The sequence below is a fragment of the Pollicipes pollicipes genome, unplaced genomic scaffold, assembly GCF_011947565.3.
Source record: "Pollicipes pollicipes isolate AB1234 unplaced genomic scaffold, Ppol_2.1 Scaffold_4002;HRSCAF=4701_pilon_pilon_pilon, whole genome shotgun sequence".
NCBI lineage: Eukaryota > Metazoa > Arthropoda > Thecostraca > Pollicipedomorpha > Pollicipedidae > Pollicipes > Pollicipes pollicipes.
The window spans coordinates 2223406-2295494 of NW_023596420.1; the positions used below are offsets into that span (position 1 = coordinate 2223406).

At 50.0% G+C, this 72089-nt stretch overlaps 2 protein-coding genes across 2 annotated transcripts; one reads left to right on the forward strand and one right to left on the reverse strand.

Annotated features, from left to right (window-relative positions):
* Positions 1-21509: 21509 nt before the first annotated feature.
* Positions 21510-51914, reverse strand: mei-P26 (E3 ubiquitin-protein ligase meiotic P26). The gene is made up of 16 exons (XM_037217709.1): positions 51664-51914; positions 45367-45549; positions 44796-45108; positions 42746-42892; positions 41160-41294; positions 40391-40632; positions 39147-39309; positions 38573-38781; positions 35920-36198; positions 35010-35260; positions 31877-32005; positions 29333-29529; positions 28864-29057; positions 27329-27492; positions 24688-24920; positions 21510-24436 (listed from the first exon to the last, which is right to left on the reverse strand). Exons 2-16 carry the CDS (start codon positions 45474-45476, stop codon positions 24332-24334), a joined length of 2871 nt encoding a protein of 956 aa, XP_037073604.1. The 5' UTR covers positions 45477-45549; positions 51664-51914; the 3' UTR covers positions 21510-24331.
* Positions 51915-61191: 9277 nt separating this feature from the next.
* On the forward strand, positions 61192-71065 carry LOC119093747 (serine/threonine-protein kinase VRK1; the record flags this gene model as incomplete). Its single annotated transcript, XM_037216753.1, is given in 4 exon segments — positions 61192-61327; positions 68100-68561; positions 70312-70410; positions 70750-71065. Coding segments are annotated over 3 exon segments (868 nt in total), but the record flags the coding sequence as incomplete, so codon positions are not given.
* Positions 71066-72089: the final 1024 nt, after the last annotated feature.

The window sequence follows — 72089 nt, forward strand, 5'->3', positions numbered from 1 at the left end:
GTGACCAGGGGGGATGCAAGCCACCCGTGGAGCGACAAGGAGGCCATTCACTGCCGACTGGGCTTCTGTTCGGAACTGGATGAATAGTTGTGTTATGAGCTCAAAGTTCTGATGCTGAGTAAGCAATCATCAAAATACCAGGAGATGCTGGCTAGACGGTATGATAATGCTAAAATAAAGCTAAATACGCATTATTGAAACTAAGTATAATAAATAATGCGGAAAAACCGAGCGTAAACGGTCTGACTTAATTTCATCAAGCAATTGTTCACGGAGAGTTCAAGACGGTGGCCCCGCAGTCGATCCGCAACACCGGGGTGATGTTTGCGCTGCTGTGACGTAGCCACATGGCCAGCCATAACTTTGTAATGCCCTTGCATTTTACTCTGTATAACTATGTGAAAGATTTGGATATTGGAGGAGAGATGAAATTCTATGTTTGTTCCTAAAAGTGGCTTTATTTCACCACGGACGCATCTAATTTATTGCAATGTGCAAAACAGCGTTGTGTTAACTCGTTCCATTTGTTTTTTTTTCGCATTAGAGTCGAATGTTTACTGTGAGCATTGATATGCTCTCATATTACATACAAAATGCGGCAAGGGTGGAGGAACGGCAAGTCGATAATGGGAAAGGGTGGCATTCGCCCCCGGGGAGCTCCCATGTGAAAGTGGTTCTCATATCCCGGCAAAAACAAGATGCATTAATAACATGATAACCATACGGTATACTTCATGGGTCAGCTTATGAACAAAACGCACCAAGACATTTATGTTTTGCTCCAAAGCAGTTTTCTGTCAACCCAACAAAATATTTTGAAGCTCTGGTTCATCCAGGTAACTTCACGCTTTCAAGCTTTCACCAACGCATTGAGTTTTATGATCCATTGGTTAAGCAACACGCCCAACTGGCTAGTATGTGCACACCTCGCATGGCAGCAGATTTCACGTGTCGACGATGTGTTGCCAGTGTTCGAGCTACGTAGCCAAACAGAACCACATCTATCGCGTTGAGTTGACACTCCGGAGGAATAGGTAGCAGATTTGAATAGAGCAGCCAACGCGAAGTGAGGGTGACCTGGAACGAGAGTAGGAACGCGCGTGTTATCGCTCACTCTGGCGTTTGTTTATGGCACTCAGGTATTGGCGTAAAGAAAACGCCCCATGGAATACAAACCCTCACGCTACAATTATTTTTTGAAAAGAAATGCGCTGAAAAATTATCTTCTGTCAGCAGTGTCCTAGAATTGCCGACTTTGGGTGTAAAGCATCACCCTATGAGGGGAATTTTTCACTCCTCTTCCCCATATTTTATGTGAATTTCTCACTCCCGCCTGATATTGTCTAATCGCACATGCCAAACCCCTTTTTCCCTTTCTGAGGTTTTCAGGTGTCATCCAAAGCCGAGCTCACTTGAAACCGCCAAACATAAACGAGGCTCCGCAGAACTTGGACACCTATGGCTATGTCCTGCCTCACCTACATCTAAATCATGTCTATGTATGCACAGAGCAAGGGCGCCAGGCACCTCCAAGCCCGAGAACCCCAGCGATCCCAGCCGCTTGTACGCATTAAGTTTGGTTTGTTTACAAAATGCATCACCATCTGCAGCTGTGCGCCAAATGCAAGGTCTTCACGCATCTCCTATTGTTTTGGTCCCACCACCACACCAGGAAGGCAGAGCCTGGTGCAAACACCAGCAAGGCCTGGTAGATAATTTTACTCCACATAATTATTTTTTCCCGAGGAAACTTGACCACTAAATTGCATCACTCCCAAAATGCATGAGTGAATAGTTCAAGAAGTGTTCTATAAATTAAACTTACAAGATATATATCACCATTTGAGCACTTATATTAACAAATTTTTAGTGAGATCAGCTGATTACAAAATTTTCGAGAAAAGTACCAGTGTTTACATCTATTTGGCTGATTTTGTTTTTCTTGGTATCATACCAGTGTGTTAACACTTTATCCTTCCTTCCTTTTCGATTGTCTTTAGAGGTACCATCTGCTGCTTAAAATGTTGACCAATTTCTCTGCAAGATGCTCCAACTGCAAACTTGTATGCATTGTATGCATAAATTGGATTAATTCGCCAGCCGCCCAAACATGTTTGGTATGCACCCAAGCGCAAACAATTCACAGGGAATGAAGGAGACAATTTGAAGCACGGAACTTATTTTTACCGCCATTTTTGCCCTCTTAAACCTTCTGTTAACCGTTTTCTTGGTTCATGGCGGTGTTCAATAATGATAAATCCAAGCCTTTCGAGTGTCTGATTCACCAGGCTACCTGGCAAGGCTATTTTAATGCTGCCATACAGAGGCTTGGGACAGACCTGACGCAGCTAATACAGAAGTGTTTGATGGCGAAATTCTGCCCTCTGGACATGTTCATCATGCACACCTCTTACTTGTTTCGCATTTTAATCGCGAAGGTTGGTGGGCAGTGATTGATTTTTATATTTGGGGAGTGAGTCGCATGACTCTGTCTGCCAGCAGACCGTGCGAAAGGTACTGAATTTTTGTTTTAGGGGGAGCAGGAAGAAGTCTGATGAGGACCAAGTAATTGCTTACCTTGCCTGCTTTCAACACATGATTAGTAACCAGAGTTAGCCGTTTTTTGTTTTAATGCATCGAGTTTTGCCATAAGACAAATTATGATACCACAAGGCATGCAATGGGCTTATTTTGTTCCATATTCTTGGTTATTTGCTCCAAATTTCTTAAAGTGGTCATTTATGGCTGCTTTAACCACATGTTTTCTATAGTTGTCATGGTTTTGTGACCAGCAAATGACTGTACTGTATATACGCCCTATATTTTTAACACAGTGATACTCTAAGCTGCAAAGCAATTAAAATATATGTTAAATATTGGTACGTAACAAATAGTCAGACCACTCCATTTAAAATGTGAAGCGAACATCTCAAACTTCTCATTAAATATGAATAAACAAGCCCAAATGGATGCATTTGCTGCAGCTGAAAAGGCGAGCAGCAATACTGGCATGGTCATCTAAAAGTTGTGTTATTTTTGGAGAAGAGAGATTGTTTTGTAGAGTATACCCATTATTGCCCTTGACATAGGTTTACCATGACAATCAAAATAAGTTGTTCAAAGTGATTTAAGGTGTTTTGATTTGTGTGTTATCAACTTTGTCTGATGTCAACAAGCATACTCAAATGAACTGAATAAAAATACAAGTTGGAACCAGCCAAAAACTAGCTTTAAATATCATGTTTTTATCACAAGTGCTACTGTCATCAGATGGGTGAGTTGAGATGATGTTCATCACATGGGCTACTCTAAGTTAGGTTAAGTTGATCAAGTGCATGGCAAGTGGCAATAGGAATTGTGCAAGAATCAGTAACTTACAACTGCTGCTGTGATACAGAGAGGTTGTACAGGATGAGATGATGTAAGGCCTCTTGAGGTAAGGCATAGGCTATTGTCATGGAAATAAGCGTTGGTATTTTGGAAGAAACAGTGACGAAATATTTGTTTTCCCTGACCCCATCTTAACAGAAGCCAGAAGTATATCTATTGTGTTAGACTTGGTGATGGGCTGATGTGTAGGAGTCCAAGGTTTTTTTGTTTGAGTGTTTTATGCTTGTTGAATTTTCCGTTGTTATTTTGTTACGAATTCCTTTGCTTTGTTTTGTTTTAAAAGTGCTGTGGAAGGGAGTCGAAGAGTGCTGCATCAAATTATTGGTGTTAATGATTTGTTATGCTCATAATACTGTCATGAAATTACTATGCTTTAACACGATCCCGGTTGGCCGGCTAGATAACCCTCGCTGAGGTGGGAGGGGGGTCAATTTACCCCCCCTCTGAGATCTCGGGAACTAAGAAGGCTAGAGACACCAAATTTACAGGGTGTCTTGACCTATACGTGAACTCACTTAGGTTAGGGTTCAGCTTCCTAGGTCATGACCTTCAGGTCGAATAAGGTCAGACAAGGTCAAATTCCAGGTTGGTCTCCAAAGCGCCCCCAAAACCTAGGCAACTGTCTCTAAGGAAAAGTTCACAAACCCATTTGAGGTCATTGACCTTGTTTGACCCTTTGCAGGTCATGGTGACCAAAATGATACAAGACTGATCTGCGTTTTGGCATTTGAATAAGCGACAAAGATTACACTAGGCAGTATGTTCCTAAAACGAAACGTTCGACCCGGGTCATCTTGGGTCAGTGGCCTGTTCTGACCTCTAAGAAGTTAATTGAAGATGTATAATGCGGTTCCTGCTGTCAGTAAATTCGAAATTGGCACCCATGCAGCAAGCCGTAGAATAATAAATCAGGTTGGTTTTGACCCTGGTCTGACCATCATACCTGACCTTAGGTCAACTTAATTTGCTCATTCAACATTTTTGGAGCCTAAGAAAGCATCTCAGAGATGTACGTCTTCGTCAAACACTCCGTTGTTGTATCAGATTGAACGATCCCCTAGAAATTGCCTTCGCTGAAACCATGGGCTGATTTTGACCTGTCATAGGTCAGCGGCCTTACAAGGTACATCTAAAGTTTGTGTGTCAAACGATCCGCTATGCAATTTTCTACAGCTGTGCAAAATTTGGCGCGGCTACGCAGCGCCGTTCAGAAACCATTCGGGAAAAGCACTCGGGGGGTCCATTTGCCCCTCCCCACCCCGGTGCGTGTTTAGATATTCTGTTTCACTTTAATGGCCTAAGATGTTAAAAAACTAAATGGTTTTGTTAGGTTCCTGATATTACGTCCATGCCAACTTGAAATAGATGTCTTCGCGGAACCATCAGTGACGAGCCCATAACTTCCATCTTTTCTTAATTGATTTTTTCACTCCCGCATGGTCTTTTTGCGATGGAATTTTTCACTCTCACCCTAGTTCAAAAGCGATTCTAGCTCCTTGCTGCGAACCCAGCTTCCACCACAGTCACCTGCCGGTCGCCAACCCAGCTTCCCCACACGAAACCCACTCGGTCTCCGTCAGCCTTGCTCCCCCATAAAACACCCTAGGTCGGTCTTCAGCCCAGCTCCGTCGTACCGCACCCGCCGGATTTTCAGCCAGCCCGGCTCCCCTGTTACGAAGCCACCTGTTCCCTGCAAGCCAAGATCCCTCGACCGCACCCAACGCCGCGATGAGGATTTGTGGTGGCTGACCTGTGTGCGTCTCAACGCTGCATCAGGCATGCGCATTCTCGGCCAATTTCGTGTATCGTACATTTGCCGCTGATTCTGGTTATGCTCAGAGGTGGATACGAGTATTGCTATGTGGGGCTCAGTGGGGAAAGCTGCAACTGAAATCGCAGCTCTGCTGGGTATGAAGATGACTGCATCGTGTGTCCTCAAGATCCTGCTTTCGCCACGAATTTGAGGTACCTTGCAGCGGTGCTTTTTTGGTCGTCAGACGTGTGACATGGAAGTGCTAGCAATGCAGTTAGCTTAAATATTCCATGAAGTTAAAGGAAAAAAGGGGAAGTTTGTCCCACTCTTGGGCCTTTGCAAGGACGCCACTGAAGTTGTTTGATCACTTGCAGAGGCTGTTCAGACTCTCAGTTTTAGATGGAGGCCTGGCCCGTCAAAATCCGTACCCATGTGTTCCGATTTGTCTGGCAGATAGTTGAAATTGAGCGTGTAAATGTGATTGTAGCTACAGCGATCATTGTCGTAGTTTTTTCTCTCGACATTCCGTCACTTACGCCACCGTAAAATGAGACATATTCCACAAATACAGTTCGCTCAAAAGTGTATGATGGGTACTTTTGGATTTGGCTGAACATCGGCACTGATGTACAGTGCCTGACGTGATTCGACGACCGACGTCCTCAGCGCGACATCATGGCTCACCGCGAAACGCGCTCATGTTTACTCTCTGAAGCATATGTCAAAGAGAGCCCCATATTTCTATGGGGTTTGAACTGGAATAGCCATCTTAAAGATCAGTCTGCGCATTTCACAGCCCCGCCCATCTAAAGACCTAAACCCTCTAGTTTCTAAACTACATGCCCGCGAATATAAGGAGCCTTTTTCGGGGAGGGTATTTGAAGACCATCTTGGCATTTGTGACGTCATAATAAAGTCACTCAAACTCTGCCAGTACATAAGCCGTGCCGTGATGCAGGCCAGTAAAGATATAATGGTAGAGGCGTCCATAGCAGGCGTTCGTGAGCACGATTTCCAGACATAACGGCCGTCGATTGGCTCTCAATCAGTACTGTGCAAGGTGCGATGGTGTATCATCATCATGAGGTACCAACAATGACGTATCGAAGAGCATATTTAAGTTGTTACGTGTATTCGCGGGGCACGTTGTTCACGCAGATAAGATAATAGTAGTAGGCTTATTCCTCGGAGAAAAGCGAGTGAATATAAAGATGCGTTGAAATTTCGGCAACATACCTATATCGAAACGAACAGCGAAGTGAATTCACTTCTGTCATCTACCTGTCACGTACTGAACGACGCTCAAAATCTACGTTTGCTGCTGTTTACCCCTCGGCCCTCACTGCTTAGTTACGCAGCCGGTCGCCATGTTTCGTGGCCGGCCGTAGCAGCGTGGCCCGCGAGACGGACACTTGCCGCCGAGTGTTAATCGGGGAGACCGTGCGAGCCTTTCCACTTTGTCAGATGATTATCTGAAATACGGCATCACTCGACGGATGCGTTTTTTTGGGGTTCCATGAGGTTTTGATGACCCGAGGAGGCGCCAAATCACATCGCGAAGGGGCAGTAATACTTTCATTTCGGAACCACACGACCTGTATTTTTATGAAACAAAAATTGCAAGCGCGCCACGACGTTCGTGTGCACACCCATGCAAGCACCGGGTGTGGCAGTATTTTCGACACACACTATTTGAAGGCGTTTTCGCATTGCCTTACCATGAGGCTGTCGTTAGTGATCGTCAACACGCACTGAAGCTGTTGTCTCCGATAACTCCGATCGACTTCAGTCACAATGGCCATTTGTCTTAGGTTGATTCTGGACCACTGCTTGGCGCGAAATCTGATGCATTAATAAGCCGCATACTCATTGATTGGCAAAATGCACTTGAATAAGAGAAAGATAGATAGATAGAGAGAGAGAGAGAGAGAGAGAGAGAGAGAGAGAGAGAGAGAGAGAGAGAGAGAGAGAGAGAGGCTGAGAGAGCTTATAGGTACCAATGTAATATATATATATATATATATATATATATATATATATATATATATATATGTGTGTGTGTGTGTGTGTGTGTGTGTGTGTGTGTGTGTGTGTATATTTATACATACATATGCATGTATACATATATAACTATTTTGTTAAAGGTTATAGCAGGCTCAGCGTTGATGACCTTTTACAATGTTTTCTCGATAAATCTGATGACAGCTTTGACAGCATCCGATGACAGCATCCGCTAAGCTTGAAAACTATGTTGCGTGGATGCGTTATAAAGCCCATGCATCACAATACAAAACTATGCAATGCAATGCATCAAAGTACAAAAGAGCTGTCGTCGCCCCCAACAGGAGCAGCCCGTTCGCCGTGCGTCATTGGGGCTTTACGACGTACTCAGCTGCTGAGGCTATATGACGTCGCCTGCTTCTCACCCCGGCAGGAAGGGCGGGCACCGCGGGAAGTCGAAACCCGTACCTCTGGTTTCCCAGACACGCAGTGGTTAGCGCAGACGCCTTAACCGCTACATTGTCGGCACCCCCTCGCCGTCCAAACGGAAGGCCGCGACCCAAAAACTCTTTTCGAACGCCACTCCATCAACCAAAGGATCTTGTTGTGTCCTCATGTGCCCTCCTTCGTTCCGGACCCTTTCCGTGTTTCGTGGCCGGCTGTAGCAGCGTGGCCTGCGAGACGGACACTTGCCGCCGAGTGTTATCGGGGAGACGGTGCGAGCCTTTCCACTTTGTCAGATGATTATTTGAAATACGGCATCACTCGATGGATGCGTTTGTCGTGAGTGGATGTGAAGGGAACCGAAATGAGGGAGAACACGCGTTGAAAAGACCGAAATAGGTCCTGGCCAGTTGCACGAATGTCGTGTTAAACTGTGGGTCTGTTTTGGGGATCATGTAGGACCGTGATGGCGACGCGCTGCGTGAGATGCAGAGTGAGAGCTTCGTGCACACTAGAAGTGAGGCTTCCATCGCGTTGAGAGGTAATGGGGTCCGTTGGGAGGCGCGGATTGATGAAGTGCGCTTGGCTTAACTCAGCCAGACGAACCGACTGAAAGAGGGTGGAGTTAGATCGGTAGAGTGAGCGACAGAAACGGAATATTTTATGACCTAAAAACCGTATATCATTGGCGTGCTTTCGTAGCAAGCGATACATCCTTCTGTCTTGTATCTCCAGCTTAATTGGGGGTCAGACAGACGTCATCTCTTTGAGACGTTACATTTAAGACAGTGTTACCAGGGGAAAAGGGAGGAGGTTGCCCAGCCTCACAGTGCGTGGTAATGGGGGAGGAAGAGCTGAAAACGGCCATAAATGCGTAATGTAAATTGTGGACGGCCCGTGAACACGTAAAGCCCATCCGACCCCGAGAACGCATCGTGGCCGACGTGGATGAATGAGTGTGGTGTTGGTCGCTAGTGCCGTCGTTATTGGGGCAGTTGTCAAATCGACTGGGGACGGGACGCAGAGCGGCGTACCGGCGGCCATAAATCGATCAAAGCGAACCGGTTGGCCGGCGTATTGGCGACAACAGCAACCCTGCCATTAGCCAACGTCGGGAGCGAGGAGTGGGCTAACTGCGGTGCGGCGCGCGAGCCGGGGAACTGTTGGGAACTCATGGATCTGGCGGATGGGGGGTATCTGATGGTTGCAGTGAAACCCTTGCCGCTGACTGTTACCAGAGGGTGATCACACATCAGCTCACAAATCGAAACAATGTGTCATTGGACGGATGCGTTTCGGGTGAATGCGAACTGAAGTCAACGTGCATCGAACAAAATAGGTCGAGTTTGCGAATCTTTTAGGCTGAATCCTCCCCAGCATATCGGATGTTCTGGTATTTGTAATCGGTGCCTTCTCTTGGGTCAAAGTAAATATGAATGAATGAAAAAACTTGAGAGTTTTGCCTGATTTTGAAGGCATTTTAAGAAGGGAGGCTTTAATATAGGGCCCAGGAAGGAGCTATTCGGGGACGATCTGCCGCGTTTTGCGCCAGTGTTTGACGTAAGGACTTATATATGGCTTCGGAAGCATCAGATGGACTCAAAACGGCACCCTCGGGTCAGCAGTTTATTTCGTGCATCACAGCTGCCACCCTGCGGGGTACCTACCCCAATCGAGTCCATGAAACTTCTGAGCCCCAGTTGGCATATGGATTGGGCTCTGGTTTGGCAGATGACCCGACGGAACAAAATGGTCGCATCGATGTAGCCTATGGCGGGGGAACCGGAGTGAGTGCGGGCGTATCTCCCACCTTCCTGGCTGAAATAGATTTGAGGAGCAGTCGGATGTAGCAGCGCAAGAAGCTTATAAGGTGCCCCAAATTCCTTGGCAGGGGCTCCCGACTCGGAGCTGGCCAGGTACATTCGCGCAACTCCATCTAACGGAGACAGTCAAGTCAATGCACACTGGGGCCTAGTCATTCACTAGGAGCTAGGCCCTGACGGTTGCCAGTTTCATAGTGAGAGATGTACCACTGGTTTGCTCCGCCTTTGCCTGGCAAATACCGCATAATACTTGCTCGAGCATTAACGAAATGCAGCCTAACAGTGCATCACATCCAACGTCCATAACCTTTCGGCCTTTCATAATGGATGCAGTGGATCAATTAACAGCGAAATTCCTCGTCGGACAGCAGGCTCAAGTTCCAAGACTGTCGACCGTGCAGTGTTATCTCGCTAGCGCAGAAGCAGGATAAGATGCGCTCCAGCGGGTCCATGGTCTCCACCGGCGGCTTCAGCAGCCGGAGTGCCGCATGGATGGTGCCAGCATCGATCTGGAACTTGGAAGCCATGCATCCACCTTGATAGCGTACTGTAGACAGGCACGAAAGGTAAAGATCAAACATCACCTATTGCGCCCGAGGTTAAGTCGAATACAAATGACGTCATATCGTCAGCTGATGCCCTATGCCTTTAATCGATCTAATCGAACCCGTAAAAACTCAAGACCAATGACGTTACACACTAAGTCGAATACCAGTGACGTCATATTCCTGGCTGATGCGTGATTGCTCCCAATCGGTCCAACAAAACCCGTAAAAACTCATAACCGTGGACGTTGCATGCTCCTGTAATCCGTCAGAGCAGTGGCGTACGTTTCATACCAAATCGTTCTCAGTGATGTCACGAAGTCGGCTGATGCCTTACAGCCTTTTCCAGCACGGCAGTACAGGAAACTTACAGCCAGCGTTGCTCTTCCTTCCGTCGGCGGTGCAGGTACCAAAGTATAACAACTAAAACGGCTGCACCTTGTGTGCTAGAAAAGCTAGAGAGCTGAGACCAAACTAAGTAAAAGAAGCTTGATCGGGCTACACGCGGATGTGCAGGTTTTTAAAATCGGACGGCAAACAAACAAACAAGGGGGTATCAACTTTCATTTTTTGACTTGGCACTCTGTCGTTTTTTAACCGAACTTCGTTAGTCGAGGAAAAAGTTAGCTGGAGATAGCATTAAGTTAGCTTATTTTTATGTTTCTAGCCTGATGTCCAAAAATATATATTTCGGAAAGTTTCAATGTCAACACGGCTCACCTTTTTAATGGTCCTACGCACGACGTATTCCGTATGCCGTAAAATGTAATGGATGTTTAACATGCCTTTTGGCTAGAGTTTGTTAGAGCTGGGTTAACATGGCTAGAGTTTGTATGATAATACGTTGTAAGGATGCACATCTCCTGGGGCACCACAAGCAGGGGCGGGTCCATAGGGGAGGGGTCATGCCTCTTTCCCGTGGGTTCCATGAGGTTTTGATGACCCGAGGAGGCACCAAATCCCATCGCGAAGGGGCAGCAATACTTTCATTTCGGAACCACACGACCTGTATTTTATATGAAACACCAAATTGCAGGGGCGCCACGACGTTCGCATCATGCTCCTTGACGAAATCCTGCCTCGGCCCATCCGGCGAGGGGGTGCCATTCTTCATTTCGGGGCACCATGACCTTTATTTTCAAGAAGAACCCAATTCCAGAGAGGACCAGAAAAAGCCCCGATCTATTATTCTCAGAGAGCCACGAATTCCAAGCGCATAACTATGTTGCCGCCCTGATAAAACCCTGGATCGGACCCTTGAACAAGGAGGCACAAAATGTTTTCTTTCGGGGCGGCATCATGTACATTCAAGAGACACAACATCAAAGCGAGCTATATACAAAGCCCAAAACCATAATTTCAAAAGGGCACCAAAATCCAGAGGTATCACAGTCAAAGTACCTTTCACTCTGGAAAAATTCTGAATCGGATTGTTCAGGGAAGGGGCACTCTGTTCAGGGAAACAGGTACCAATAGTTTCGTTATCATTTTGGCTTTACCCAAATGTATACTGGAGCTTAGCAGCCCACGATAGCATGATACTGTGGCATTTGTCGCGGTGCTGTCATATGCGATCGGCTGCTTAGCGCCTAACGCCTACACTATTGCGCCTCCCGTTTCAAGGGCATTTGTAGCATGTCCCACGGACTGGCCTTGCCGTAAGCGCAATGTGTGCTCTTACATCCATTAGCGAACACTGCGAAATGATTAACGGAACTGAGCATATCTAAAGCTGTCATGATCACATCCACATTAGATATCCGTATGTTTGTCATATTTTCCTCTGTCTTATGCGTTCACTACAGTTCGCCTTACGCGGTAATAGTGGTCGGTGACCTTGGCCGATCACCTCGTTCGCGCCATTTTCATCCGCACCTACCTGCTTGTCGCCAGGCGCCTACGAAGTCTGCCGCGTCAATGAAGATGTTCTAGTTGCTGGAACGGGAAAAGTTTCTCAGGCATCGGAGCCTTTCGGCACCAGCCCACGGACAGACCACAGCTTGTTGCAAGGTTGTCTTTGAGACGGGCTCAGCGTGAGGCCAAGCCAGGAGCAAGTAAATATGTAACGAAGCAATCATTGTTCGCCTGCATTGCCTGCCATGGCTTCAGTTGTTAACAAAATGAAGATAATCGCTTCACGAAAAAGCGTTACCGATACCCGACGCAGCAATAGCATGACGTCCAACCCCCACCATGACAGGCGGCGATTATGGCACGTGTTTTGGTGCCAAAACGTGTTCCTAGATTTCCTGGTTTCGGAGCAGCGGCAGTTTGTGATGAACGCTCCACGGCGATCTACGGCTGGCTCAAGCGGCGGGCGCAACATAATTATTGCTCTGCAGAATATCCTCGGAATTAACAAGACACACGCGAGTTTGAATTTCGTGTCGCCACAAGGCATGATCTCGTAACCATAATGTAAAGCAACAAAGTGTGGCTTCCTGGAAAATTCGACCTTTGACCTGTCAACAGCATGCAAACTAGTACCAATCGTGAGATCGTGTTCAGAACAATATACTGGTGATCTCGGCAAGCTCTATCTTTATAAGCTTGGAAACGCCGGGGGAGGGTCGCATCAGCCCCCTCTCCCCCTATCAGCCCGAATTATGCAAAACGGCGAATCAGGGCGATGGTCAAGACATACAGCGAGCACAGGTACTCAAACATACGTATAATGCACATGCAGAAGGGATGTTACTATCAGCCACCTATTTCCTGAGCGTAACATTGCATGAATGCACACTTTTACACGCCGATCTGTGGGTGTCGAGGCTCTCCCGCTATATCACTCCGGTCATAACTCGGCATGATATTCAAGAAGCTAGAATAACTTCACAACAAACAGAAATTGCACGATATGCTGTCATCTTCGCCGAAACATGCCTCTAACTAACTCGTCGCTTTCGATCAAGAATATATATATATATATATATATATATATATATATATATATATATATATATATAACCCATGCAAGCACTGGGTGTGGCAGTATTTTTGACATACGCTTTTTGAAGGCGTTTTCGCATTGCCTTACCATAAGGCTGTCGTTAGTGATCGTGAACACACACTGAAGCTGTTGTCCCCGATAACTCCGATCGACTTCAGTCACAATGACCATTTGCCTTAGGTTGATTCTGGACCACTGCCTGGCGCGAAATCTGATGCATTAATAAGCCGCATGCCCAGTGATAAGCAAAATGCACTTGAATAAGAACAAGATAGGTAGAGATAGAGAGACAGAGAGAGAGAGAGAGAGAGAGAGAGAGAGAGAGAGAGAGAGAGAGAGAGAGAGAGAGAGAGAGAGAGAGAGAGAGAGAGAGAGAGAGGGAGAGACAGAGAGAGAGGGGAGAGAGAGAGAGAGAAAAGAGACAGAGAGACAGAGAGAGAGAGAGAGAGAGAGAGAGAGAGGAGAGAGAGAGAGAGAGAGAGAGAGAGAGAGAGAGAGCTTATAGGTACCATGTTATATATATATATATATATGTATATATATAAATATAAATATATATATATATACATATATATGTATGTGTATTTATAGATACATATACATGTACGCATCTACAGCTATTTTGTTAAAGGTTATAGCGGGCTCAGCGTTGATGACCTTTTACAATGTTTTCTCGATAAATCTGATGACAGCTTTGACAGCATCCGATGACAGCATCCGCTAAGCTTGAGAACCATGTTGTGTGAATGCGTTATAGAGCCCATGCATCACAATACAAAACTATGCAACGCAATGCATCAAAGTACAAAAGAGCTGTCGTCGCCCCCAACAGGAGTAGCCCGTTCGCCGTGCGTCATTGGAGCTCTACGACGTACTCAGCTGCTGAGGCTACACGGCGTCGCCTGCTTCTCACCCCGGCAGGAAGGGCGGGCACCGCGGGGAGTCGAAACCCGTAACTCCGGTTTCCCAGACGCGCAGTGGTTAGTGTAGACGCCTTAACCGCTACATTGTCGGCACCCCCTCGCCGTCCAAACGGAAGGCCGTGACCCAAAAACTCTTTTCGAACGCCACTCCATCAACCAAAGGATCTTGTTGTGTGCTCATGTGTCCTCCTTCGTTCCGGACCCTTTCCGGTCGCGTGCGGGCGTACGAGTTCAACTTGTGAGTCGCTATTTGGTACCGATTTGTTAGGTCGGGTATGTGCCTGTTCAGATCTGTGGACCTGTAACCTAAATCTATTGGGGGATAATCCTGCTATCCTTTATGGATCCGCTGCTGCAGCGGGAAAAGGGCTTCACGCGCAGTAGTCCGATTTGAGATCACGTGACCTTGCCTGGTGGGAAGTGTTACCCGGCGGCGAGGTGTCCCGGCGGCAGTCCCCGAAGGCCAAAGGGTCAGTCGGTCACCGGGCGTTCGCGGGGTCGAGACTGCGCGGAGATCGTCAGGATGCGGTTTACGGTAGAGGAGGGCTACCGGCGGGGCTCTCGAGTGTACCGCTCGGACGACGGCCACCCGTACCTCGTCAAGCAGCGGGGGAGGTATTCGGGACGCGTATATCTGAAGGAAGTGCCCACCTATTTTAAGTTTTCGCCTGGGATTTCATTGTCATATCATATTCAGTCGCAGTCATAGTGACTGTAAGCTGGTGATGATCTGTGCTGCCATGCAAGCGTACAAATACACAAGTTCCGTACTGTCATCAGTGGTTCAGCCGGGCGCGGGCGGCCGCCGCAGTAGAAGTGTCCCAAAGTAGAGCTATCAGTAGATGTAGCTAGTGTACTGGCTGTGATCGTAAGAACGGATGAGTCTGCGTAGCCGGTCTGTGCAAGGCGCGTGCGCGCACCCTATAGCTTGCACAGACACCTCGCGCGAATTTGGCGCGGGCATTTGGCACGCCCCGTGCCAGCACAGGATAATGTAATAGACTTGTCATTCTGTAATAATCAGCCTGCTTTCGTGCCATTGGCTTGTCGAATTGATGACATGTGAACCTTTTGGCCTTCTGAAACGGCTTTGCCTTCCAAGATGGCCGCCCTTCTGCTGTTCGGACCGTGCGGACATTGTTTCTGCATAGGTCTTCCGCTCCGTGTGCGCTCTGCGCGTGCGCCGGCCCCTTGCGTGCCACCTGCATCCGGCGTTGGCAGTCTCATGACGTAGAGCCGGCCCACACATACATTCGCGCGACGCGTTCGCGCATGGTCGCCCTGTGCTGCCCGCGCTCATACCCGACCTTGGACGCCGTGCTACATGGCGCCGGCTTGCAGTGGCCGGAGCCAGTCAAGAGGATGGTCGCGGACGATAAGTGACGCGTAGCCAACTTTCCAAAGGAGTAACTAATAGTGTTAACAAAAATTCAGGATTCGCGAAGCCCACAGTCGTTTTACGTTGTTCCGCACAGCTCTTGCATGAAGCGTTGGACTGGACCTCCATGCGAAGGAGCTTCTAAAGCGTAAAAGGAAGGAAGCATGTCAAGATGGATGAAGTAGATGGCGAATGCAAGCTCACGGTTCTCCCAGTACGTCCGGGCTACATATCGCAAACCAACTCAGCGACATACGCCCGCTCCTGCTGTTCAGATGGCGAATAAAATGGCCCTTTGAAGGGAATGTTTGGCATTTAAAGATATTGAAGAAGGCGTCAGATATTATGAAACAAGCCCGCCTTTAACTATTGAGATGCTTTTTAGGTGGCGGAGACTGCTCTAGAAAGCACGATTCTCTGCTTGGTAAATGCCGTCCCGGTTTGATTGCGCCACCGTACTTGCGCAGCATTGATTTAAAGCCAGTTGGCGGCCGTTATGTGTGGAAATGGCGCTCGCGAACGCCAGATATGAACGCCTCGACAATAATATTATTTCTTGGCCTTGATCGCCACATGGCTTTGGAATAGCAGGATTAGAGTGACGTTATGGCGTTATAAATAACAAGGTGATTAAAATATTCTCCCCGATATGCATTTCCCCATTTTTGCGGGCGTATAGATAAAAAACTAGAGGGGCTTGCTTCTTAAGGATGGCAGAATTGTGAAGAGCACCGGAAGGTCTTCAAAATGGCTCTTTCAGTTCAAAACCCCATGCAAATGTGGAGCACTCCCATAGAGCGCGGCACGTGCGTTGTGTTTTGCATGACGGTCGGCAGGTGCTCGAATACATCCACAGTGAACGTTTGCCTTTCCAGCTCCTTTTTTTGCAACCAGGAGTGCAGCTTCCTATTCAGTTGCAGCGGATTCATCCCCGTCGTAACTTGAGGTCCTACCCGCAGATTTAAGAAAAAGTAGGCCAGTTCGGAGAGAAGAACCCATTAATTGGCATGCTATCGGGGTACTTTCTTATCGCTCAGCCAACCAACCAATTTTGCGGAGAAACGCTCCCATTGTAAACGTGTCATTGAAGAAAAACATTCATAACCCGGGCCCTTGGGCGTGTCTAACCAGAGGAGCATTCTTCGGATTCAGCTGATCAGACAGTTTCCCCTTGGCAAAGCTTGGAATAAGACCTGTTTGCAGTGTGTGTAAATAAAATGGGGAGGGAGGGGAACAACCAAATAAAATCACCGGCAACATAGGCTAGCGTGCCAGGAGCCGCAAATATGTATGCACGCCTGCCTGGAGCAGACACCAAATCAGTCAGCCGTATACATCAGTCACCAACTCCTTTCAAAAAATGAGTGGCGAAACATCACAACACGTACAGTACATAACAGAACCAAATACCGCGGATAACTTTTTCCATAGCCCGCAATACCAAACAGCAGGCACCCCGGCAAGTGCTTTCCACGGTCACCGTGCAGATACTGTCCAGTAACCAGCTATTTCCGATGCCACGACCCAGGGATCAAGGTTTTGAATCCTTTAACACGCGCTCGGTCGGGGGTCAAAATGACCCCCCCCCGAAGGTTTTTCAAGAATAGTTTCCAAACGGCGCGGCGCAGCCGCGCCAAATTTTGCATTGATGCAGACAATTAAATAGCGAATCGTTTGGCATCAAAAATTTAGATGCACCGTGTAGGGTCACTGACCTATGGCAGGTCAAAGTCGGGCCATGGATTCAGCAAAGGCAATTTCTAGGGAATCATTCAATCTGATCCAATAACGGAATGTTAGAAGAAGCCATACATCTCTGAGATGCTTTCTTAGGCAAGACAACAGTTGAATGAGCGAATTAAATTGACAAGGTCAGGCATGAAGGTCACACCAAGGTCAACACCAACCTGTTTTGTTGCTGTAGGGCTTGCTGTATGGGATAGTTTCTGATGCTCAGTTGGAATTTATTGATAGCGGGAACCGCATTGTACTTCATCCATGGTCTTCTTGGAGGTCAGATTAGGTCATTGACCTAAAATGACCCAGGTCAACATTTTTTTTTTAGGAACATACTGCCTAGCGTAATCTTTGTCGCTTAGTCAAATGCAAAACTCAAAGCAATGTTGTATGATTTTGGTCACCTTGAACTTAAAAATGTCAAAAAAGGTCACTGACCTTAAATTAGCGCGTGACCTTTTGGTTAGAAACGGTTATCTAAGTTCTGGGAACATCTTGGAAACCAACCTGGAACTTGACCTTGTTTGAGCCTTTTTGACCCGAAGGTTATGACCTAGTAATCTGAAAATTCGACATAACTGAGTTAACGTACAGGTCAACACATCCTGTAAATTTGATGTCTCTAGATTTCTTAGTTCCCGAGATCTCGGGGGGGTCAAATCCACCTCCCTCTCCCACCCGAGCGAAGGGCATAAGCTGGCCACCCGGGCGCGTGTTAATGCGCCTGCTGCCAAGGGCGTGATGACGCGGCACACACTTGGCAGTGCCGCGTTGTGTCCTCAAACAAAACGTCCATATCCATGCACAGTGGTTTAATGAACTGGGTAGCACTGTACTGCATGACGTCACTCGCCGGCTGAGGCGGGCAAAATGGGCTCCGGTAGCCCTCTATCGGGCAATATTCAAACCATTAGGTGAAGGGTTGCGAGGACGTGGGACAATATCCCAACCCGTGGATCTAACGCACGTTGGACTTCATGAACATTGAACTTTATGAACACTGGACGCTGCGAGCCTGGACTTCATAATTCTCCTCTGTTCATGGGTTTTGGACGGTTCGGAATATTGTGAATGCTGGGTGCTGCGATTCTGGACTTTTTGACCACTGGACTTTATGAACTCTGAACGTTTCAATGTACATCCCTATTATAGGTCAACGGCGTGTGTGACACCACAGCTCGTGAGCAGTAATGTTTTTTTTGGGCCGATTGAAGACCATTAGGTATTAGCTGACGATATGACGCCACTGCTATTCGACTTGGCATCAGGTATAACAGGTCATATTTCATCTGTACCTTTCGTACCTGTCTACTGCAAGCATTCGCGTGCTGCAGAAAGGCTCTGCCGGATCACCTGAATGTGTGACGTCGCTGATCATAACTTCTACGAGTTTACTTGGGCCCGCCAAGGCCACGAAGCATCATGTCCCGTGAAGCATCACCGGACACGATGTCACTGGTATTCAACTAAACATCAGGGGCAGCAGGCCATGTCCCACTTTTACCTTACTATCCAATACTATCCGTATACTGCTAGTATTGGCGTGTTGAATGAAAGCTCTGCCGAATCGCCTGAACGAGAACCGTCGTTCAGCACGCCAATAATTAAAGTAGACGGGTACGAAAGGTAAAGATGGAACATAACATATTGCGCCTGAGGTTTAGTCGAATACCAGTGACGTCATATCGTCAGCTGATGCTTTAGGGCCTTACGTCAGCCCAAAAAAGCCCCTAAAAACTCATTATTAGGACTAGTGACGTCACACACTCAGCCTAATACGAAGATCATGTTGTTTGCTGATATGTTATCACCTTTAGTAGGCCCAAAAGAACCCGAAAAACTCGTGATCAGTGACGTCACATACCCAGTCATTCGGCAGAGCCGCCAACCAGCACATCAATACTTGCAGTAGACAGGCACGAAAGGTGAATATAAAACATGACCTGTTGCACCTGATGTTTCGTCGAATACCAGTGACGTCATGTCAGGTGGTGTTCCACGGGGTGTGATGCTTCGGGGTCTTTGGCGGCCAAAGTGAGCCCGTGTAAGCTCATGATCGATGACGTCGCACACTCAGGTGATTCGGCTGAGCCTTCATTCAGCACGCGAATGCTTGCAGTAGACAGGTGCGAAAGGTCAAGATGGAGCATGGCCCATTTCGCCTGAGGTCAAGTCGAATACCACTAACGTCACATCGTCAGGTGATCCTTTATGGCCCTGCATCGACCCAAAAGAGCCCGTACACAATTATGGCCAATGACGTCACACACTCGGTCATATACCAGGGACGTCATATTGTTGGTTGATGCCTTATGGCCATCAGTCGGTCCAAAAAACCATAGGAACTCATGACCGGTGACGTCACACACCCGGGTGATTCGGCAGAGCCTTCGTTCAACACGCAATACTCACAACAGGCAGGTACGAAAGTTAAAGATGGAACACGGCCTATTGCGCCTGATGTCTAGTTGAATATCAGTGATGTCATATCATCCGATAATGTTTCACAGTATATCATGCATCATGGTCTTGGGGCCCCAAGTGAACTCGTACAAAGCCATGATCAGTGACGTCACGCACTCAGGTAATTCGGCAGAACCGTTACTTGCGGGCGAATGGTTGCAGTAAGACAGGTACGAAAGGTAAGGATGAAACATGGTCCGTTGCGACCGATGTTTTGTCAAATATCAGTGGCGTCATACTGTCAACTAATGCCTTACGGCATTCATTCGGCCCAAGAGAGCCCTAAAAATTCACAACCAGTGTCGTCGCGCACTCAGTCGAATATCAGTGGCGTCATATCGTCAAGTGATGCCTTACGGCCTTCATTCGGCCCAGGAGCCAAGTGACGCCACAATACCGGCTGATGTCTTACAGTCTTAACGCAGCACAACAGTACCCGGACCCGGCCGTCAGCTTAGCTCCTTCCTCCGTCAGCGGGGCAGGTACGAAAGCAATACAGGCTGATGTCTTACAGTCTTAATGCAGCACAACAGCAGGCAGACCCGGCCGTCAGCTTAGCTCCTTCCTCCGTCAGCGGGGCAGGTACGAAAGCAATACCGGCTGATGTCTTACAGTCTTAACGCAGCACAACAGTACCCGGACCTGGCCGTCAGCTTAGCTCTTTCCTCCGTCGGAGGGGCAGGTACGAAAGTAACATTTCACTGAATGCCATAGATAACCATAGAAGAGGGCATGTTACGAGCGTCTTAACATCTTACATTTAACATCCTATGACTACTATGCCGGCGGCAGCTGCCGCTCTTAAACGCCTGATCGGATAGTATTGACACATCAAGGCCATACCGACCATACCGACAGATGAAGGCTCACGCTCGCTTTTTCAGACGGAGCTTTTGCGTACTAGTGGTTGATTGCTCCAAGCAAGTATGAATGATCGAGTGTGCCCGAGCAGATAAACGAATGGGGCCCCTGACAAGAGCGTAGGGCCCTGCACACAATTGGAAGTACCACCGACCCAACGCGCAGGGCCCCCGAACGATCGAGTGTGCCCGAGGTGAGATTAACAGACGGGGGGCCTCCCGACAAGAACGTAGGGCCCACCATTGAAAAAGAAGTACCAAGACCCAATGGGAGCGGTTCCCGAACAATGTTTGCGCTGAGGCCGCTCGTGTTGTTTGGTTCAAATATGCATGGTGGAAGCAGCTCTGCCCACCGTCCCGAGACGTGGTTGCACGTGACTTCCACGTGGTCACCGTCCGGGAAGGTCGTATTTTACGAAGCAACGCCAAGATGCCGTTTGCCTGCCCTACCGCGTGGTGTCAGAATGAGCCTACGTTGATATTGTAGACGTCGGAAACGTGGTGATGGAGCGTACAACAATCTAAAGCCCTTGCCAACACGCTTTCAGCGCATTTAATTCGACGTTCAACGCACACTGAAAGCCCAAATCTGTCGCGGTTCGTTAAGATGGAGGCGTCGCTTGCTATCTGTTCACCGTAAGCAATACAAAACTCGTGATAGCGGTAACCAAACCGCCAGATTTGAGCCCAGTTGGTCAAACTGCAGACGGATCGGGCAAGGCCTAGTGCAACTGTGAAAGCGACGGTCGGACTGAGCGGCGCCGGTGGTCAGCGGCCCAGTGTAGGTGTGACAGCGGCGGTCAGACTGACCGGCGCCGACGGTCAGCAGCCCAGCGTAGGCATGACAGCGGCGGTCAGACTGAGCGGCGCCGGCGGTCAGCGGCCCAGTGTAGGTGTGACAGCGGCGGTCAGACTGACCGGCGCTGACGGTCAGCGGCCCAGGGTAGGTGTGACAGCGGCGGTCGGGGACCCAGTGTAGGTGTGACAGCGGCGGTCAGACTGAGCGGCGCCGACGGTCAACGGCCCAGTGTAGGTATGACAGCGGCGCCGGCGGTCAGCACCGCACGCCAGCCACACAGCCTCTCGTGCACAGTTCAGACACCCAACACGCATCACTCCCATCCTTTCCCCACATCCGTGGCAGCAGTTTTGATCAGAGCGCGGAGAGAAGGGGTGGTGACAAGCGGAACAATGGTCACATTGCGGCAACCTTCAGATGTCCTGAAATCCAAAACGCGTACCGGAAGTTTCTAGTGTTTATTGTAACTCGTAAATGGAATAGAACGGAACAAAGCGCCTCTAGAACACGTAACTTGATTACTTTGATATACTAACACAACATTAACTTGCTAACATTTGCCAAAACACCAGTCCAAACGTAAAACACGGTGGATGATGTCTCTAAAACACCGGTTAACTCAATAACACAGCACACGCATTGCCACCTGACTTAAAATACAAGCTCTAATTAGGCATAGTTTGTTGGTAAAAACTGTGTAACTGAATTTGTACTCTCCTGCCTGGAACTGAACAAATAAAAATTAAACATGTATAATAAAATGCTAAACCTACTAGCAAACATCACCTGAATGCTGAAATCACCGAGAAAAGAGAAGAGTGCACAATATCATTGTCACAAGAAAAGGATGGACCAGGCTCGCTGCTGCCAAGCCGGGCTACACTAGCGTCACGTCGGTCAATCAGGTGTCTTGCGGGCCACCGCTCACCGGACAGTCACCTGCTGCAGTCCGCACACAACCACACAGGCCGCGTTATCTTGCTGTTACACGGCACCACGGCGCCGGCCACAGCACACCAGACAAAACTCTTCGCCGTTCTCGCGTCAGCCGAGCACGCTACTCGTTATGGAAAGGGAGGCTGATATGTTTCTGAAGGGCACATAAGCGTTTCGACAAGTGACCGGGCGCTGCACTTGTACAAAGGCGTTCCGACAGACGGCGACTAGTCTTCCTCGCTGACGAATGTCACACGCGCACCCACCCCCGCACGCACACACACAAACATATACATCTTATATGAGATTTAACGATTACAAGTAGGTACAGAACCAACCGAAAGCGCGCACGGCGGCGGCGCTTGGCGGAGCCGCCCTGGAAGACTGGGACTGCGCGGCAGCCGGCCGGCCGGCCCGCTGCCCGCTCTGCGACGGCCGGCCGGCCGCCGTCGCCCGGTCTGGCCCGCCCCAAAGCCGGGCGTGGATGGAATGGTCGACAATGACAATGTACAAGAACCCGCGGATGCACGCCACGCACACACACCCAGACACAGTCAACTTGAGAAGTTGCTGGCGGCCAGGACACGAGGCCGGCAACAACAGCGCCACCGACCAAAAGAGCTACAAAAATTTAACTAACTCGGATTTCTTGTCGGCCCCTCGCTATGGCTCTAGTGTTACAATGATACACACCACTCACACAATAGTATAAATACTGTGATTTTAATAGCTGGCCCAACATGACTATTTTAGGCATATCATACAGCAACATTTGCATAAAATGCACCAAAGGGGTTTATATAACAATCACGGAGCTATCACCTTTCCTACGTAGTATGCTAAGTACGCAATAAAGTATACGCCGCACACAGCGGCCCATCGAAAATAATGCAAGACCGTAAAGACAGAAGAAATCCGGGCGGGATCTGTTGATGGAGAACAAGCTGGGCCAGTTATCTGTATAACTAGTCAAGGAAAAGAAAACTAAACGTACACTACATGGCAGCAAACACAAATCTAAGACGGCCGTCATATCACTTAGTTTGATTATAGGTTACCAGGACAATGCGGCGCCGCGCAACTCTGTCAAGCTCTGCTACTGTCAGCAGCCCGACACTTGCTACGCGAGGCGCAACCAAAAGACATACACCAGTCCACTGGTGTGGCTCACAGACACCACCGCTGGGGACTGCAACGCTATCATCGTGTGAGCACAAGCCGAACTGCAAGAAGCCGGCGACAGCAGCCGGGCGGTGGGGTCATGAGCCGTCGGCTCTAACCACCGCCACTTGCGCCGGCGCTACGGATAACACCCCGCGGCGGCATCTTTAGGAACAACGTAGATTTGGGGCCGGGATCGCGTCAGTGCCATGCGACCGCTCCCGGTCACGTGTGCACCGTGACTATCAAAGACTAGGTACAATTATTATTTGCCCGCACGGACGGGACGCACCCGCCACAACCGTGAAAGAATTCGCCATCTTTGGTAAGGGCACACAATAGGGGCGGTGCGAGGGGGGACATCTCTCCGCAGTGGCCCTGCCGACGCTCCCCTCCCCAGGCGTGCGGTGCCTTGGCGGCGGGCCTCTCCGACTGCGCTCCCTCCAGCCAAGAGCGATGCGCGCTAGCCACACGACACACAAACACTGACCACGTACATACATACGTATACGCGCGCACACTCCACACCCACCCACACACCCACACCCACACACATACACACAACCGATCATACACACGCAAAAACCAGCCCCCCAATAACACGTATGCGCAAACCAAAATGAACACATATACATGTCCCTATGCACAAAGGCGCGCACGAAGACAGCATGTCCGTACGCGTGTGTAGACACGAACCGGTACGAAGACAACTGCGACGTGGCACGAACATCACATTTCTTCGAGGAGATCTTTCGTATATGGCCCGAGGCCGGGAGCACGGCGGGCGGAGGCGGGCGCGGGGCGGTGCGTGCCCATTCGAGGATTGGCAATAACCGTGCGTGCGCGCGCGCGCGCACACACACACACACGCATGAGTATTGGCCGACCGTCGCAACACTCTCAGTCAGGGGTGGTGGCACCAGGAAGCGTGAAAACACGAGGGTAGACGACACGGACACCAGCCCTGTTCACGCGGGCGTGTGCGCGGCAAAAAACCGGGCAAAAACGCTAACAAACAAGGCATTTGTCATCGGTGGATGCAAAAATACTGCACGCGGAAAGCCAGACAATTGAGCAACCGATTTATGCCTGTCCCCGTGTTGTCGGGCCGGGCGTGAGCGGCAAAGCCAGGAGGGAGCCAGCCCAGCCCAGCCGTCCGCCACTGCCCCTAGGCAATGTACAACGTATTGAGCACCAGCACGTGGTGGTTGTTCTTGGCGATGGTGATGATGTAGCCCTCGTGTGTGAGCTTCAAGCCGCAGCACCGCGACACCTGGCGGTGGGAGAGGGTCAGTGCTGAGCCGAGCTCCTCGCAGTTTAGCCAGTGGCGGAGAGCTTCACGCCGCACCAGCAGCACATCGACCCGCACCACGACGGCACGTGGTTGTCAGGCAACCCTTACCTTAGCCGTGCGTCAGCAACCTCGAGTGCCCTTCTGAAGGCTTTCGGCGCATACATCTGGAGCCATCAGTCGCTCGGCACTCCATCATCAGCCAGAGGGGCCATCCGGCCCGAGCAGCTCACCTTGACGTGCGGACACTCAAACTCCGAGAGCAGCTGCCCGGTGCGGCTGAAGACGGCCACATGGAACTTGTTGCCGTGTGAGTCGCCGATCAGCACGTCGCCGGCGTCCGACACGTCAATGCCGTTGGGAAAGTTGGTGATGTTCTCCGACCCCAGCCGGCGCAGGAACTGGCCTTCCGAGTCGAACACAACCACGCAGTGGTTCTTGAAGTCGCAGATGTAGTAGTCGTTGCCTGCCCGCGCAGGAAAGGTAACGGCCCGTTGGAAACCATCGAAATGTCGAGCGTGGGTGACCATGCTGAAGCTAAGCACACGGCAACGTCATTCGAGCGTTCCATTTAAAAACCGTCCTTTGCCATTTCTGACACTTGGTTGGCCTTCCCCAAACCCGGTAAGCGCCCAACCGTCAATCCCAACTCACATCCGTTTCCTGAGCTCAGCCCGCCGTGGACAGCTTCCATACACTTCAGCAAATACAGATGACAAATGTGAGCGAGTGCGGGGAAGTCACAGCAAAATGTGACTGGCTACTTCCGAGATACTTGAAAAACCATTGCTACGGCTGCACACATCGGACAATGAGCAAGGTCAGGACAATACATGCGACGCAAATGGCAGACAGGTTTCGCAACGCCCTGTGGTTTAGAATCTAACACATAAACCGGACATCCGCCACACGGCCAACAATAAATTCATACCTTTCTAACATATCTAAAATAATGATAACCGACCAGCAATCATTAAAGGGAGTGTTCCACATTTGTGTTGAATTTTGAACCGTTCAATGTCGTGTTAAGAAACACAGTGACGTCTCAAGGAAGATATTTATCAAACAGAGAAGCTGTGTTGTCAAAAGGGGTCTTTTCCACTTAAAAATATACCAACAGTTATAAGTGAGCTTCTTTCATCACATCTAATGTTTCCCTCACTATCTTCAAATGTGGAACAATCCCTTTAAAGGGGATTCCCTCTGTTCCAATTTAATGTTGAACCATTTTTTCAATTTCTTCATTAACGTCCCCCGTCGGACTGTGGGAGCAGCTGGTGCTCCTGCTGCTGCTGGACACGCGAGCCCGACCGTCAGGAGGCGGTCTGGTGCCCATGCAGTGCCGGGTGAACAGTCTGACACACACGTCCTCCTTCATGTTGCGTCAACCACTGTCGGCTTTGGCCGACACTGAATAACAGTCTGTATGACTATGATTACGGCCAGCACAGGCCACTGCAGTTGACGGCAGTGTTGAGATTCGGCACTGGAAAGAAGATGGACCGTTGGACAGCCAGCATGGTTTGGTGGTTCTTCTCAGGAGCATTCTGAATCGCGGTCATCAACCGCACACGGATCCATTCTGAATCGCGGCCGTCAATCGCTCCAACACGGATCCATTCTAAAACGCGGCCGTCACTAACACACGGACCCATTCTGGACCGCGGCCGTCAATCGCTCCAACACGAGCCCCTTCTGAATGGCGGCCGTCGATCGCTCCAACACGGACACAGCCCATCACTTTTAGATCTGGTTGTTTAAAGACTGCATACTCTGTAGGTCATTTAAGACGCGAGGTAGCAACCTGGCACAGTCCCCGGACACGCCCCATCTGGCCGCGCGTCAATACTAACCGGACAGATCCGTGTGTCCAGGTAGGCGCACGACCATAAATTACTGCATCCATGCGTTGTTTTGATAGAGAAAACCGCCAACGTACCATAAAGTTCGTAATACGACTGCTATTCATTTGGAACGGTAGGCAGAAACACAGCCAAAGCGGGGATGGGCACGTGCCTCCTTCCTGCAAACGCGGCCCTCTAAGGCACTCCACCCCGAAAAGTTGACAATTCAGGGCTTCCCCAATTTAGGGACAGGCATGCCTCACACGTCCCCCCCCCCCCCCCCCCTACACCTTAGGGAGACTCTGGTGGCACCTTGGACCATAAGAGACCTGGTCGCCAGTGCTCTAATTTAACGGTCTCCACCGCCATCGAGAACCGTCACTGTCCATGCCCCTTGCCTGTATCACTAACAGCACAGTACGTACCGCGCAGACATTGTGCGCAAGTTATGGACCAGTGATTGCCCCAGGTCAGTTCTATTTTTGGAAAGTGCGTTTCCATCTCTGGAAATAAGGTTTCCGATGTCTGGAAACTGCATTCCTCTAAACGCACAACAATGCATAATTTTCTGACGGCTCGTGATGCAACCGCATCTATCGCGAATGCGATGAACATCTTAGATCACATGTTACTCATAGTGCAGTGCTAGAATCCAAAGTATCGTCCGAAAGCATCGAATCCCATTGTTAACAATGATGGCCTGCTGAATTGTGCCCCCATTTCTAAAGCGTACCTTTTTATGAAGGCCAGCATTTCATTTTTGGAATGCTGTTCCAAAATAAGAACGTTCCGACGATGGCAATAACAACCAGCTCGTCCGACTGATCCTACAAAACGACAGCTCGTATGTCACAAGCCTTGCCGCAGCCCTGCTGCCCACGACAGCGGGTAGCGGGTAGCGGGTAGCGGGTAGCGGGCAGCGGGCAGCGGCCGGCGAGCAGCGGGCGGCGGACAGCGGGAGCGGGCAGCGGGCGGCCGGCGGCGGGCAGCGGACCGCGTGCCGTGGTGTCAGCGCAGCCAGGCCGCTCACCACAGACGGCGATGTCGGATGGCTCGCGCATGTAGTTGCTGCAGTCGAACCACTTCATCAGGCTGCCGTTCTCGGCGATGACGAAAACGGTCGGGGTGACGCTGTCCACCACCACGATATGGCCGGCCGTCGAGATGGCCAGCCCGGCCACGATGTCGATGCAGCTGGCGACAGCCGGGCAACCACGTCAGCTGGTGACAGCCGGGCGACAACGTCAGCTGGTGACAGCCGGGCGACAATGTCACCGAAGCCCCAGCGCAACCGACAGCTGGCGCTCGGCAGCCGGCTCGCACCACGACCCTCCCAACGTCATCGCCCAGCGAGTCGACCTCAAAGGACGCACTAGCACCGGGCCCATGGCACCAGTCCAGACTACTAACTAGGCTGACATGCGCCTCGTAAGTGAACAGCCTCATTGGGCTCCAGACAAAAACCGTTTAACGTTGGCTCCCGATCGTTTCCAGCGTTGAAGTGAAAATGACAAATGGCTGAGGTGCAGTGAACAGCACTATGTCAGCCTTCCGCCTCCAGAGACCAGTGATATTAAACTGTGACATCTGGTAGACAGGGGTGCGCTTCAATGCACGCATGACCGACTACCATAATGCACCGAACAAATACAAAGCATGGCAGCGATCGCGCTCTTCACCCACTCCCGCCACTTCAGTTTATTGCAGCCCTCCAGAGCAAGCGGGAAAGACCTATTCCCTAAGATATCCCCGAGGCAGCTAGCAAGCTGCCCCCATCGGTGATGGATGTGACAAGTAATCATGCTACATCACAACGAAAAATTTGTGCAATCGAGGTGTGCTAGCAAGAAGAGTGTCTGCCTTCACGGTAAGCGAAGAAACGAACTAGACAGGGGCTATTCCTCACACGTTAAAGCACACACAAGCCAAATGCGCGCACCACGCACGCATGCTCTCACCCACGCTGTATGTGTATGTGTGTGTGTGTGTGTGCGTGCCGGTGTGTCTGTGTGCATGGGCCTAGTTGTTAAGGGCCAAGCTCCGTTCACCAAAGTAAGCCTGTAGCGTCAGACGCGGCCTTAAAAACGCCTAAAAATCCTAACACGGGCAAGAAGTAGAACCAGTTGATTCAGGTCCATGGAGACATCGCGCGCAGCCATGGCGCATCTGGATGTGATTTGATTGCAGTCAATGACAGGTTATGAGGTCAAGAACACCATCGTGGGTCACACCATCCCCACACGGTCGAGAGCCGCCCTCCTGCCCGACATCAAAGACCGTCCGCGGCGCGTCGACCGTCTTCAGGCGCTGCTATACCAACACCAGCCAGTTATCACACTTACTTGCCCCGCAGCCAAGCACGAAATGCACACTTCCATTTTTGCTGCTACTTTCGAGGCGCATTGATTGGCATAAGGATTGAACCTTATCAGTTCACATTTTCCAGCGTGGAATTCTGGAATTCTGGATCCATTCTCAAAAGCATTAAAACCAGCCGAGCTCAGGTCGACAAAGCTGGCAAAAGCGGTCCCCTGCCGGCGGTCCCGACCGCCCGCCACCACTGACCGGATGGAGATTTTCCGCACGAAGTAGCCGTTGCGACTGAAGATCTGCATACGAGAGCGTTCGCTGCCGCGGTCGCAGACGACGAACTTGCCGGACGAGCGGATGACGGCCACCTTGCGCGGGTACCACAGCTGACCCTCGTCCTTGCCCGGTATGCCGAACATGTACTTGAACTCGCCGCGCTTGTCGAACATCTGGCCAGCGCAGCGCGACAGTCAGCACCGCTTTTAAACGCCAATGGTCCTGCCATTTCAGACATGGGAGTCATGTGCAGCGTAACATACCGGAAGTTTAACACCTGTCGCACCTAAGTAGGATGATGTCTCGTGACATAGGTTCAATGACATGCAACAAACTCTCTCCCGTGGTGTTTGGTCATCTTGCCTAAAGCACATCCAGCATGCCAGATCATGTCGGCGGAGCCACTTAAGTCGTCATACACAGAACGGCTACGGCCAGCAGCCCTCACCTGAATGCGGTGGTTATTGGTGTCGGCCACTATTATCTCCTCGTCGGCACCGAGACAGAAGCCGTGCGGCGAGTTGAACTGTCCCTTGAGCTGTCCCAGTTGGCCAAACTTGGCGCGGATCTGCATGCTGGAGAGCGTGCTGGCTACGCCGCCGCGTCGTGTGGTGGGTGAAACGGAGCCGCTGCTGCTGCCCAGGCCTGGCGCGTACACCAGAACACAGTCATGGACACACACCAGCCACATAGCCCCACTGGCGTTTCAGTAGCCGCAAAGGCGGCCACTTCACGCCGGACTGCACACGCGGGGCATGGCGTGCAGCGGGGTCCGTGTGGGCGAGCGGGGACTGAGTTCGCCGCAAAACTTGCAAAGCAACGAATGTCATTTGGCCACTCCTTAGCTACACCCACCCCTCGTTACCTGCTCCTGTTTTGCTTTCGAGGGTTGAGCATCGGAAAATTGTCTATTACCGGGGCGTGTATACGATGAACGATCCTGCAGCCAATAGGACAGGGAAAAGCTGACCCGTAAAAATGGCGTACGAGTCGTCGCCTAGGGGTTTCCCCAAATTCAGGGTTCCCGCAGGTCATTCAAAATGGTGTACGCGCGCTTCGGCAAAATGGGGACACAAAAGCAATATTTGGCGCATAGTAAGTGACGAGTTTGCAGTGTGAACACAAAGGTCGGTCGCCCCACAAAGCAGAAATACATGAGCCGCATATGTATGCCCAGTACGCAATCCGTACAGGGTCACCTCCTCTCGCCTCAGCCTCCACGAGCACCGCTGCCACACCGCATCGAGCGTTCCCGCATGCACCGAGCGTTCCCCTCCACCACCATAAGCCAACTGCCGGGTTCGTGGGCTGATTCAAAGTGCCGCCAGACCTTCTCATGCAACCGCCTTGAACCCAAATGCGTGTTCTACGCAGAAGGCTACTGTGTACATTTCAGGCGAGTGACCTTGTTTGACCTCTAAATGGTCATGATGGCCAATAAACTTGCGACATTTTTTTCTGATTTTGAATAAGCGTTAGGGTTACGCTACGCGATATGTTTCTAACAAAACATGCTGATCTGGGTCATTTTAGGTTAGTTGCCTACCCCGACCATTGAATAGTCGACGGAATATGTCTGTTGTGGTCCCTACTATCAAGACATTCAAAACGACTACCCCGTGACACAAGCTCTCCAGTAAGAAAACAGGTTTGTTTTGTCCCTGACCTGACCTTCACCCCCGACTCAATTTCAATGAAATTAATTCCAATCTTGAATTCAATTGTCTGTTTGCCTACGACATTATCTGAGATACGTATGACTTCGTCGGACAGCCCGTTGTCGCATCAGATTGAACGAGTTCGTAAAAATTGTCTTCGCTGACAGCCAGCAACGGCCAGACTTTGACCTGCCGTAGGTCATCCATGTCACAAGGTACGTCCACTTTTTCTACAAGATCCGCTAATTAAATGCCTTCAGCAATGCCAAGTTTGTTGGGGCTATGCCACATCTATCGCAGGTTATTCCGTAAAAAAACTTTGCGGAAAGGGTTTAAATTGACGCCTACTCAAGAGCGTGTTAATCCATCGCAGACCCATAGGCAGCCTTGAGGCTTCCGGGCCCATTATTACCGATCCGTTCCTTATCCATTGGGTTTGTTCCTGGACACAATTCTCGTCACCATAAACTACCAGTTTTTAAGGTGAAAAAACCATGCCATTGTCGGCAGTATTACAGCTTTCAACTATTAAAGTAATATATAACATTTGCCTTGCTTTTGCCAACGTATGTGCTCAATAATGTTCGCAGCACACCCATTTGTCAAAAGGCTTGTGCGATAAATGCTACGAAGGCTTGTAACACTCTGGGAAACAGACATGCAAACTGAAGCTACTATCCCGCAATTCCAATGAAGCATTATGCTGTTTTTGATTTTTTCCATTCGACTCTCACCACAGCGGGTCTTTTCGAAGTGCACTTTGGCTTTGGGAAACTGGGTATCCATGGTCTATAGTGACGCACTGGTTCAGACTTCAACCAATTCGCTTCTCAGTAGCTGGCCCCCGCCGCCCGCTGTGCCAATCACAAACATTAATTTGTACTGCCGTCATTTTTACCAGTAGTGGTGCCACTTATAAGCCCGCGTGCCCGCAATGAGCGGATGAAAACGGCTCAGAAGTGGTACCTCTAATCCGTTATAGCTAAAAACGGTCGCCAGACCCACGAAATGCTTGTCATCGCACTCGTTGGGTTTCCGCACTACTTAGATGTTATTTTCAAAGTGGTCCCCACTTTGTATTAGTCTAGCGCGGTCCCCACATGGGAGAGCTTACAAACGTGCGTGCGTGCGCGCGTGTGCATTGCATTAAATGCATTACAATGACCCAGCAGAAGCGTGCGCCTACCTCTTGTAATACAGGAACCGCACCTGGGCCACAATCAAATGCATTACAATGACCCAGCAGAAGCGTGCGCCTACGTGTTGCCATACAGGAACCGCACCTGGACCACGCGGTGGGCGGGCGAGTGGGCCGGCGGTCGAGCGAGGCTCACCTGGCGCCATGGCGAAGCCGTTGTGTCCCAGCAGAGGACCGGTGGCGCCGAGCAGCGGGCTGGCCGGCCCGGACGGCGAGAGGCCGCGCAGCTGCTGCTGCAGGCCCGGCCGTCCCAGCCCCGCGTCACCTGCCACCACAAACACATGCCGTCACAGCAGTGAATCCACCAGCCGCGTAGCGTCACAAACAGCAAACATTCGCCACGCCCACCGGTGCTTCTCTGCGTGCACTCAGACAATACATGCAGGCGGCGGATCGTAGCTTATGTATATGAATGCGAGATACATATGATACCGAGTTAACTTGATTTTATCACGAAGGTTCTCTGTGCACCATCCGGAGACGGATCGCAACCCATGTATACGAGTGTATGAGGTATATATGATATCGAGAAGCTTCATTTTTGTGCAGGTTCTCAGTGCACTATCCAAGTAATTGGCGGAAGTTAATATAAACTACTCGAATGCGTATACAAACAGCATTTAATCTTAACTTTTGATCATGGGATGCAGGGAACATTACAACTGCTGGCTGTATTCCCTGTGTTGCTTATGTGTTCACACCTGTTCGGCTCTCACAACTTGCTCTATGTGGTCAAGCATACAGAGCACCGAACGTTCAATGTGGAACGGATTTCTGAGCTCACAAGCAACGTGACACATTACGGCATCTTCAGATGCGTGCACATCCTATGAGCTTCCGCCGATACAATACTTGAACGCAAAGTCATAGCATACACTGCGACATAAGAGGTTGTGCCTCAACCCATGCATAAACATTGTTAGCCAGGAAACATTACAGCTTCGAATACCGCCTATTTTCTCGTCCAGTTTGATTTGTCATTCATTTTGTCTCTGGTGCAGCCATCCGACACGCCACTTGGATGTCACTATATGCATATGTATGGCTGTAGCTGTCACGCAGTTGTGACGCGTTCAGTGGCAGATCAAAAAAGTGTAAACGCGAACGTATTTTTGTACATGGTCGACCACAGTCGGAGCAGACGGTTAGAAGTGACTTTGGGACACCCAGTCGCCTGCTAATATATTCATGTGTGTGACGAACAAATTTGTTTACAAGCAGGCATTAAGTATGCAAAAACCAAACACAGGGAGTGTTGTCAATGCAGAAATTCACGGAAATAGCATATGAAAAAGGCCTTTACATACCGCACGAATCGGGCCGTGTAAAGGTGAGATGTCCTTGTAGGCTGGGCACGAGAGTTGACCCTTTCGGCTCAAATCTAACCTTGCAATTGGTTTCGTCAAAATACTGGCATATTCCTTGTCGTGAGGCACACAATTTACTCAAATGCGATAGAAACAGGTGTTAAAAAGCTATATGGGGTGGACCAAACTCAGGGTAGTAAAAGCCGGAAATAACGGATTCCAATATGAATTCCAGTATAATACTGGAAACTTACCAAATGTGGAAATATGTCCTAAAATTTCAGTTTCAATTTTCAGGGTTTTGCAATGAGCCCCTTGAAGAATCTGCTTTACCTCGTAGAACCCATACACGCAAAAGATGGGAACGGAATCACGCCCCTTCGACCCACATGGTTTATTAAGCACCGTGGATGGCTTTTAACATGAAGTTAGAAGCCAACGTACACTTAAGACGGGGCAATACCGCGAGATCAATCGAAACTGAGCAGATATTTGTGAGCTGCAACAAAAATAACATGTAAACGTCACGAATCGAACCAATACAAAACGAAAACGAGGGCTGAATTGCGTGCCAGCAAACATGTGGCTGATTTGCAAACATGCAACAAATATGCAAAGAAAACGCCATGTGCCAATAAGTTTTTCCGCTTCGGCGATTCGAATAAAAGGTGTTCATCCAAATAATTGTTTTTACTTTGTCGCCACCTAATGAAAATATGAAAAAATAGATACTGATCAAAACTTGTTGGTACCGGCAATTAAGCCACCTTTTTGGGATACGCGAAGCACTGTGCGTGATAGATGTCTTTGATCAACGTTACTTCGGTTGTGAGCCTGGCAACCAGTGACGTATTCGCGGAGTACTAGATTTCTTACTAGATGAGGCGTATCATCGGCTGGATGGTTGGGATTAGGCGACTTTTCTCATTAGTATGGGTTTCTTTTAAAAACTGAATGAAAAATGACCTTAAAAATGTATCAAAAATAACGACATCCGACGACGCAGTTCATGGCGCAACATATGGGCTGAATTTTGTTTTTGAAATTATTACATACCCAAACCGGATAAATTCAGTAGATATCACGGTTTTAAGCCAAACAGTTTAGTACGGTTAACGTGATACCTGTGCCTCATGCAATGTTGATGTTGTCAGGGTTAGGAGTCTCCGTAAACTCAAGGCACACATGGTGGCTCAAAACCTGACGTGATCTCTTCTCAACGGTGATACTGTTGGTAAACGAGGCGAATGTGCTCAAGGAAATGTGGCCTGGTTCAACGCATAGGCTAGGTCTCATCAGCGTACCAATCCTCTCAAAATCTTTAGAGTCCGGACCCCCGATCTACAGCTTGAAAAAACTGCTGCCATCTTGACCGCCATCCCAAAACTTGACTTAGACTGGGTCAGGCATACCTTAGTGCCTAAGTTTTCGGTGTGCTGCCAGACTATGCCGCTAATGGGATAAATGAAGTAAAATGGTATTAAAATAACGTGGTGAAATTTACAGCTTATCATGACAAATTTAGAGTGATTTTTACGGTTCATGTGTGATTTCAAGTTTAGACAAGCTCAGTGTACCTAGTGTATTGAAATTGTAGGGAACGAAGTTGTATCACCATGTAAGGTTACGCCATACTTTTGAAAAGAAGACGAACTGGGTTCTGAAATTTCGTTAGGCAGTGTCTCAAATGCCTCAACATCCACAAAATGTCTTGAAAATCTAGCAGCTCTAAGAGTCTTCTCCTTTCCAATTGTCGACTGCATTTTCATGCATTTAATCCTTAAAAAATATTTCACTTTCATCTTTTTCCGTCACCTATTTCTTCTCAGATATTTTGCGTTCGACAACATTGTTGTCTAAAACCAGGCAAAACTGGAGTTGAACTTATTCTAGACCAGTAATCATGAGTAAAAAATGTCGACAAAAGTGACAGACGCGCTGAAAAAGACTGGTTAGTCGTACCTGCAGGCATCAGCGGGGAGATGGCCGCTGCTGCCGGCGGCGGCGGCTGGTGAGTGACCGGCGGCGGCGCCCGGCCACCCAAGAAGCTGTCCATCACGTCACCACCGTCGCCGCCGCCGCCGCTGCCCAGACGCGCCAGCGCCTTGATGTTCTGCAGCGCCATCTGCGAGCCCGAGTTCAGGAACTCCAGCTGCAGACCGACGCCGCTCGAGACGTCACCGGTGAACACCGCCTCCTGATAGCTCTGCGACCTAAACAGACAAATAGAAATGTGTCATACCTGCTCCGTCCGCCCCCCCCCCCCCCCATCCCACCCCACTCCCTCCAAAAAACACAGTCAAGGCATGACGGAGGCGGATGTGACCATGTCTTATATACAGGCACACAGTAACGACCCAACTAAGCATCGGATTCGCAATAAAAAACAACTCGGTGACACTATGGTGATAAATATGCAGTGTTTATCACATATCAGAAGGCTATGCAGAATTTTGAATATTTCAATGATAAAACGTTGACCATAGGCATCGTGGAAAACGTACCAAACGTACCAACGTGCAAGAATGACGGCTTCCCATGTCTACCAGTGCTGCCTGCCACGACAGGCAAGCAACAGTACTGCCTGCCGCGACTGGCAAGCACCAGTGCTGTGTGCCACGACTGGCAAGCACCAGTGCTCCCTGCCACGACTGGCAACCACCGGTGCTGTGTGCCACGACTGGCAAGTACCAGTGCTCCCTGCCACGACTGGCAAGCACCAGTGCTGCCTGCCAAGCACCAGTGCTGCCTGCCAAGCACCAGTGCTGCCTGCCACGACTGGCAAGCACCAACGCTGCCTGCCACGACTGGCAAGCATCAATGTTGTCTGCCACGCCTGGCAAACCTATCGACAGAGGCAGAGGCCATTTACCTCTCGTACAGAGTGGAGGGCCGATCGGCGGCCATGGGCGGCGGAGGATGGGGCAGGCGGAAGCCACTGTCGGCCAGGGCGGCCATGACGGGCGGCGCTGGCGGCGCTGGCGGCGGCGGTGGCGGCGGCGGCGGCGGTGGTGGCGACGAGGGACCGAGCGGAGGCGGAGCACCGCTGCTGTGGCCACCGGACAGGCTGCTCAGACTGCTGCCGATGCCGCTGCTGCTGCCCAGACCGTTGATCGGCGACGGCAGGCTGGGCGATGACAGAGAGTTGTAGCTGCAACGGCCGGCAGTGGTATGGATGTGATGCCGCACTGTGACGGGATGCATGGCTGAGCCGCTGGCACTGCTGCCATCGGCTGTATGCAGCTACTTGCAAGTGCCAAATTCCCTCCGCCATCGATACAATGAAATAATAATTATGAGCCCTCATGTGATCACTTGAGTCTTAGCGGCGCAAAATATTTAGGGGACAGGAATAACTACAAAGGACAGGACTGATTGTTACAGGGACTGTTTCTCATTTACACAGGGTTTAAACCAAGACAGTCATTTTCGCGATCATTCTCTGCAGTTTACAACCATATCTTTTAAGACCTCTGCCGTGCCATTGGCAGCCATATCCTTTTTCAGACTTGCGGACTTTTGCAGCCTATTACGCGCCACCTATGAGAGTCATCCAGACGTGCGAATAACCCGCCTCACTGGCTGCGCCGCGTCCACGACAATATGGCTACTGAAATATTCGTGCTCGCGGTGTTTGGCAATTGGCTAACAGTCAGATCACGCTGTTGATTGCATGTCTAGGAAACAGTTTAGGTTATTTAGTTTAGGGTCTTCCCAACTAGCTATAGCCATTTCCGAGCAATGGGATGGAGAGAAGTGGACGATGGCAGGGCAAAACTATAAATATATACACTATAAAACTATAAGCGCCTGGAGGTTCATCCAGTGAGTTGAACCCCACACAAGGATGTGGGTATGTGTTCCCCCGGAACGCCCAGATGTGGCTGGGTATGTGTTCCCCCGGAACGCCCCCCCCCCCCCCTCTCCCGGCGGCGCCCGGGGCGGCCATGCCGGTGTCTCCCCCACCACCACCAGGGGCCACTGAAGCCCAGCCAGGGCTGTTGAGTGTCGCTTTCACCAGATAAACGGGGTGTTGCCAGGATATAGGATAGCAGGCATTGTCCAACCTCTATATATGACGGACATAAGGTTGAAAACAAAATAACTTTAAAATAGCGCCGTCACCGCACGTGCAAATGCAATGAAGATGTCACCACGTAAAAAATATACAAGAACACCACGAGAAAAGGCCAAAGCACACGCACGCAACGCTCCTACACAGAATTTACACGCGTAAGTCAGCGCCGTCTCGCGCCTATATCGGGCCGCGTTATAAGTAGGTAGTGCCGCCCTACAGCGGCAACTCTGAAGCGGTAACCCTGGCAGCGACTCTGACGTCATAAAAACGCTCTATGACGCAATCAGACGGTGACGTAATGAGGACAAGTGCGATTTCGTTCCTCTTGCACTAAAAAGCACACCAATACGTAACAGACAATGCATGCAGAATACATATATACCAAGAAAAGCACGCATACAGAACTAGACCGCGCGGGACCGGACGGTATTGGATGGCGTCGGACAGCACCGGATAACACCGAATGGAGACAGCACCGGATAACACCGAATGGAGACAGCACCGGATAACACCGAATGGAGACAACAACGGATAACACCGAATGGAGAGAGCACCGGATAACACCGAATGGAGACAGCACCGGATAATACCGAATGGGGACTGCACCGGGTGACACGGAATGGAGACAGCACCGGATTACATCGAATGGAGCCGGGCGATACAGGACGGGACCAGGCATGACACGATGAAACGTGATGAGGCTAGACGAGATCGAATAGGACAGGATGGGACCAGATGGGACTAGACGGACCAGACGGACTACACGGGCTGGACGGAACCACACGGTACCGGATGGAACTGGACGGGGCTGATGCGATCAGATGGAGCCGGACGGGACCTCGGACCGGGTGGGACCGGATGGAGGCCGACCAGGCCCGACGGGACGGGATCGGACGGTAAGGGAAGTGACTAAAAAGGAACAAGATAGCCACAGAAATGCGCGCGTAGCTAAAAATGTATTTGCACACCTAGATGGATAGATAGACAAACGTTCGCTCTAAGGTTCAGCGCTAGACGACCGCTTAGAAAGCTTTCCATGCGCCACAGTCGCGCCGTGAATCTGTTCTTCTAGTGGATGGATTGAGCCTCTAATGATCCCGAGAGCTTTCAAGAATGTTTGGAGTTCCATTTTGCCGATTCGATGGTTTGCGGCAATCGCCACTTTGCGTGCGAGCTGGTGAACGCGTGTGACTGAGAAGAACAATTGTGACGGAAAGAACGTGGAGCAGGGAACGACGCAACATCTTCACAATTGTTGTATTTATATTATACTTTTATCTACCCGGAGCCGTCACTTTGGGATACCCATTTACAGTGAGGTTCAAAGCAGCCACGTGGTTCCACGTGCACCCCAAGAATAGTAAGTGAGCCTCTGAGGAGTCAATTTACTCCCGGACGTCGCGGGAGACCACGGTCCAGACGTACTCCAGCAGCGCCAGCAACTGACCCAACGCTGAAGGGTGGCATGTCCGCCTCCACCGGCGAGATGGTGGTCGTCTGGCGCGAGAACGGCCGCGAGACCGACACAGGACCGGGCGGTGCGGACGGCGCGCCCACCACCGCCAGATCTCGGCCGTCCGCCGCCGGAGGTGAGCGCGTGAGCGACGGCTGCGGCGCCGCTGGCGGCTCGTCCTCCAGGAAGTGGCCGAGCATCGCCTGCCGGCAAAGCAGCGCGGCGATCAGCTGCCCGATCATACGCCCACGATCGGAAAGGATAACCGTGATACAAAGGCACACAGCGTGCTGAATACCCACTTTTGAACAGGCTTGCATTGTCAAGCAGCCAATTTTCAATCTAGCCCGCTCGCTGTCTGGAAAGGCGCATCAGCATGATATGAAGGGAATACTATTCCAAGAAAAACAATGGGGCTCCCTTAAAACAGCGCTATACGCGCAAAACACACGCACATCATATGCACAACGCTGCCACTGCAAATGGCGTCAGGTGTGACGGCGGCAACCGCCGCCTGGCCGAGCCGTTTTGTGCCGCCCGTCCCGCGCCATCGCCCAGATGGACTGACCTTGATGGTGGCGTCCACCTTGCTTGGGTCGCAGACAAATGTCATGTCCAGGCTAGCAGGCAGCTGCGTCATCTGAGCGGACTGGTGCACCCGCTCCAGCACGGCTGGCTTCAGCGACAGCAGCTCGGCGCTATCCCCGAACTCCATCAGCCGGTCCGCCAGCCTGCAATGCGTGTAACGAAGCTAACGACACACAGACGCATGCGCACACGGTCACCCACCGTCCATCTGCCCGCACGCGTGTCCTCTTCCTCTGGCTCAGGCAAAGGCGAAGTAAACACTTCCCCGGATAAGTCCCTGGTCCTTTCATAAGACAAACGCCCCATGAACGGATTATACAGACACGCCCAGGCATGTATATGGCATAACGTTTACAGCTAAGGCGTTATGGAACCCAACAACGATGGCAAATGCTTCCATTACCCACAGACACATCTTTCCTAGAAACTATCGTTACCCAAAAATGTGGCCGACTCATTTTACAATATTATTCAATGGCACGCTACGTACACTATGGGAAGCCATGTAAACGTGAACAGCATAAATGCATATCAAACTACGAGTACATCAAGGCATTATATATATATATATATATATATATATATATATATATATATATATATATATATATACTTTCAGGGCCGAATCTGTTTCCAAGAGGCAAAATGAGCGTGTTTTAGCCATCATCAATGCGCTGTGAATTTTGGTCTCTGTTCTATGGCTTCGACTAGCCACCTTTCAGACGACCTCTATCTGCCCGGTGGAGCTCGGCAGCTGTTCCGTACTCGCGTTGCTCGCGAACTGGCAGCGCAGAGGTTCCATGTGTGGGCGCAGACAACGCGGGCAGGAAACTCAAGCCCTGCTCTCAAAGCCATTCTAAAATCACCGCGCTACATTGGCGGATATTGGGAAGGCACCATGCCAGAATGCCCATCAAAGGCAATCGTTTTCATCGGAGAGCAAGTGTTTGGCGCTACATGGATAGCGCCACCATGGAACAAAGCGCGCTCACCTAGCAGGCAAGCAAAAGCGCCGTTTGCGGCTGGCGTCTTTTTCCAATATAACACGTCACACCACACCGCTGCGATAAGCCCCGTTGTTCGCAAGGACGCTCCTATTATTCTGGACTGCCAAAAAACATTCACTGGAAACATTCCAGGTCTCGGCCAGAGCACTAGATGCCAGCCACCGACGAGCGCTCCCGCTCCCGCTGGGCGTTATCGCTGGAGTAGCTGCCTTCCCACCTAAGTGCCTGCTCCAGATGGGCCTTGTCCCTGTCACAGCGCTCGCCCACGTCCCACACCAGGTCCCGCTTCTGCCGGTGCAGCTGGTCACAGCGCTGGCGCAGAAGCAGGTGGTAGTGCGTGAGCGCACGCTGTCCCGCCGCCAGCTGTTCCTCGATCTGGAGGCAACAGCGCTCGTGCGCCGCCTTCAGCGATTCCAGCGCCATCTGCACATCGTTGCCGGTGCTGTCCATCTGCTTCTTCTGTAAAAGCGGAATGCTGCTACAACCAGCGACGTCTCACTAGTGGGGTAGGCACGCGGTTACGCGTCAGTGGAACAAGTTTAACACATCCAATGTGCGGTCAGCGTTTATATTTTGTCTATCTAGGCACTAAATGAAGGCCGTTATACGAGGCTAGGGTCTTTTTAAGGATTTGTGAGTAGAGAACGCCCCAACATGGCTGTTCCCAAACGTGGATTCATCTAACCAACCACAAAATCTGACTTCACCCCGGATTAAGGCCACTTTATTCTTGTCTTTAGATGACAAACGTAAAGAAAGATCTAGCTTATTGACCATACATGATGGGGTACGAACGGGGGAGGGAGGGCGGGGGGGGGGGGGCAAAACGGGGATAGAAAGGTTACGAATGAAGGGATCCCTGTCGAGTGTGGGGGGGGGAGGGGCGGGGGGGGGGAAGGGGCGGGGGGCGAAATTTGACAGAGTGCGGGAGCATTTCCCCACAATTGACATGCTAGACCAACGCCCGCTGTTCGAAAAATGCATACCTTCGTCTTCGCTTCATCGATGGTGTTGAGGAATTCACCCCACTCCACGCGCTCCACGTCACAAATGCGCTTTAGCACATGCTCTGGTGGCGTATGGGCACCGCCAGCCAGCTGGCACTGCTCGCAGGCGGGCATCTGCACAGGTCGGAGACATCGTTAGCGTTACAAAGGCGCTGTTGCAGAGTTCGGTCGTGCTATCGCAGGGAAGTGAACTTATCAGGCTCAAACAAGTGAAGCGCGAAAATTGGATCAAGCTATCATTTCAGCTTTAAGCCATGTTTGCCATTGTCTCAATCTTATACACGAGAAGCGTCTGACCAAGTGGCTGCCGCCGTGACAACTGACCTCCGGCTGTCGCGAGGGGCACCGGGCCGCCTCGTAAAAACATGGGCACGTGGGGAGCGGTGGCCACCGCTGCTGCACTCGTGCGCACTGACAGCGTGTTGTGGGCGCGCCGACACAGCGGACAGCATCAACCACCGGCCGTGGCAAGACCGGTTGTGCTTAAATTGTCGAAACTTTCCAGTTCAACCTTTAATCAACATCAGTCCAAAAGGCAACATTGAATGCAGTCATCTTCCTCATGCCATCAGCAACCAGTACTTTTCAATCGTTAAATCATTGTTTCCGTGTCACGTAAGTACCCACAAACTTCTAGTCCATCAGATCTATCGCCGCTTTCAGAATTTCCGAAATACAGAGTCCGATCGGACCAATCCAAGCGGACTCGGCCAATGACGTCATTTCCGGTTTCATCAGACGTAAACCAGGCACGTGCTGGCTTAACTTCTCATATATGGCCTCGGGTGTGCACACGGCATAGCTGCTTTTTCGTATCAAGACTATTATAACAGAAAAAATGTGCTGTTTTCACTCTGCTCTGGTTGTTAAGGACCGCATTGCGCCGTCGCTTTGCAGAAAGATGGCACTGCTCGTGTGCCATTATGGGGATGAAGTGAGTATGAGCATGGAGATGAGTGTTATGACGGAAGCATGGGGAGAAATCACCTCAGGTATGAGCCTTCCGCTGATGAATTCAAACCTAACCGCAAAAAAGTTTTCACGGTAAAACAATTACGTTGATTATCTAATTCGCGGTTGGCAAAACTGATCTTCGGTGTGCCGCTAGTTTTGAAGGACCCTTTGGAACCTAAAAAAAAAGATCAGAACCGTGCGTATCAGAAGACAGCCAGAAATGGTGACTCTGATAGCATTAGCTGCCAAAAGCCCTGAGGGTTGCCTCATCCGGGGATTCACCAGTGTCCGGCTTCAAAAGCGGGAGCTTTAATCAGGAGCGCCGTGACCAGGCAGAGCTTGGGGCACTTGGAGCGCTCGTGGGAGCTTTAATCAGGAGCGCCATGACCAGGCAGAGCTTGGGGCACTTGGAGCGCTCGTGGGAGCTTTAATCACGAGCGCCGTGACCAGGCAGAGCTTGGGGCACTTGGAGCGCTCAGATCAGTGCACACATCGTCTTCCATCACCCAAGCCAGAAAACAGCGACAATGCCCCCCATCTTCCTCTATCGTACGGCACAATGTGACACGCTACGAAACACCCCTGTCAAGGACGCGCCCACATAGGCTTACCTTGCAGGTGATGCAGGCCAGGGAAACCTGTGTGTCGCAGTGGTGCACGCAGGCCACCGGACGGTGAATTGGAATCGGGTTCTTCAGAGCCGCATCGTCCAGCTCACTCAGCGTCATCACTTGATGCTTCTGGAAGCAGTTCATTTTCTGCCGGACATGAAACATTGCCGATCAAGTGTCGCAGTTCCCAGCAATCTTCTCTCCCTGAACGTAGGGTAGATAGATCACACGCGGATACGCACCGAACAAGCAGCCAAATACGCACCGAGTCAGCATGATCCCCTAACAATATGGCGCAAATGACCATGCCTGTTCCAAAGCTGCAACCGCCCCATGCACTTGCCTGCAATCCAAATGCCTTCTCAGTAACCACGCCTGGTGCAAGCAGCAAATGCTGTAGTCATTGGGTGCAATGGTTTGTATTGTATCCGAGATTTGTTTATGGACAGCAAGACAAAGCTCCTTTGTGCTGTATACTATATCGCACGCTCACACAATTATACCATTTAGGAAACATGGTTAATAATGTCATTATGGCAGTGCAGAATGGCCGCCTTTCCAAGTGAATATGTTGGCTTTACAAAATTTGTAGAGGTTGAAGTTAGGACAAAAAATTGCAATATCCTAAATACGAATGATCTGCTGTAACCGATATCCTTACCTTCATACCTTTAACACAACAGCAAGATATAATTGATAAAACAATTTTTGTAACAATTGTGGTACATGTCTAGTGGAAGCATGTAATACCCAAGTATTATATCAACAACTCAAGCTACAGCTTTTATTCATAATGTGCAAACATGAAGATCTAACGCGTACGTGGTAACAATTTGCAATTTCAGGGAACCCAAACCGGGCCATACCGCACTTAAAAAGTCGTGGTGCTAATTCGAAAATTATTTATTCATCATGTTCAGCTATTTAGTTGATTTATCGCGCAACGGCGCAGGAGCCGATGGTTGCAGTTTAGGCTGCGGGGCCTTAATGAAGGGCGCAGAGCGGTAAGGCATGATGTTTTATAAAACACCAGAGCCGGGGTGAGGTTGAACATTCAGGCGGAGACCCTATCCACTGCTTATCTGCGAAGGTAAGACGTCACAATCGGGCAAAACATGCGTTTCATATACTTTGAAGCAGGTTTGGCCGTTTTCCCCTGCTTGGTCCACGAACGTGTTTCACAACATCCCGACCGTGTACTATTTGTTTGTTTTCAGCAAAAGAAATGTCGGAAACTATCGCCGCCGTGGATCCGTCGATCACAACTTTGCGGTAACACTGATCTGTCGAAACCAAGGGCTGATGACCATGAAAATCCGATCACCATGATATCGACGATGATGGACGATGACCATGATATCGAAACCATGAACCAAACCCAACCACTAGTCTCATTTCGCCCGGCCAAGTGCTCCCATGTGTTTGCCACCTCCGTTTTTGTGTGCGTTTTAACCTATGAGTAGACCTACGGGCAAGGCCCTAGAACAACCTGACGGGTATAATTTGTTACGCATGGCCCGCAAGGTATAGACCGAGTGTCAGGGCTATTTATTTGCACTAGAAGTAATATTGCGCATAATAAAAGACCACAGGGTTTTCCAAAAAACATAATGGACATTATATATATATATATATATATATATATATATATATATATATATATATATAATTCTATGGTGCATGCTTTAATACCAAACACTTTCATGGCTGAAAGCTTTACATTTTTACCAATCGAGTTAAAATGTTACTAGTCCGGTAACATTTTAACCGGATATATCTAACCTATTTAACTGGATATATATACATATACATAAATATATATATATATATATATATATATATATATATATATATATATATGTGTGTCCATATATGTGTATGTATATATTATATTTTGAAACATATCTATCGTTCATGTGTTAATACCACATACCTTTAAAGGCTGAAAGCTTTACATTTTTACAAATCCAGTTAACATGTTACTAGTCCGGTATGTTTGCATTGTTACTAGCACGACGTAGCCGTGCGTTGCTCTGAAGAGACGGCTCACCTGATGTGCCAGGTGGCACTGGGCGCACAGGAAGTGGGCGCAGTCCGCGCAGCGTGCCTCGGCCCGCTGGCCCGTGCGGCAGCTGGAGCACAGCGCCGAGTCCTCGCGGATCAGCTGCATGTCGCGCAGGTTCTGTGTCACGTGGTCCAACGGCAGGGCGGCGGCGCCCCGTTCGCCCAGTCGCGTGCTCTCCTGGCAGCGACGGCACGAGACCGTGCCGCTCTCGTCCTCGTCCTCCTCGTGCTGTCGCTGCAGGCACGCCTCGCAGAAGGCATGCAGGCAGCGCAGCAGGCGTGGGCTGGTGAAGCCCTCACTGCCGGACAGCGTGACGCGGCCGTTACGGCGGCGGTCGGGACCGCTCAGCGGTCATACCGTATAAATCAACAGGCAGACCGCGCAGCCTCAACGCGCGGAACAAATCGCTTCTATCAACGACCGCGCACAGCAAGATCCACTAGTGGGACGCCATCATCCTACGTTTCGTCAACAAATGTGAGCTGGCGCGCCACATGCAGCCACTTGATCCAGATGAGCCCGGCCCAGTTTCCCCCCTTCCACGGCGCTTGCTGACCGGCAGATGGAGCACACGAGCTCGGCTGCCTCGTCCTCCAGCGGCTCCAGCCGTTGATCGTCGCCCACCAGCGTGGCGTCCAGATCGAGGAAGGAGTCAAGCGCCGCCATAGCTGTCGGTGCGGGCCTCGCCAGTGGGCCGGGGCGCGGCTCACATCACACCAGCTGGCCGTCCGGGCGTCGTCTGACAACATTCACACACGACAAGCGCATCAATCAGAGAGCGGCCACATACCCCTCGCTGTGCGCCACTGCACAAAACAATGATCTGAGCCACTGCACACAACGATGGTTGAAAAACAAACATTTGACTGTCATATAAAACAGGCGCTGATCACACACAAAACAAAATTGTCAGGCAATTTTGTATGTCACCATCCCGGACCTGAGCGATCGCAAAACTGAACATATGACTTTCAGTTCCATGACCTCATTTCCATGTGCCTATGGTATTTTAAGTGTCTGGAATGAATAATTTTTGTTGTTCTCGTCACAAAAAAACACTTGACACAAACTCGTTCCCGATTTAAAACAATGACAACAGTCCCTCTGAATTCACGGTTGCGTGTAATCGAGGCACATCGGGGCATAACGTGCTCTCAGCGTAACTCATTCTGAAGACAAGTCATTTGATCAGCGATGTTGTCAGTTCAGAGGGAGACGAAAACAATGATCACAGAAAACTAGACGCAGGATCTCTTTGCATTCGCATGGCCTGGTGATTGTGAGTTTAGGGAACGTCGACTGCAAATGGCCCTCCGGTGCCCATTTGGCACGCCCTTAATCACATGGAAAGTTAACACCTGTTATCGTTAATTCCGGCACGTCCCCAGTCTTGCTCCTGTTCGGAAAATGCCCCCCCCCCCCCCCCCCCCCGGTCCAAATTGGCAGATAGCCAACTGTTCATCAAGGGTTCATCAAACGGCGCAAGGGGACCTCTGACCGATATTTCAGGTCATGGCCCTAAGGGTCGCGATCCTTCATGTGACCTACAACCAAACCTTCGGTCCCTTATGCCCTCTAACTGGGTCTTTGACCGTCGGTTCCGGTCGGCCGCCCGGGTCTTCGGGCCTCATCAAACGCTTCCTTTGGTCGGCTTGGGGCCATTGCGAGCACATGACCCTCTGTTAGATGCTGTGGACAGCTGACAGATTCAAAGGCCCAGTGTAAATCACCGGCTCCGGCTTTGTAGCTGATGGCGAGTGGGCTCTCATGTCCACACCGACATGGAGCTCACTGTGCGGTACTAGTGGTGCCTGACCGACATATAGACCCATATCGACTCAGGGGGTCCCCGATCAGCGTAAAGGGCCCTCTGACTGGCATTTGAGGGCCACGTCCCCGTAGGCCGGGGCCCCTAATCAAGGCCCTGCCAACCCTTCGAGCCCTTACACCTTCCAATCGTGGCCTCGATCGTCGGGCACGGTGGGCTGCCCAGGCTCTTCGGGCCTCCTCGAGCACTGTCTCTGGCCGACTCTGGGGCCCTCGCCAACACAGGGTCCCCTTAGGCGCTTTACATTAGCTGGGGCCCCAGTGCCCTGATGGACGCTGGGGCCCCGACCAATGTAAGTCGCTGGCTTCGGTTTTGCCTTTGCTGGGGAAATGGGCCCTCAGGCCTAGGCAGCCACGGAGCCAACTGTGCGTTACTGGTGGCGTCTGACCGACATATAGGCTCTTATCGATGCAAGGGGCCCCTGATCAATGCGGAGGACCCTGTGACTAGCATTAGAGTGCCCGTCCTCCGACCTCCGACCGGCCTTTCAGGCCCTTTCAGCCCTCAACCAAATCGGGCTCTTAATCGTAGGTCTCGGGGGTCTGAAGGGACCGTGGAACCTAAGGGAGAGGGAAGTGTCCCCTGTGTCCACCCTGGCTGCGCTACTGCGCAGGCCCGCAATGTGCGCGATAAAATAACTTAAAGAGGTTCCTAACCCGTAGCACCTGACAACGACCCTTAGCAAATTGTACCGTCGTTATGGCGACGGCGGTTGCGGCAACTCCAGTTGTCGTGGACTCGGGATACACTCTGAGGCTGTCTAGAGTGGAAGAAGCATGTTGCTGTTACAGAGCGTTGACAGCGTAATTTGAACTCGAAAATGAGCCAAATTTATTTCCTTATCATATCTTGATGGCGCTGCAGTGGCAGCACCATCACTGGCCTCACAATGGATCCGCAGGGAATCCCGCCTCGTTTCGCCAGAATGGCAGTTGGAATACACCCCTCGGTGGAACGGAATGACTCTTCAGCCCTTGACCGGGAACAATAATGCGCCCCTAGTGTTCTTCTGAAGGGGGAACTTTGCTCGGACAGAAATAAGGTATCCCATTAGTGATTAAGAGAGTGGGTCGAAAGTAGTTCAAAAACGCAGAAGGCCATTCCATGTTTGCCTGAGAACGTTCATTCCATCGCAAAATCGACTGATGAAACGAATCACTTAAAAAGGTTTGAGCCTGTGCGCCCGCAATCTAGCGAGCAGAGACATGGATGCCCCGGGTATCAGTCTCCATAAAACGAGACGGTGCTGGCCGCTGCAAACAACACCAGACGGCGGGCGCGGTGCGCGCGAAATCGACCGTCGTCAAATGGTCGTTCCGAATGTCTTCCAAACTAAATTCGCACCGTTTCAAGATAAGACGGGCACATCATCTTCACAACTTTGAGTAGTCCTCTGGACAGGTGAACAGCTACATCAATACCAAAATAGAGATTCTACCTTCCCTCTTCCGGTTCTACCACCCGATTCCCGCACACCTTCGCGGTACTGTAAGGGCCTATCCGATGGTCTCAATCCAAAAATCGCATAAGCAAAATGTACGCCCGGATTACATTCTAAACGCACGGTTTCATCGCCTACGACATCCAGCTAGTTTTGCTGATGCCTCACCATTTTCGTGCACCCGTTGGCTACGGCTTACTTTCAGCCGCGGGGTCGACGTTGTGAGACCTATGCAGACTGCAACGCCTTGCGAAGGGGGTTTTGTTGCTAAGATTTGTGAGCGCGCATGCCCAAACTACGTTGTACAATTGCATCACTTATCGATTCTGACTAAATGTTGAACATTGCCAAAAAAAAAACCTACTGCCAGTGCCAGCATAAACATACTGCCAGTGTGTCAGTATAGGCCATATGACACTCTGCCTGAAAACCCAAGTGAGCTTCGAAAAGAGCCACCATACAACACCATAGGGGTGAAATTACAGACAATGCATGTTTCGTTGAATTCGCCGGACAATAGCATAACGTTTGGACATCTTTTTTCCCTAGAAAGTGTTTCAAGCTTGTGTAGTATTATTACACAAGCCTTATCACACATGTGTGTTGAAGAGATCACAGAGTACACATGTTGGGAAAGGTGAAACAAATCAAAGTATTCCTTTTTTATTGGTGATCACGGAGTCAAATGAGATCTCTCCCTGAAGAGCATACAATACAAATAGAGATTTTTAGTTGTTAACAAGGACTTCGAGAAACTTGAATCACTGATCAAATTGGACCTGTATGATCTAACGATAATTGAGCAGGATGAAAAGTGGCACGCTTCCTTTAAAACTCTACCCACCCCCATCGTGTTTTACAGCTACATCACACTTGTGCATTCCAGTTGAGATTTCAGAGATCTGAGTTAAGCAAATTTTTTTTGAATGATCCAACCAGCCACAACATTTTCTTGATGGACAGTCTTGCATCTCATATGATTCCCATGTTTGGATGTGGGAAGGACATTGATAATAAACATATGTTACCATGGAACATATTTAGCATCTGGCTACAGATAGGGACAGTGACTCTCACTTGTGGCCACAACCACCAGGAGATAGGAGCTCAATGCCCACCTAGTTTTGCAACATGTGACATGCAGCCAAAATTTTCCATTACAATTACCAATTTCTGGGATGATGGTTACATACTGCCAGTGCAATAACAATTATTTGAATGGAAAGGAAAATTAACAACTAACTGATGAAAGTGCCATGTTAATAGATGCAATGATGCAATGCTTTGAATGCAATGCTTAATGGATGCAATGCTTTCAGTCATGCAAAGTGCAGCATAAGTTTTTAGCAGTCAGATGGCTGGTTCTTAGTGTAATAAGACAAGAGCATCTTGTTTATGACCAAAAAAGTAGAGGACTCACTCACATGGCACAAGGCCACACAGGTAAGACACAACTGCAAGTGGGCATAGTCGGGTGGGTGACGGGTGAGTAAGTGATAACTGCCAGCGAACCTGTTGCTTAGCAATACAAATTATTCTGAAATGCTGCCCCAGAATCCCTAACCGATCCTTCTGCACTCTTATCAGCTTTCTGTGAAATTTCTAGCAACCCAGAAATGACCAAGCTCAGAGCAAAATGAGCAGATGCCTTAAAAACTGATCAAAAGAATGGTCAGAGAGCTATATCCAAATTTCCAAGGATGCATAGAGTCAAAGTTAGTTGTTAATCCCTCAGAGCCTGTCCTCTGACTGCGTAACAATGATGACTGACAAGCCATATTTCCCTGCACTTCTCACAAATTGGTTAAGACAGTAATACATGCATTCATAATAAAACATAACACCAGGTCTGTACAATTTCATAAACATATCCTACTTTGTAAAGCCACATAAAGATACTTTATCCAGTTTATAACCCTGATAACCCAGGGTAGCCTTTTGTCCCCACTGCCTAAATGGAACTGTTAAGGTAATGAAATGTACTGGTTTGATTGCATGCAATCACCCTACATTCATTAGCATTTGCATTTTTGGTTTGATAATATAATATAAATAATATTAATAAAATAAATAGCCTATCATGTATAGCATTCAGGGTATGCAGACATGGATTTGCAAGTGGAGAGCAGTGATATGCTGCCAGAGCATACATAATGCTGGTGTTCTTTACAGTTTGTTTCCTGATACTCCACATTTCATTGGAAATAATTCCATAGAGAGAAAACTAAACAGAACTGTGTTCTCCATGGGCAGAACACATCCAGTACTCATGCCCCCCCCCCCCTTCACATCCTTGCCTCCATGAGACAAAGCTGGTGCAAAGATCCCCATTCTCATCACCATCACTATATTGTGCTGAGTCTGGCACCTTGAGCACAATGTACACTTTTGTAGCCTCCTCTCTCCAGCCCACATCAATATTAAGCATTTAAGGCCAGAGGTTCATAACAAATGCAGGCCCAGAAGTGTCACATTTACACATGCTTTCAGAGAACATTAATACAATATGTGGAAGAGATAAGGGGAAAAGATTTCAACATAGCATGTCTTACAAATCTGATATGACCCTACTAGCTCATAAACTTGTGAAAGATTTTGTGCAACTATGCAGAACCCAACCAAGTCATCTGCATGTGCTCTCAATTATCATATTGGTCTCACATTGGCAGTTTTGGGCTTGTAACACTGTCACACAACTGCCTGAAAGTATTCATGACATTCATCCTTGCATAATCAAACACAACAGACATGTTACTTGATGTAAACTAGGTGGGTGACAATTGTGGGCCAGTCTCTATTTATTGCAATCAAAGGGCACCAAATCATTTTAGATGAAATAGCTTGAAGTATTGAAAAATAAATTGTGCATCTGCTGGTACTAAAATCCTATGGGTTTTATCTAGACACAGTTAATAAATACTATCATAGGAAGGGTAAGGTAATACCCAATACCAATACACCAGCAATACTCAAGTAACCACCCTTGATGTGTCAACATTGTTTTGCAAGTGTGCAACAAATCCATCCACTATGTTGGGCACTTTGCACACACCAGAACACTTAACCTTGTGCATCTGTGTGATAAGCTTAATCCAGGCCAAAATCCTATTAATTTTCAGATTATTTTCACACAAAAACCTGTTTGTGAGCATGCTTGCCTGAGCTTCCCTTTCAAACATCTAAGTTCCCTCATCCACTACCTCAGGATGTGCTAAAATTGCCATGACAGTGCACCAAACTATGAGCACTCAGATATAATGTAAACATGATCTGAAATTGACACCTTGACATTGCTGTTATTGTGGACATGTCCAGAAAATCATGTATTTGTACAGCCTCAGTTTCATATAAGTAGATTACAGTGGTAGAGACATGTAACCTCAGTCAAATCTCCGCATTATACACAATTATTTATGAATATTTATCAACACTGTGCACTTAAAGGTCATCTCAAGTTTAGGATGAATGCTCAACTTAAAAAACCTGCCAAGTCAACCACAATTCGCAATGACAATACATGGCAAGGACTACATACCTAACAGCATGTTAACATAAATTCATTAATAACCAGAGTATGCGCTTACCTGCAGGCTGCTTTATTTCAATGGGCTGGAAATTTCCCCCAGGCAGATGGAAGCAAGCTAGCTACAGTGGCGCAATTCACAGCACCAATTTATTTGCCCTTCACGGCCCTGTTCAACCGTATCTACAAGGTTTACTGCGTCCTTGGTTGGCGCAAATTACCCGTATTCCACGCCACTTATGATGACAACACCGCGGAGAACTCGGATAAGACCTCACGCCCCCACATCCCACTGCACCTGCGCGTCATATGTATCCGGAAGTGGGGTGAACCTGGCATCCAGTATTTTCATATACCAGCAATACCAGTCAGTGTAAAATCATTGACTTGCTCGTTCACAGCTCGTTGATTTTTATTGCTGTTGAACTCAAGGATCAGAGCAGAGAAAAGGGATAACTGTTGCATAGAGCGCAAAATCAGACATCCAATAAAACCATAAATTTTATGCAGTTTGCTGAGATATGCATGTGGACATTCATCAATAACATACCAGAATTTAGATCAATGTGGGAGGCTGCATGCACCGGGAGCTCCATGTTTGTTGCTGAGCCAGTGAGACCAGGGAAGTCGTATCCAAATTTAAGATGGGGCAGACTTTCTGAAGGGGCCCGCAAACCAATGGGCCCCTATATTTCAGCACAGGCGAGTAGCTAAAGCCTTGGCAAGGGAGAGACACATGGTTGACAAAAGGCCTCCAGATAGTAAAAGTCCTCCGCCTCCCAACCGATAAATCATCGAATATGACCCACGTCTGGGAAATATGTGTTTTTGATGTCTTTTGTTTTTATCTTTTTTACTGGAATAGACACGAGAAGTTACCCAGCGAGATTAATTCTGCCTGAATTCTATAATCAATGAACTGAAGAAGTTGTGCCTTAAACGGCTACATGGAACAAATCACCGGCGCTCTTCGTTTTACGATGGTACCTTGAACTTTTCCTAAACCGACAGAACTCTTAAGTTTTGACAGAACATTATCTGGGTTGGGCAGATAGATTATGAACTCCACGAATGTAAATTGCGTATCGAAATGGGTCAACGGTTTGCATCCGAAGGCCGATCCGAAGGCCCTTAGAGGGATACAGCTTATGACATAGGTCCCCTCCCTGACGCGGGAGACCTGACCTGCGCAGGCCGCAGTTGATCCCGGTTAGGCGTATGAACGCTCACTCACGCAACGACATTCCTGATCGCCGCAGGTGGTCCAATAACTGGCACATAGACCCCAGTTCGGGCCTAACGGGCCCGAACTGGAGTTGGGATGGAGGGCCCACCATTCGGTAATCGAGACCCTCATTGGCACAAGACCCTCCCATTTGCCTCAATGTGAACAATTATGATAAGCTGTCATGTTTCCTGTTTTTGTCACGGGGGCCGACCAACGCAAGAGGCCTCTGTCATTCGGGGTTCCGTTCCCGTCCCTGTTGAGCACATCTTTCTCTGACAGATTCGAAGCCCCTTGTTGACACAACATACCTTGTTCGGCACTATGGACCACTGAACGATACAGGAACCCCATATCGTTACAGGGGCTCCGGCCAATGTAAATTGCGGACCCGGCCGTGCCCCTGCTTGGAAAATGGGCCCCCAGAGCACAGACCGACACGGAGCCGACTGTGTGGTGTTGGTGAACCCTGGCCGAAACAGAGGATTGCTCCCTCTCTCTCTCTCTCTCTCTCTCTCTCTCTCTCTCTCTCTCTCTCTCTCTCTCTCTCTCTCTCTCTCTCTCTCTCTCTCTCTCTCTCTCTCTCTCTCTCTCTCTCTCTCTCTCTCTCTCTCTCTCTCTCTCTCTCTCTCTCTCTCTCTCTCCCTCTCTCTCTCTTGCAAGAGGTTCTTTAACTGACATTTGAGATGGCTGCCCTACGATCGGGGGTCCTCAACGTGGCCCACAGCCAGGCCTTAGCCTTCCGATTAGGCTCTTGATCTGTGGTCTCAAGTGACCATCAGCCCTTGTCGCCCCCCCCCCCCCCCCTAAACACCGCCCCTGACCGACTCGGGCCACTTGCCGCCACACGACCCCTGTTAGGCACTGTAGCCCCTGACCGACACAGGATCCCCTCATTGTGTCAGGGGCCCCAAACATTGCAAACCGTGGGCGTTCCTTTTTGGGAAATGGGTCTCAAGGGCCCAGACGGACATGGAGCCGACTGTTTGGCTCCGCGTCGAGACCCTATATAAAAGAAATAAGGAACCCTTATAATAGGGACCTGAAAGAAGTCCTCTTACTTGACTTGTAGGTCATGCACTACGTTGGGGGCCGGGTCCGAGTCAAATCGGGCCCTTGGTCTTTGGCCCCGAGGTGCCCTCCGGTCCCTCTTTGGGCCTTCTCAAACAACGCCTGTGACCGACTAAGGGCCACCAGCCTACACATGACTCTATGTTATGCACGGTAGGCCTTGACCGAAAAAGGGCCCCAACCAGTGTTTCAGGGATCCAGACCAACGCAAATGGTGGCCCTCGATCTTGCTCCTGCTTGGAAAATGAGCCCGAAGGTCTCTGGCCGAGTTAGACGTTGGTACTGTCTCAGGGGTCCTCAAACGATACAGGAGGACTTCTGACTGATATCTGAAGTCACTACCCTACGAACCGCGATTCTTTATTTGATCTATAGCCAATCCTCTGGGCCTTTATGCCCTCCAACTTGGCCTTTGATAGTCTGTTCCGTTGGGCCGCCCGGGCCCCTCTTCGGCTTCGTCGAACGCTGCCGTTGGCCTCCTCGGGGTCCCTTGCGAGCACAGGACCTTCTGTTAGGTGCTGTGGGCTCCTGACAGATACATGGGTATCGACCAGTGTAAATCGCTTGCCCCGACTTTGAAGCTGTTACCGCAGGCCGGCCCCCCGAACAAGACACCGATCAGCCCGTCGTGCTCTTAAACCATCCAATCGAGTCTTTGATTGTCGGGCCCGGCGGGTCCTCCAGCGTCTTCGGACCTCCTCGAATACTGGTTCATGCCGACTTGGGGCCCTTTGCCAGCATATGTCCCCCCCCCTCCCCCTAGAAACTGTGAGCCCCCGGCCAATGTAAATCGCTGACTCCGGCCTTGTCGGTGCTTGGGAAATAGACCTTCACACTCGTGCCGCCATGGAGCGGACTGTGCGTTACGGATGGTGTGTGATCCGACGTATAGGCACTTATACACTCAAGGGGCCCCTGAACAGCGCGCAGGGCCCTCTGCCTGGCGTTGGAGTACCCGGTCCTGCGGGCCGAGGCCACCGAAGACGACCTCCGACCGGCCTTTCGGGTCCTCCGGCCCCTCAAATCAGTTCCTTAGTCCTAGATACCGAGGGGCTCTTCGCCCCTCAGAACCTAAGCGAGGGCACCTGCCTCCGCGCCCCCTCCCCTCTGCCTGCGCTACTGTTTCAGAAGCAGAAGCCGAAGTCGATTCTAGAGCTTCCAAATACTGCCAAATCATCAAATATTGGTGACAGAAAAAAGCTCGGCTGTGCTACTGTGTTGTGCGGTGGGTGTGCGAACGTAGGTCCTCTCCCGATTAGTGATAGCTTATGCTGGGGCTAAGATGACGGCCAATCCCCATCTCCATTCTGAGTCTATGATGGCATCATCCCCTCCCAGGGTTTTACTGGCCTGAGAGGGAATGTTCTCAGGCCTAAGAGACAAAATTTATCATGTCTGGACTTGACCTGAGCAATTTCTGAGCATGAAAAATAACACTTTCCGGACCTAACGTGGACCATTTCCGATATTTTTCAGACGAGGGGCCATTCCGGGCCTAAAAGATTGGAGATACCTTTTCGGCGCATGAGGTGCTTGGTTGATCAGCCTAAAACGGATGGTCTCCTGATTAATAAGGGCCATTTTGAGTCTGCTATGGCCCTTTTCAGGCCTGAGAGGGCCCTTTCTGAACCTATCACGGGACTCTTCCCAACCAAAAAGGGGCCCTTGTTGGGTCTACGATGGCCGCTTCATGATTGGAGATGGGTCATTTCAAGGCTTAGACCATCATGACCGTTTCTTATCAGGAAATGGACTATTTTTAGACCTGAGATGGGCCCATCATAAACTGAACACTGGCTGAGGACAGTGGAGGGGGAGGGGGGGGGGGGCACTGGTGGAACACATGTCCCCTCTTTGGCCCAGACGGGCCTTTAGGGCCCTTCGGGACCGGCGATCAAGGGCCCGACTATGGAGGGGAGGGGGGGGGGGGGCAAAGACATTGCCAGAGGCCGTATCAAGAGATCCCGGCCCGCAAATATCCATCAGAGGGCCTGTTACGCCGATTGAGGGACCCTGGAGGCAATGAGGGCCCGCCAGTCGTTCCGCGACCACGAACTTCGAACAGTTCGCTCCGTGGCGGCCCAGGGCCGTCCCGAGGCCCGCAATTGCCAGTCAGAGCACTCTTTGAATTCGTCGGGGTCTCTAAGGCAATGAAGGAACGCTGTGTTGGTCAGGTAGTCTAACAGTACGTCTAACAGGAGGTCTATGTTGGCACGGGCACCAAGTCGGCCATGGTTCCATTTTATGAATAGAGACAGGAACGTGACCCCAAATGTCAGGGAGCCTCTTAAGTTGGCCGGGTCCACTGATAATGAAATGGGTAGGAAAATAACGATGAATGGGTTCATCATGAGACAGTGAAAGGGTCTCGCCTCGAAAACGCCTCGAGTCTCGAACATTGGCTTTGTTAGCACGCATGAGAGTTCAGTGGGAGGATGGGCTTCATGCCAACACAAATAGCATTAAAAGACCAATTAACTTCTCAGTGACAGATCCAGGTTCTCGTCACGGGGGCATGCAGTATTGTGCCCCCCCCCCCCTAAACACTCATGTTAGCGCTATCAAATTTTAAGATGGTATATATATATATATATATATATATATATATATATATATATATATATATGTGTGTGTGTGTGTGTGTGTGTGTGTGTGCGTGCGTGCGTGCGTGTGTGTGTATGTGTGTGCGTGTATGCGTGTGTGTGTGTGTATGTGTGTGCGTGTGTGTGTGTGTGTGTGTGTGTGTGTGTGTGTGTGTGTGTGTGTGTGTGTGTGTGTGTGTGTGTGTGTGTGTGTGTGTGTGTGTGTGTGTGTGTGTGTGTGTGTGTGTGTGTGTGTGTGTGTGTGTGTGTGTGTGTGTGTGTGTGTGTGTGTGTGTGTGTGTGTGTGTGTGTGTGTGTGTGTGTGTGTGTGTGTGTATGTGTGTGCGTGTGTGAATGTGTGTGTGCGGTGCTCGCGGCGTATCTATTCGCCGCTAGCCACATGCTGTTTTTTAGTGCAAGTAGGTTATTCTTACCATGTATGTACTTTTTCGTAATCCCGGAGACGGCATTGAATAGGTTAGCTTCAGATGTGGCGCGCGGCGTATTTATCTGCCACGGGCCACATGCTTTTTTTAATGCGCGAGTACGGTTTTGTTTGTTACATTTGGCCCGGGCGCTCGTTCCGGGCACGCGCGCCGGGTGATCAACAGGGGGCGGCCCGTTGAAAATACTGACCTCGTCGGGGTAGGGGGGGGAGAGGTGTTCAGCCAGTGCATGGGCACGTTTGGACAGCACTATAGCAGTGATAGTCGGCTGTTGGAGGGACGTTGACGCGGAGGCGGTGATGGGAGACCATATCGGCCTTGCGCGCCGACGGCCGGGCGCTCGGCGCCCACACCTCGCCAAAATGTAAGCCGGGCGGAGGAATCGCCTATTCTTCGGCGAGTCTGAGATGCCTGGCCCGTTTTCGCTTTCTAGATTATTAAGAATACGTGTTCTGTTGGTTTTTTGAGATTACACGCTCGCACATAAGTTCTGATCTGTTATATGTCGTGCATTCATTTCGTGCTTACATCGTCATATAGGTCTTTGATCTCTCGAAATTATATGTTTTTGGACGTTTTTAGCGAAAGCACCCCCTTTTCTCTGGCAAACGCTGGACATGTACGGTCAAACACAGTGTGTGGTGTTTGTTTCTTACCACAGTTGACGCAATAAGACTGGCCAGCGGTGCAGCTGTCACTCAGGTAGTGTGCGTGTGCCAGTTGTAGTGTGTGGTAGCTGGCCAACGCTCCCTCTGGAGGTGGTCGCCGCCAGGGCTACCCCGGTGTTGTACGGGGCGAACGACGCTCCCCATATGGCCAGGTGTAGCCGGGGAGACCCCTCCCCGTCCTGACCGTGGTTCAGCGCCGTCGCCCCTTAGCCCCTTAAGCCGCTGCGCGCGGCCAGGCGCCTCAAGCGGAGACCCGCACGGAACACCCAATCGCGGCGCGAGCGACAAGACTCTAGACCCGTGTGGGGCCCCACGGGCCCCCCGTGCCCCCGAATATCCTGTCCAAAGTGGAGTGTTGGGACGCGCCGCGAATGACCCACACGACGCGCCCTTCAGCCATCAGGATCCGATCAACCCGGGGACGCGGGCGAGGGGGCACGGCGACCCCGATAAAACGACGATTAGGAGTGGTGAGTGGGCCGGATGCGGGAAAGCGGGTGATGGGAAAGGAGTGGACGGGAAAAGGAGCAGGAACTCACGTACCGGCGGGGTCGCTACGCGCTGAGAGGAACAGCTTGCGCTGTCCACCTGTTACCGGAGCTGGGACCCGAGGAGGCGCCAGTCCCATACACCGACCGAAGCCCATGATGCTGCGGGGCTGGCTCCCGGTTGGTGGTTTGCATTTAGGAAAGAATGGAGCTTTGATATTTGAAAACTCTGCATTTTCTATCATTTCTGTGTCAAATATTTTTTCATTTATAAATTAAACCAAATACAGCGCCAGTGGCGCATGCAAAAGGGGAGGGGGTACAAGGGGCACAAGCCCCCCCCCCCCCCTCCTAAGGTTCCGGTTTCCGAGGGTCCAGGAGGCCAGGCTGACGATCAAGGATCCTATGGGAGGGCCTATGGGCACGGCCTTTTCAAGGGCCCGAGTCGCGAGGACGGGCCCTCAGATGACAATTAGCGGATCCTTGACGCAGCTAGGAGACTCCTGAGTCCCCAAGGGTTTGGCACTGAGTCTGGCACTGGCACTGGCACTGGCACTAGCACTAGCACTAGCACTGACACTGGCACTGGCACTGGCACTGGCACCTGAGTCTGGCACCGCCAATGCCGTACGGTGGACGCCGTATTGGTGTGTGCATGAGGACCCACTTTCAGAACGAATAGCGACCAAGCTGGGGTCCCCGCACCTCCAGTGCCTACCAGAGGGTCCTGTGTTGGCAAGGGGTCCCGAGACGACCAAGAGCAGTGCTTAATGAGGCCCGAAGACAGGCCCGGGGTTCACCGAAACAGACAACCATCACCTGATTAGAGGGCATAAAGGTTCGAAGGGCTGGCTGTAGGTCACACAAAGGATCACGGCCCGTAGAACTGTTGGGGCCACCTGAAATATTAGACAGGGTCCCCTTATACTGTTTGAGGACCCCGGAGACATTGCAATACCAAACAGTTGGCTATGCGTCAGTCTGCACCCTGGGGTCCCATTTCCCAACCAAGGACAAGGCCGGGGCCTATGATTTGCATTGTCTGGGTGCCTAAAACAATGATTGAGCCCCAGTATCGGTCATAGGTTCGCGGTGCCTAGCAGTGGGCCATATGTCGGCAAGTGTTCCCAAGTCCGTTAACGGCTTTGTTTGAGGAGGCCAAAAAGAGCCCAATGCCCCCCCCCCCCGGGACCCAAGGTGAAGGGCCCGATTGGAAGGCTGAAGAGGCCATAGGGCCAGAGGGACTCCCCGTAGGTTGCAATTAGAACGCACCCTTTCCGTTGGGCCGTGACCTTCAAGGCCAATCAAAGGGCCACTGCATCGATTGGGCATCCGTGCGACAGTGTTGGCCTCTCACACTAGTGTTTGAGCACTCAGCCTCAATCTATCAGTCCAGTCCTAAAGTGAATAGAGTGGCCGGATGAGTCCACATGGAAAGGAAGGGGGCTTGGGTACGCCTCTGGTGCATGTGCTGGGTATTTAACAACTAACAAATATGACGGTGGAAAAAGCTGCGCACCGTTCGGTTCTCTAACAGCCAGGCATCCCGTGCTGGGAGTTTTTCCCTGTTGGGGCTTTTGTCATCCTCAGGCCTGGATTTATCACCGGGACGCGAGCAAGCCCAACTGACTTTGGGCGGGTGAAGTCGCACGCCCAGCACCGAACTAACCGTCCTTAGGGATGGCTCGTCCACCGCGCCAGGTGTGCCAGCTTCTGCGGAACACTCGGGCCCTTCAGCATGTCCAGACCGAGGATGTTTTCGGCCGGCGGCAACTCAGTCACTCAACTTAGCAACTCAGCCAGCATCGACTGGCCAAGGGTCGATGGAGGGTTTTGATGTCGCCAATACGATTGCACTACGCTCCATCTGCCGGAAGATCTATGCATTCGCCCAGCATGTCACAAACATGTCCTGCCTTCGTACAGCTCGCTATCAAGGTGGATGCATGACTTCCAAGTTCCAGTTCGATGCTGGCGCCATCCATGCCGCGCTCCGGGTGCTGAAGCCGGTGGTGGTGACCATGGACTCGCTGGAGTGCATCTGATCCCGTTTCTGCGTTAGAGAGATAACACTGCACGGCCGACAGTCTTAAAACTTGAACCTGCTGTCCGACGAGGAGCTTCGCTGTTAATTGATCCACTGCATTTATTATGAAAAGCCGAAAGGTTATGGACGTTGGTTGTGATGCACTGTTAGGCTGCATTTCGTTAATGCTCGAGTAAGTATTATGCGGTATTTCCCAGACAAAGATAGGGCAAACCAGCGGTACATTTTGTACTATGAAACCAGCAACCGTCGGGGCCTAGCTCTGGTGAATGACTAGGCCCCAGTGTGCATTCACTTGACTGTCCCCGCTAGATGGAGCCGCCCGAATGTACCTTGCCAGCCCCGAGTCAGGAGCCCCTGCCGGGGAACTGGGGGCACCTTACAAGGTTCTTGCGTTGCTATACCCGACTGCTCCTCAAATATATTTCAGCCAGGAAGGTGGGAGATACGCCCGCATTTGCTCCGTTGCACCATCATAGGCTACATCGATGCAACCATTTGGTTCTGTCGATTGATCTGTCACACCGAAGCCCAATCCAAGTGCCAACTGGGGCTCAAAGGTTCCTTGGATTCACTTGGAGGAACTTGGAGGTACTTGGAGGAACTTGGAGGTACCGTACAGGGCGGCAGCTGTGATGCAAGAAATAAACTGATAATCCGAGGGTGCAGTTTTGAGTCCATCTGGTGCTTCCGAAGTCGTAGATAAGCCCTTACGTAGAGCAATTCTGCGGCGGATCGTCCTCGAAAAGCTTCCTTCCTGGGTCCTATCTTGCCGCGTCGCCTTCAAATGGCGACGTCGCCTAATGCCTTCAAAATCGGGTATAACTGTTAAGTTATTTCATTCAGTCATATTCGCTTTGACCTTACCAATTATTATATCCACCAAACGTGTAACAAGACGTCCGATCTCTCATGGCTGTTAACACTCGTGCGGCCCTCTCAGCGTTAAGGGGGTTTCCTCGGTGACGTCAATAGGGATCTTTCCTGAGAAGTGCGTTGTCGGGACGGTTTCAATCGGTATATATCGCCTTGATTTGAAGCAGCTTTTGGAGTGGTTGCGCGGGAGCTATATTGGTAGCAAGGATATCTATTGGTGTAGTGGCCGTGGGGCGGCCGGCTGTAGAAGTAAGGGAGATATATAAATTCAGATCGGTGTCATACACGGAGGATATTATCGCCGCAGACTCAACGTCTGTGAGTAAGTGAAGCGCTGCTTACAAGAAGCCTAGTTGGGTGTCATATTGCCCCAGCGTGTGTCCCTTAGCTTAGCGGTTTGCGCACCCTATGGCTGCGCATTGGCTGGTGGGTGCCTGCACAAAACAGTATCAAGTATGCGCTCGTTCTTTGTTGCAGTACGGCGATTTGTTTGAAATTTTATCCCCAATGTTGTCACAATGTGTTGTGGGGAATTTTGTAACAGCTGCACAGCATTTTAAGATCGTTTTCAGTCTGGCCCACACATTCAAAATGTATTTTCTGTGTGAATGTAAGTTATGCTGAAATGGTAGGAAAATGCTTTTGTTGCACATAGGAAGCTGGAAATTTTAAGACTTACAAGCTGCTGATTTCCTAATTCAATAATGGTAGCTAGTGCATGCCATTTACAATCAAACACTACTTTTTGACAGTCCCGCACTGCCAGTTGTGCGCAAAGTGCGATATCAATATGAGATTGTGTTCTCACCATGAGCCATATTTAAAAGTTTGTACCTGCTCCATGAAGGCCAATGCAAAGTTTTAGATGTTGCTTTGGGTTCTGTGATGCTGGTTTCCTGGTTTTCCATGGGAATGAAAAGGGCTCTTTCCCAGCCCCCAGAACATGAATGCCATCAGCAGTGGGAATAATATATATTTTTTTCACCAAAATTTGTTTCAAGTGTATCATGTGAGTGTCTACCCTCAAAGAAAGTGTATTCCACTCATCTATGATCTGTATATCTCCTGTGTGAGAATCATGTCGGGCTCTTTGTTGACCAGTCAGTCAGTGATGATCTTTTTGCATCAATCAGACAGCAGTATTGGCCTTATTCCTATGAGAAAACCAGGAGAATGGAGGTATAGTCATGTTGATATTTAGGTCAATGCCTTTATTGAAACAAGAGCACTCCTGCTATTATTTTGATAAAGGCATGTTGGCAAAATATCAGCCCAACTATATCTCCATTCTCCTAGTTTTCTTTGAGGAATAAGGCTGATACAACTGTTAGATCTATGTGAAAACTGATTCTTGCTAATGCAATGAACAACTTATTTAATGATCTTCTTACTCTGCCACTCTTTCACCCTTTATGTCAACAGCAGGATGTAAATGATATAGGAGTGCTGCAACACTGTTCCCTTGTGTAAGGCCAAAATGATGGCATTTTGAATAATGGCAGGATGCAATTTTGTTGTCTATTTTTGGTTGTTGTTCTGTGATCTAAAGATGCATTAAATAGAAGTTCCATCTTGATCAGTATGTGTCAATATTGATCATTGACACTTGGTCCATTGCCAGCATGCTTCCACTAGATGACCAAAGTATCAAAACTGCCTCACAATCAGAATTCATGCCCAGCTCTAACAGTTCTTAAAGCTATGTCAGGTTCATTTCATTGTCAACCATGGCCCAGCAAGATCTTGTTAAGGCTTCCCACCAATGTTGGATTTTTGATTTTGTGTTTGAGATTGTAGAATAGATACTTGGTGGTGATGTGCATCATTCATTGCATGATTTGCATTGGTAGGCACTCAGATATTGATATAGCTACTTGATGGAGTGGAATTGTTGAAGTCAGCAGCACTGATTTTTGTGATTTTCTGTTCCATTTTCAAGCTTTTAAAGATAATTTTATTCATGCTTTTGGTTAACCCCCATACCATTGGGGTATGGGGGTTAACTGGGGGTATGGGGGTTTACTTTTGGTTAACCCCAGAGGGGGGCTGCCCACCAGGCTTAGGCATCCTCCAAAATAAAGGTTGGCTACAGAGTGGACCTACACACCCTCCAGAAATCTTGGAGGCCGACGAAAAAGCAGTCAGGCTCCCAAAATGTACTCCAGTGATGGCTAGAATGCCACCAGTGATGGCCACCCGACCGCCACAGCGCATACGCTAGCTTTTCATCAATACAACACTGATCTACGGCACTAATCTACGCGGGCGTCGCCTGCATGTCTGCAAATATTGTCTCCTTTCCCACACGACTGGTGCCTTTCAAGCGGCATCGGGACGTTGAGTTATACATCGGCGCTTTGCTTTTTCCAAGCTCTATGATTTTCTGTGAGCAAAAAGTGAGAACTGATGACGGCTCAATTCAAATAAGCATTCTTTGGTGCATCACTCTATATTTTTGTCATATGCTAAAGAGGGAAAAGTGTACAGCCACTTTCCGCAGAAGTTAGGACCGGAGAGGGGGGGGGGGGAAGGACCCCTTGTAGCTAGTGATGAACGCTGAGTACTGCCTCCACTCTCATCGAACCGCTCTAAGGGCACGAGAAATGCCGGGAGAAATAGCGTCACAACATCCTGAGACTAATCACTTCAGAAGAGTCGACTGAAATGCTGCAAATTGCCGAAGGTTATAATGCAGGTAAATACTGAAAATGTGTGCTTTGCTAGAAAAGTCCAGGTTGGCGGGAACGGCCCACATTTAGATCATATATAAAACACACGCTCTGGTGAAACCTAGGACCAGTTAGATTTAGTGATGGCACTGGATAATACCGCTGCATCACTACAAGATGTAAGGGGGAAATTAATGTTTATTATTGTCGAGTCCAAATACGCTGTGAAGATTTGTCACTGAACTAATTTTCTGTCTTTGCAGACCAAAGTGCGTTCATTGTCCCCACAACTGTCGATGGCAGAAGCCTCTGAGGACCGTCATCGGCTGTAATGGACCAGACGCACCACTTTTGAAGTGTTTTGCCCCCACATTCGTGGCCTGGAGTCTTATACGCGCTCGGGAGGGGTGGGGGTCAAATTGACCTCCCAAAGGCTTTTTCCAGAATGGTTTCCGAACGGTGCGGCGTAGCCGCGCCAAATTTTGCATGGCTGTAGACAATTGAATAGCGGATTGTTTGGTGCAACAAAATTAGATGTACCTTGTAAGGTCGCTAACCTATGGCGGGTGAGGTCAGTCAGGCCATGGTTTTCGTCCAAGGCAACTTGTAGGAAATCATTCAACGTGATGCAACTAAATGTTAGACGAAACCATACATCTCTGAGATACTTTCTTAGGCAGCACAAATGTTGAATGAGAAAATGACGTTGACCTTAGGTCAGGTATGGAGGTCAGACCAAGGCCAAACCCAACCCGTTTTATTGCTTAAGGGCTTGCTGTATGGGATAGTTTCTGGTGCTCATTTCGAATTTATGGATAGCAGGAGCCGCATTATACCTTTTCCACGGACTTCTTAGAGGTCAGAAAAGGCCATTAACCTAGTATGACCCATATCAACATTTTATTTTTAGGGACATACTGCCAAGCGTAATCTTTGTCGCTTATTCAGATGCAAAACTCAGAGCAGTCTTGTATGATTTTGATCACCATGACCTTCAAAAGGTCAAAAAGGTCACTGACTTTAAATGAGCTTGTGACCTTTTGCTTAGAAATGGTTATCTAGGTTCTAGGGGCACTTTGGAGACCAACCTGGAATTTTACCTTGTCTGACCTTATTTGACTCGAAGGTCACGACCCAGGAACCTCAAATCTTGACTTAAGTGAGTTCACGTACAGTTCGACGCGCCCTGTGAATTTGGTGTCTGTAGCTTTCTTAGTTCCCGAGATCTGGGGGGAGTCAAACTGACGCCCCCCCCCCCCCTTCACCCGAGCGAAGGGTATCCAGCCGGCCACCCGGGCGCGTCTTAAAAGTGGACCTGTATTAGCATGAACAACTTCGGCACAAATAAATGTTTTCGATTTGCGTAGCGGGGAGTGAATGTCGTTTACTGCCCAAGCTCATTGGTTAAAGTTTGAACCAGTGCGCAACTATAGACCATGTGATGTATCGTTTCCCGAAGCCAAAAGGCGCCTCGAAACAGTCACTGTACTAAGTACCATATGGGAGTAATCAAAGCCATAACATGACGTTTCGTCGAATTAGCGTTATGATGGTCCCGTCTTTGAGATATTTTTCAGTCACTAACTTTTCCAGTTTTTTGTAGCATTAATTACACAATCGTTTTCGCCAATGAGCGTATCACAAACGTGGAATACACGTTTGGAAAAAAAACACGAAATATGAAAAGTATTACTTCAGGGAGTAAAACTTTACAGCAGCCCGATGTAGCTAAATTTAAATGCCACAGAAGCTGTAACTGGGGAGAAATTGATGGTACGTTCACTTGCCTTTTTGCCTTTGTGGGATTGTTTTGCTTTGTTGATCGAAAGCTGGCAGCGCAGGCTAGAAGCGCAATTGTTGATTCAATCAAGCCGTCAGCAATCCGCAAGAACCCGCGGTCTTTTGGCGGGGGTGGTGAACCAGTCATTACGGGCTTTTGTGGGTCAAAATGTAGAGTGACTGCTGAATTTAAAGCCACCTCGATATGCGTGCCGTGACAAAAAAAAACTACACAGAATCCGCCTCCTTAACCACCATGTCAGGATCCGTCCCTCTTATGCTCTATCTCGCTTCATCCTGCATCCTCGCGACACTCCGCTTGTCCGGGACAGGATGCATGCGTCAGCCACGAGTGGGCCGAGAGCCCAGTGGGAAGTGGACCCTGACCGGGTACCCGCGCGTGCGCGGGTTAAAGCTCGGCGGTTGGCCCCCCAGGCGCATGCACGTCTGTCTCACCGTTAATCCTTTTCCTTCATCCCATAGCCCTGAAATGATCATGTCTGGTCGAAAGGGCTCTAATCCAAAAACCAAACCAAACCACCATTTCACGTGGGAAGCTCGTCAGCGCGGATCGTCGCATCAACGGCCAGCAGTTGCATTTCAGCCATCTCAGCGCATCAAACGCAAGTTTCAAACATGAATCACATTTTGTAGTGCATAATGCAGGAAGTTAGCAAATGCCACTAGTTGTGATAGAAATGACGTTTGGATCAAATTACTGAAATGCACCATAACGGCAGATGCGAATTGCCGGTAAAGAATATAAAATCACGGTCAAATATACAACACCTCCGCAGAAAGGGACCGAAACTCGCGCGTATATAAATATTCGGTTCGGTATTTATGCATCAGTTAAAGGGGGTGGTCCAAAATTGTATGGGCTTTTGAACTGCGATAGACATATCGAAGGTCATTCGGTGCATTACGGTGCATTACACCAAGTACGGTGCATTGCATTCGGTGCCTCGCCCAGTTGTCAACACACCTCGACATTTTGACGCAGTTACGGGCATCAACATCTAGAAAGGAAAAGGGCTTTATGGTAACGTAGGGCGTGTCTATTTATCCACTAAAAACATTCAAGCTACGGCTAGGACAAAAGTGTCTCTTACGTATGATAGGTTTGATTTTTACTGCGCTTGTCATTAGCTATCAACACACACACACACGCACGCACGCACGCACGCACGCACGCACGCACGCACACGCACGCACGCACGCACGCACCCACCCACACACGCATATATATATATATACATGCATATATATATATATATATATATATATAAAATGTATGTATCACGAAGACTTTTTGTCTGTTTGCGTGTTCCATCTCTTCCAATATCTGTATACACCCACAGGCTCGGTACCAAAAAGTCTAGTTCGGCACTGGACGACAATGAAATCTTTGATACAGGGAGAAAGTTGCAATAACCATATTGTATGAATTGTGCCCACAAGTCCTAGAAACGATGTGCTTAGCTTGTTCTGTGCCTAGAAGTATTGCTTCAGTATTAAACAATATCTCACGCTTTTTGTGTCGTGCTGTGTGCTGACATTGCGGAAAAAGTTACACCTCTAGCTCAGACCATGAAAGTTTGGTTGAAACCAGGTGTGAACCGATCAGTTAATTATGTTCGGAGACATTGAGAGTGAGTGCCAAAGTCCTGCACATATCGGAGGCCCTGGGAGCCTTTCCAATGATAAGGTCCATGAGAGTAAAACATTGGGATTTCACCTTGTTTCTGAACCGGGTGTCCTGAGAAAGCTTATTGGAGCCCATGCGATGCAGCCTTGGTCGTAGGGGTGTCAGTAGTGTAGCGGTTAACGCGTCTGCAGTAGCCACTGCATGTCTGGGAAACCGGAGGCACGGGGGGTTCGATTCCCCGCGGTGCCTGGCCCTTCCTGCCAGGGTGAGAAACACGCGACGCCATATAGCCTCAGCAGCTGAGTGCGTCGTAAAGCCCCAATGACATGGCATGACAGTCTTGGTCGTAACTGAAGTATACCTAAAGTGACACATGCCGGACGCATGTTTGCAAGTGCTTGCTGACAGCGCCGTCTGGCTGTTCGTAATATTTGTAGTTTTATCATGGGTTCTTCAGACCCTATGGGTCATCGCAGGTCATGGTTACCCCTGTCCTGCGAAGGTGAAGGGTTATCCGGCGTGTGCAAGTTAGTCTGCTATTGAAGACTAAATTGGGGCACCGATAAACGAAATCAGCAGATAAAAGCCGTGACAAATATATACGTAAAATAGTGTGCCTATAGCGTAGTTAAGCTGCTTGTCCGGGAAATCACAGGTATCAGGTTTGATTCTCCGCGGTGTCCGCCCTTTCTGCCGGGCCTCAGCTAAGCGTCTTGAAGCACCAATGATAATAATGAAATAATACCTTGGTTTCCGTGAAGTAATGTGGTGTTTAGTTGTAGCTTGCACATAAACCGCTAATGCCAGTAATTCTTCATTTTCCAAATTGAGTAATATGCATCTCTTCTTCACTTGGCCATTTTTCAAGAACGTACATAATTGACGAATATCATTTTTAGAGAGACATCCAGGTGATCTCGTGCGCTGCCATCAGCTTTGTGTGATCTCAGGCAGTTTCCGCCACTGCGCTCATCACGTGCAGCGTTTGCCGTCGGCAGGCCTGAGCAATGCCCCGTAAGCCGCGCCCCGCTGCGCTGGCGCCGCCGCTGCCGGACGGCCTGCTGCTGACGGACGTGTCACGTCGCACCTGGCGGCTGGGCGCCGCCGTCGGCTCTGGGGGCTTCGGCCAGATCTACACGGCGCTGCAGGAGCCGGCCGGCCGCGCCGCCGGCGCGCGGCACGTGATCAAGGTGGAGCCGCACGCGAGCGGGCCGCTGTTCTCCGAGATGCACTGTTACCACCGCGTGGCGCGCGCCGACGCGATCGCTGACTGGATGAGACGGCGCGGCCTGAACCGACTCGGTATGCCGCGCTTCGTGGGCAGCGGTTCGGTGGAGTACGGCGGCCAGCGCTACCGCTTCATGGTCATGGAGCGCTACGGCACTGACCTCCAGAAGCTGCTCGACCGCAATGGTAACCGATTCCCCATGAGCACCATCTTCCACATCGGCCTTCAGGTGGTAAGTTGGTGTGTTTATTCACTCTGTGGATAATCGGGGTTGGAATAGGCGTTACGCTTTGTCGACATTCCTTTACGTCAGCACTCGTGCAATAAGTGCCGCGTTTCAGAATTGTTCAGATGGTGACGCTTCCAATGTGGTCACACTCGCAGCTGTCGGTTTTGTGAGAGTTTTAAACTTATCGGTTTGTGCTAATTTTAAAGACTTTCATTTTTTCAAGCTGCTTCGATTTGTTGCATATTGATTTGCCGGCACTCAGGTGAAATGCCGTACTCTTCTATTGATGCATGTTTACAGCTGCGCGAAGTGCTTTGTCATGCGTGTGAAGTGGGGCATGGCAAACTCCATCATCTATAGAGAATGAATGAAGAATTCGGTGCGTTCGCTGTACTCCCTGGGTTCATGTGACTTACCGTAACTAGCGGCGAGGGCAGACGCTGCCTTCCTCCCTCCCCCCCCCCTCCCATCCAAAGATATCGGGAATCGTTCGTCCACTTTTGATTGTATAAACGCCATTCTATTTATCTAAGCATGCTCTTTATCTCTAGGCCCTTAAACGACGAAAATGTTGTATATAAAGATCAGGAGGGCTGAAGTATCTGAAATTTTGGATATTTTTGAAATTGCACTGCAGCCATGCGTAGTAACCAATTTTCATATGGCCAATGTGGTTTAGTCTTGAATGTGCAGACCTTTCATCCAACCAGGATTAAATAATTATATGGTAGTTTTGTGGAGATCAGTATCAAGGTCGGTCGGTCGGTCGGTGTGTAATATCAAGGTCGGTGTAGCATCTTACAAACTAATTTCACAGTTTTTTTCTTCAAGCTATAGAGGACCCCAGATAACAATATGGTGAAGCAATTCTCATCACCTATTTTGCAAGCCGCCATTTGGCGGGAGAGTGCTTTGGATACTATTTTCATTTCAACATGTTGTATGCACCATTGGCGCACCAACGCCGTATTTGTTGGATTGCTTAAATGCAGCGCTCCAAGCAATAGCAGACTCATGTCAACGCTTTAAGGATGCGTATTGGTCACTGCATAGCCCAAACGATGCGTGCCGTTTTATAATGCAACGAATTCGCATTTACAAAATTATTGGTTGCATTCAGAATGGCGGCTATATGACATACAATGCGTACCGTTTCATAATGCAACGAGCTGGCAATTACGAAATTACTGGCTGCATTCATAAAGACGGATCTATAATATTGAAGATGGGCTACATTAACCCCTGATAAAGCTAATAGCCGTATTTGTGGCGCATGCGCATGACGTAAGGGCGTGTCAACGGCTCTATCGACATATTTGCCTTCCGCGGTAACACCGATCACTACCGAAAAGCAAAGCGTCCCGCAGTGCCGAAAAGTACCGCACACTTGTGCTTGCATTGGGCAGAATGCAGTGCAAATGATGAGTGATTTGTTATCTTAAGTTTATCCTAGAAGCATTGAAATAAGACACACGACCTCCCGCTCGTTTCCATACGCGTACAGCAGATGGATTCCAAATAGTGACTCAAAACCGCCTCTTCGCGACCGGCTTTTCAGATAAGAGTTTAACCCGTGTGTATGAATTCTACGGAAAGCACAAATTTCCGTTGCGCCGCGTTGAACTGCTTAGGAGCAGTGAGCAAAACTCACTTTGCGGGATCACGATCAGGGTAGGATCTGCCGCCTTTTTCTCCCCGAGGGAATTGGGTTGAAACCCCGCTTCACTAATCGTGTGGCTTTTTGTCCTTTCAGATTGACGTGTTAGAATATGTGCATAGTCAGGAGTACATTCATGGTGACGTCAAGGCGCAGAACCTCCTGCTCGGAATGGATGAAGGGGACCAACACCAGGTAATTTTTCTAGTCTTCTTCTTTTCCTCAATTTCAGTTATTTGTTTTCCAAACAAACACTCTTGTCTGTTTACCTAAACGCGCTGCAGCGCTTGCACACACTACAGGAAAGCAATACACCAAGCGCCCTGGCCGTATGACGTAGGTCGCAGAATATTGCCCCTGTGCTCGGCTGTGTTTAGTCTGCATAATATGCCGATAAGCACAATGGACTGGCTGTTAACGTAAGCATGCAGCATCAGGCGCCTGTCAACTAGGTTCGTGCAACGCAGCCTATGAGCGTGGCTCGGTGTGGCGGCGTGCGCGTCGCTGGAGGTGACCGGACGGACGGCTCGCCAGGTGTATCTGGTCGACTTCGGGATGGCCAGCCGCTACGCCAACGACGGCCGCCACAAGCCGAACGTGCCGGACGCGCGCAAGGCGCACAACGGCACGATCGAGTTCACCAGTCGTGACGCGCACATCGGCGCCCACTCCCGACGCGGTGATCTCGAGATCCTCGGGTACAACCTGCTGCAGTGGGCGTGCGGCCGGCTGCCCTGGCAGGACCACCTGCGGCACGCCAACGCCGTAGCCCGAAGCAAGTGCGAGGCGATGGCCGACGTGAGCACCCTGATGCGCACCTGCTTCCCGCTCGGACTCGTCCCGGGCGCAGGTGAGAGCCCTGATGCGCACCTGCTTCCCGCTCGGACTCGTCCCGGGCGCAGGTGAGAGCCCTGATGCGCACCTGCTTCCCGCTCGGACTCGTCCCGGGCGCAGGTGAGAGCCCTGGTGTGCACCTGCTTCCCGCTCGGATCCATCCTGGGTGCAGGTGAGAGCCCTTATGCGCATGCGGCAACCACTCGGACCCGTCCCGGGTCCAGGTGAGAGCCCTGGTGCGCAGGTGGTAACCGCTCGGACTCGCCACGGGTGCAGATGAGAGCCCTGATGCCCAGGCCGTAGCCGACATTGCTGCGCTGGAACGAACTCCCGTCCTGCTCGGACGCGTCTGGGTTGAGGTGGAGCCAATCTTGGCCAGGGCCGCTACACACGTGCTCTAGTGACGTCTGCGGTTGTGCTTGTTGTCTACCGAATGACTGAACGCACTTCTTCGGCTGCGGTTTCAGCGACAGCTGTAAACGTCAAACACCGCCATCAGTATAGACGGTTTGGCTCTCTTTTAATGTTTAGTAGGGCGCCACGATAGAGCGTCATGGAGCGGAGAGCCGCCCCGCGATGTCAAGCGTGCGCGCTTGGCCGAGCTGGTACGTGCTAAGGTGGCGAATTGTGTGTCCGGGGCAGACAAAGAGTTCTTTCTCCGAAACAGCACTCCATCGTCAACAAGGCCGGTGGGAGCCCCCACCGGTCCCTTGACCCCTGGTAAAGGCGCAACGATGGCCCTCCCCCACCGCCAACTCGGACTGGGTGTGCTGTTGTAAAGCGTGCCCCAGCCAGTCCACCGTCTCCATGCCACGGAGGAGACCCCAGAACTCGTGCCAAGGTGGGGCACGGTCCTACGGAGTTCAGCCGTGGCTTGCGGTCTGAGACGTCTGGTCTTGCAACTGGCGCAGCAGAGTTCTATTAACACGCGCCCGGGTCGAGAGGGTCAAAGTGACCCCCCGAAGGTTTTTCCAGAATGGTTTCCGAACGCCGCGGTGCAGCCGCGCCAAATTTTGGGCAGTTTTAGAAAATTGAATAGC

Coding starts and splice junctions, on each gene's coding strand:
- mei-P26 (XM_037217709.1), bottom strand. CDS start 45,476: ATGGCGGCGCTTGACTCCTTCCTCGATCTGGACGCCACGCTGGTGGGC. Junction 27,493..28,863: donor GTGCGGAAAATCTCCATCCG/GTCAGTGGTGGC, acceptor GGCTGTCGCCAG/CTGCATCGACATCGTGGCCG. Junction 24,921..27,328: donor ATCCGACATCGCCGTCTGTG/GTGAGCGGCCTG, acceptor CTGCGCGGGCAG/GCAACGACTACTACATCTGC.